This window comes from Pogoniulus pusillus, chromosome 10, assembly GCF_015220805.1.
Source record: "Pogoniulus pusillus isolate bPogPus1 chromosome 10, bPogPus1.pri, whole genome shotgun sequence".
NCBI lineage: Eukaryota > Metazoa > Chordata > Aves > Piciformes > Lybiidae > Pogoniulus > Pogoniulus pusillus.
Window position 1 is genome coordinate 10,251,328 of NC_087273.1, and position 72,089 is coordinate 10,323,416.

Here is a 72,089-nt window from a genome sequence, read left to right on the forward strand (position 1 = left end):
ATAAACTTCCCTTGTCCTTCTGGCTACACTGCTCCTCATACAGGCCAGGATGCTATTAAGTCTCCTGGCCACCTAGCACACTGCTGGCTCATCTTCAGAGTGTGCGAATATACCCTCAAGTGCATGAATTAAAGCACTGTGGAAGAAATCAGTATCTACTCTGGATGTTTTTCCAACTGAAGCGATGAAGGTGATATCAATCAAGTTAGAACTTTTCATGGGATTAAGCCTTTGCATAAATATTAATCCTTTTACTCTGTCTAGAGCTGTGACAAACTCCACAATAGGAGCCATTTTCTGTTTTACATCTTAGAAGCATAAACTGCCTATGGTGCATTTTTATAATGAAATCTGCACCCTTAATGTGATTTTTTTTCCCACAATACTTTAAAAAAATTAGCTTCAGTTTTTGAGCTGCTTATTAAAATCTGCTTTTAATGAGAAAAAAGGCTCCAAAGCCACATCTGTTTTTTATAGAAGGAGCAGTACACTTTAGATAGCAACTGCATTTTTATTATTTTGCTGGGAATTGAATGATTGCACTGCACAATAATTTACATTATGTAGTATGTGTAAATTTTTTTTTTTTTTTTTACCATTTCATCACTATGTGAGTTTTTGAAGCAAATATCATTTGGAAGTAACTACCATTTCCCCAGATGTTTGAATCATATAATTTCTAAGAAAACCTCCAACATTACCCTGAGCTATACAAAAAAACCCACCCTATCCTCTCAGGATTGTTGTGTCAGCAAAACAGCTAATGGTCAATTAACTGCATCATTTCATTGTGTTTCAGAATGATGGTAAATCTCTATTAACTGAGGAAAGGTAATCTCACACTGTGGGTGCCAGCACTACAAAAAAACCCTCACATCTTCTGCTCTGCTTCTCCAGTTTCTAATGTCTTCACTCCTGTACAACATTCTCAGTGTGTGGTAAGCAATTTGTAAAAGGTGCACTAGTCCAAAAATAAACACAGCTTCAGAATATGTTTGATTACTGTTCAGAAAAAAAAACCAACTCACAATTAGCTGATTACAGAAAGCCTTCATCTTACAAAACAATGTTCCTCACTGTGCTGAAACCTTATTAAAAAAAAATAATTTTCAACATCAAAAAATTGCTTTGGTACAAACTTCAATGTCAACATCTATAACAACAAGAACAATAGTTTCTGCTTCACAGTAACTGAAAAAGGGCAGTCATGATCTCAGATAAAATCATAGAATCATAGAATCAACGAGGTTGGAAGAGACCTCCAAGATCATCCAGGCCAACCTAGCACCCAGCCCTAGCCAGTCAACCAGACCACGGCACCAAGTGCCTCATCCAGGCTTTCCTGAACACCTCCACCACCTCCCTGGGCAGCCCATTCCAATGCCAATCACTCTCTCTGGGAAGAACTTCCTCCTAACATCCAGCCTATACCTACCCCTGCACAATTTGAGACTTTGTCCCCTTGTTCTGTTGCTGGTTGCCTGGGAGAAGTGGCCAACCCCCACCTGGCTACAGCCTCCCTTCAGGTAGTTGTAGACAGCAATGAGGTCACCTCTGAGCCTCCTCTTCCCCAGGCTAAACACCCCCAGCTCCCTCAGCCTCTCCTCATAGGGTTTGTGTTCCAGGCCCCTCACGAGCTTTGTCACCCTTCTCTGGACACATTCCAGCATCTCAACATCTCTCTTGAATGGGGATCCCATAACTGACCACAATACTCAAGGTATGGCCTGACCAGTGTTGAATAGAGGGGAAGAAGAACCTCCCTTGTCCAATTGGCCACACTGTTCCTGATACAGGCCAGGATGCCATTGGCTCTTTTGGCTACCTGGGCACACTGCTGGCTCATGATCACCTTACTATCTACCTGTCCCCCCCCAGGATCCCTCTCTTCCTGGCTGCTCTCCTGCTGCTCTGTCCTGATTGTCACGGGGCTGTAAATCTGTGGGGACAGGAAGGGGTTTTTTTGCTGTAGAGAACAGTAAATACCATCTGTGTTTCCAATAACATGTGTCTGCTCAGAGAAGGTGGGATTTTTCTCTTCCTTGAAGACTACTCCTTTAGGAGAAACAATACAAGAGAAAGTTATGGCTGTGACTATGAGCCCATCAAACAGGACTAGCTTCAATTTAAGTCTCTTCCTGTCCCTCCTCAAAGTGACAGTGGGAGGAAAAAAGGCAGAAAAGCTCACATGTCCAGGTAAAGACAGGGAGATTATTTCACAGTTATCATCACAGGCTAAACAGACTCAATGATAAATTAATTTACTGCAACACCAATTAAATATAGAGACGTATGGTGAGAAAACTAAGACAAGAGCTAAAATATCTTCCCCAGCCTCTGTCCCTTCTTTTCAGACTCAATTTCAGGCCTTCATTCCCAGCTGCTTTGTGTCCTCTCTCAACCACCAAATAGCTGAGAGGAGATGAGGAATGAGGTGGTTGCTATTCTTTAAGCTGTTCTCTCTACTGCTTCTGTCTCAAGCTTTTGCCCTGCTCCAACATGGGTCCTTCCCATGGGCTGCAGTCCAAAACCTGCTCCAGCATGGGTACAATCCCTGCTTTACCTGAAATGGCATCCCACAACCTCAGTAAGTTCATTCCTGAGCATAGTATCTGGGAGCTGTCTAGCACTGGCAAAATATTTGCAGCGGTTGTTACCACATCTCAAGGCTGAGAAGCACCAGGCTGCTATCACATAAGCTTGTAAAAGGTGGGTCTGCTTTATACACTTTGCCAGCAGCAACTCTACCAGATTGCACTGCATTTTCACACTGAAATGGACTACAATTACAGGCTGTCTTATTTCTCCCCATTCTCTCACTATGCCTTTGTGAGAAGATGCTGTTCATATATCCTCATTCCCCTAAGCCTAGGAAGATATTTTTTTATTGATAAATGGGGGGAAAAAAAGAAAAGTGAAGATTTCAAGAAGTAGACGGACAGTCTGACCTGGTGTCAAAAATACCTGTCCAAGAGGTAAGCCACATGCTTCTACATAGCAGCTTCATAGCAGCTCATATAAGAAAATATACTGCCCTTGAATAGAAACCAGGTTTCGTATAACAGAAGAAAACAATGCTAATAAAAAAAATGGGATTACAGTATGAAATTAGTGGTACAGAGAGAGATTTGTCATATACTATCGAGTCTCTCTCATTCCAAGGCATCTCTTGTCATTTTACTCATGTTCGTACAAGTCCTTCAATTTCAGCATATCATGTCAGAGAATTAAAACTTGATACTCAGCTGAAGAAATTAAGTTCATGACATTGCAAGTGTACAAATTCCTGAAAACAGGGTGCCAAAGAAAGGGATTTGTGGCATGCACTGAAAGGCCACATGCCTCAGCTCATCAACAGGAAAAAAATGACAAGTGAGGAACAACTGAACACCTGTAGCTCTTAGGAATCTCAGTGATCCAGAATGTGACTCTGCTCCCTGCACTGCTCCTGGGAACCACCAAAGCAGGTGGCTCATGCAGTATGAAGTTAGATGCAACCAGGAAAGATGCACAGATTTTTGCACAGAGAAATTCAGAGCAGGAACATAATTAGAAGATACACAGGAGGAAAAAAAAAAATAAAATCTGTTGACAAAAGAACATTTGTCAGTGATCTGCTGTGCCCACAAATGCAGGACTGCGACTTATACGGACAGGCTAAAAGTGGACATCATCAACATAAGCCCAGAAAGTGTGTCAAAATGACAAATAGATGGGGCTAGCTTCAAAATCTGGGAAAAAAAAACGTGGTTTCATTCCTTAAACTAGGAAATAAAGTGGTGCACATATAAAGTGCAAAGATTTCATATAGCTGTTTAATTCTTCATACACTGAAATGGAAAACAAATTATTGTTTCTAGGCACTGGCACCACTGTTAGCAGGATTAATTAGAAATCTCCATGATAGCATCAAAGTTAGGGAAAGATCAAGATGTGAGCAATATAGAGAGAGCTTTACAAAGGAAAGAAATAGTGTTTTCCATCAGGAAGAAAGTAGACTTGTGCTATGTCAGCCACTGAAGTTCCTTGATAACAAAAAGAAAGGCCCTGCAGAAATGCTGTAGATCAAAAGAGACTAAGATGGCAAAACATGAAACTATGGGGGAAAAAAACAAAGTCACAGAGCAGATGTTGACTGGTAACTTAAGCTGTTGAAATCTCTAAAGCACAACTGAGATGTCCCAAGACATTTTGTGTGAATATTTATGGACCATAGGTTCTATGAATGGAAGTCCCAGCTGCAGTGTGCAGTTACACATATAAGTTTTAATAGAGACTTCTTATGAGTTTGAAGCAAAGTCTGTATTGAAATTCTTTGTATGAAGCATGGACTGCAATAAGTCAGGCTTTTGAAACAGAGACATCTGTGGACTACCCAACAAAATCTCATAGAGCTAGCATGATTCTATCACATACATAACATCACATATATCTGATAGTTTAACACCACTCTACCAAATGGTAGCAAACCTTATCAGAGAAGCCTTTTACCAAACTTCTGTGTTTGTAGAAAATCTCCCAGTGATAACAGGAAGAGGTGGAATACATGTAAAAGGACTCCAAAATAGAACTACCTTCAATTGAACTCCCCATCTTAGAAAACTCATTGCCAAATGATAAAGATAAACAAACAAAACCCAAAACCACCACCAACAAAAGCACACCGAAGAATAAAAACAAACACACCACCACCAACTTCTCCTTGTTGCATCTTTTGGGACTTTACATCATAAAGATGATGAATTCACAAGAAACCCATTCAAAGTTGTGTCTTGGATAATCCATTGGATCACCAAGCAGTATAAACACAATCAGGATCAGATGTAAGAAGAGGATTAGATTTCTCTGAAAACTGCCAGAACAGATGACATGGAATTTATGCCAACTTTATGACACTTTCATGACAGCTGTGGGAGGACAAATGATACATGATCCAGAAGAGAATAAGGAAGGGTTGGACAGATGCTACCCTGATGAACATAAACTGCTTCCAGAAGCTTAGTGAGTCAAAAACACTGCAATGTTTTGGATTCCACTCTAGAGGGAGTTTATACTGAAGCAACGTTTTATTTCCTATGCATTTTTATCCAATTCTCTGAACTCTAATGCTAAATTTACTGTATGATTTGCTCAAAGATCAGTCTGAATGCATAAATATCCAAGTCCATTTCCTTTTGACACCGGTGACTTCCTTCTCAATGTGTGTAACTGAGAAATTCTGTATACAAATATTTATCAGTCTCACAGGATAGCTCAATTGTAAGAGGATCTCTGAAAGACAATTAGTCCAACCTCAATCCTCAAAACAACAGCACTTATCACAGAATCATCCTCAACTGAGCTGAGAATGCTCAGGGCCAGTCCAGCCCAGCTCTCAACATCTCACTTCAGCCTGCCTTTGTGATGGCACTACCTGATTTGCTCTTCCTCACCTATCTGCTAAAAGGGTTATTTCTAGAAAAAAAATCTTATTGACTATAGTTTTTTATCATACACCATCTGCTCTGGTGATAACTCACATTAGTTTCCAACACTGTAACTTTTATGCCTTTGATTAATTGTTGCTGTCACTGAAAAAGAAACAATCAAGGTGGAAGTGTATGGAGGTACAAGTCAACACATCCACACCTAAGCCTTATGTTCACACTGCAACACTTTGCCAAGGAATGCAAGAAATTTACCCTAGTTTGCACAACAGTAGTAAGTTTCCACTTCCAGTCTTGTCATGTAATTACATGCAGCATGAGATAAAAGCAGAACTCCTATCCTTGAGCTTCTGCACAACATGTAATGGATATGTATAAAGGTAGATCTTCCTTCCTTCCCTAGGATGACACTACAGGAAAATTTACTTTCCAGCATCCTATTAACAGCTTTTTTTAACTGAACAGTGAGAAATTCAAAGTGTAAGAGATCTATATTATCAATAATGAAGATGCAGCAGAGATGAAAGCTAGCCATTGTTTTTTGACAGCCAATCATTTACAGTCATTATCAGGTGTATGTATTTCTCTGCAGTCAGACAAGAAATTGGAAACCACATAAAAATTCATTAATGGAGAATTCAACAAGCAAAACATGTAAGATATTGATATGGAACAGATCTCTGCACAACTATGCAGATGTGCAATACTAGCATTCCACTCTGTATGGTGAGAGGGGGAAAATCAGTCTCTTATGGGGTTAAAAGAATTTGTCTTGGTAAGTTTTTGTTTCTCAGGAGATTGCTTTAGAAATCTAGCAAGATCAAGCTGATCAGAATTCTCTACTTGATACTTTGCTGCTCGAAAAATATGTGAGATGGCTTTCTTGTGAATCTGATTTACTTCTACAGAACTATTACACCCAGCACATAACCCAAAGCTTATTAAGATCAAGAACCACCATTCTATTAATTGCAGCAGTCACTGATTAATGACCAGGCTTTGTGAAAGGCTGAAAAAGACACAGCTGACATTGCCTATCTGACTATTTCATTTAACTATGCATGGCCCATCCCTCCTCTTTCGAGTGGAAAAATCCTTTTTCAGGCACTGTATCATTTAACGATTTAACAACTCTCTGTAGCAGAACCCAGTCCTGTGATTTTTGAACTCTCTAACAAAACAGTGTTAAATAACCACAGATTTCTATAAGAAAAAATATTCTATTGTAATATTTGGCCTAATCTTTTTCATCAAGTTGTGGATAATTCAATTCTATATTTCCAAGGGCATGGAACCAAGTCAACAGGTTACATTCTGGCATAAAGATATAAGAAAAGTATATCTTCGTTACCAAAACATGTGATTACTCAATTGTGCACTATAATTTATTTTCTCCATTTCTCACTTGTGAAGATGTGGAACAGTTAAAAAAATGCAACATTTAGTTTTAAAACAATGCAGATAATTATTTAAAGACTGTCTAGGTGCATAAATAAGTAGATAAATACTTGACAAAACCTATATAGTCCTATCACTGAAAATATTCCACCATCCAACGTCCACAATAACCATAATAGAGTAACTTTAAGTAAAAATGTGGTTAAGAAACAAACTCGAGTCTTAAGTAGACTAAAAATGTTACTTTTCATAGAATCAACGAGGTTGGAAGAGACCTCCAAGATCATCCAGTCCAACCTAGCACCCAGCCCTAGCCAGTCAACTAGACCATGGCACTAAGTGCCTCATCCAGGCTTTTTTTCAACACCTCCAGGGACGACAACTCCACCACCTCCCTGGGCAGCCCATTCCAATATCAATCACTCTCTCTGTGAAGAACTTCCTCCTAACATCCAGCCTACACTTCCCCCAGCACAACTTGAGACTGTGTCCCCTCATTCTGTTTCTGGTTGCCTTGCAGAAGAAACCAACCCCCATCTGGCTACAGCCTCCATTCAGGTAGTTGTAGACAGCAATGAGGTCCCCCCATAGCCTCCTCTTTTCCATGCTGAACAACCCCAGCTCACCCAAGAAAAACAAAACTGTCTTCCAAAAACAGAGGCACCAGGGGGAGAAGTAAGATACATCTCCTTGTGTCAATACTTGGATGTAGAGAACACCTGACTCAGTTTGATGATATAATACAGAATTTCTGAATATAATCATATTTGGTCCTTCAGTGACAGCTGAGTGCAAACCAGCACTTTTCCAGTTTCAAGTCTTCATACTGTTACCATTCCAGCCTCTTCAATAGCTTTTTACTGGCAACAGGATGTAAGGTGCAAAGTGCTACTTTATGTGAAAGCTCTTTAGCTGAGATAACTCAATTTAGCTTGGAAAAAATGAATAAATGGTCAACCAAACCAGAAAACAGATGCAACAACACAAGCCATTTCAATGGCATGGTCACAGCAGAAGTCAACTCTGCCTTAGCTGTACCAATTAGAAAGTGTTGGAGGGGAAACAACAGCAGCTTTGCTCACGTTCACAACTGGCACTCACACAAAAATAGCAGTCACACTAGGTAGAGAATTAGAGGTAAATCTGCTTGGGAGATATTCAGAATTACAACAAAATAAACACTCAAGCAAACAGTAGTTATTGCTACTCCAAGACTCAGCAGCTACAGGCTGTGTATTTCAGACAGTCTAGTGCAATGTGCACTTGTGGCCAGGAAGACCAAGGACATCCTGGAGAGCATTACATCCTGGGTTGAGGGTTGTGAGAGGTTCTCCTTCCTTTCCAATCTGCACTGCTGAGGCTACATCTGGAATATTGCACCCAGTTCTGGGCCACTCTAAGTTCAAGAGGGACCTCAGGGAGCTGCTTGAAAGAGTCTAGCACAGGGCCACAAAGAGGCTGAAGGCAGTGAAACATCTCCCTGCTGAAGAAAGGCTGAGAGAGCTGGGGCTTTTTCATTTGGAGAAGAGACCAAGGGGTGATCTCATTCATGTTTATAAAGATGCAAAGGTCAATGTCAGGAGAACAGAGGCAGGCTCTTCCCAGTGCTGTCCAATGATAGGGCAAGGGGCAATGGATGCAAAGTGGAGCAGAGGAGGTTGCCTGTGAACATAAGGAAAAGCGTTTTCACTGTGATGGTGACAGAGCCCTGAAGCAGGCTGCCCAGAGAGGTTGTGAAGTTTCCTTCTCTGGAGATTTTCAAAACCCTGCTGGAAGCATTCCTACGTGGCCTACTGTAGGTGATTCTGCTCTGGCAGGGGTGTTGGACTGGATGATCTTTCAAGGTCCCTTCCAATCCTTAACATTCAGTGATTCTGTGACAAGGGTGATATACTTCATAATGAAGAGCAGCAGGTGACTGTAAATCAGTTAGATTTTAAAAAATCAAAACATATTTTAGCAAGGGTTGGTTAGATACAGACTACTTATCTCCCTCTTCTGTTGACCCAAATTCCTGATGTACAACAACAAAGCAGACAAACTGGCACCCAAGTTCTACCTGTAGCTTTAAAAATTATGTTTACCTATTAAATTTTCATACTTTTTCCACCTTGTACTTAGCAAACAATCAGTACAGCTTGTAAGGTGCAGTCTTAAAGCTACAACTTTCTATTTTTCAAAAAGATTTATTATTGAGACTAGTGTGGGGGAAGGAGAGGGAACGGAAAAGAAATTGAAGTTGAATTGATCTGAATGTTCCATAAGAGTGAATTTTAATCAGGAAGACATCCTGCAACAAGTTAGTAAGTGTGCTTAGTAATTACATGCTTTCACATAATATTTTAATATCTTCATATAAGTGAGATGTTAGAGTTTGAGCAGAACTGAAGTGAAAAGAACAGGCAGAGTAACTGAACAAACTTGGGTCATTCTGATAAGGAGGCACAGCTGCAGAAAAGTGGCCTTGGGAGGCTGGCAGAGAGCTGCTATCTGGAGCTGAGCGAGGAAGGCAGGTTGGTCAGCTCTGGGAACAAGCAATGTTGTGGCTAAGTTGCTGCAAAGGAGGATTAAGGGGGGTAGTTGGTCAGGTCTGCCTCTGTGCATGTGGACAGCCCATCTCTTGTTTGTAAGCCTATCAAAGTACACGTCCCTCTACCAAACTCCACTCTATAGGTATCACGCTTAGCTTCAATAAATGGATTGACCATTGTGCATCACAGTGGTGTAAGTCTGCTGTCTCTCCCTCTCCCTTGCAGCCTAGAGGAGAGGCCAACTCAACAGTGGGGTGTACTCTGGTGTTCTAGAGTTCTATAAAAAAAATAAAATATAACAAGCCATGGTTTTGATTGATCTTGCCATCAACTGACTGGATGTCTGAGTCTGCTTTGAAATAGTCACTGGTACTACCTCAAAAAGCACCAGCTGTACCATTTGCATAAGTAGAGTGGTATTTGGGAGCTTTTTTTCCTTCTTTTCTGATGACTATATCATGTTACTAATTAATTTTTATTAGCAGATGAACAAAAAAAAGAAACCACAACTCTGAGAATCTTCTAGGTGTCAATAAGGATCTCACAAAGTATCTGAAAACATATCCAGTGCTGCTGGACATGCTTTGCCAAAGTTACAGACTGGCTGAGGTTGAAAAGAACTTGCAGAGGTCACTTGGTCATACACCTCCTCTGAGCTCTTCTCATTCGTGCAATCAGTGCCAAAGGAATCGTGGTCTGAAGTGGTCTATTAGCCACACCAGACACACCTCACATCTCTGGCCCAACACGCTGAAAGATTCAACTGTACACAATCTAAGAACAAAGAACTACTATAAAAAGCTACACATCTGCTACAAATTTCCCCTGCTGACACTTCATTGAAGATGCTGCAATTAACTTAAACTTGGTTTATGCCAGAGGAGTGGATACAGGTGTTCACGCTGCAGGAAATGCAGACACTAGAGCCAAGCCTCTTCTCCATGCAGTGGATAATAACTGATGGCTTTCACCCACACCTACAAAGTTACGAGTTAGAAGTGCAATTAGCACAAAACATTCTCCCCAGCAAACATGAAAAGAAAAACAAAAATCAGTAGAAGGAGAATTACTGCCACAGATGCAATGTCTTTCATACATGAAATAATTCCCAATCTCACCGTGTTCATTTGTTGGTTTTAATCTTAATAGTCAGTGGAGCTAAACTTGGATAGACCATAGTGTCTCAAAACCACCATTTTCATTTCAGGTTTCAAGACTTTCTTCAGTTCCAAAATTGTAAAATCACTAAAGATAGCTTAAACAGATTTTCCTTTAAAAACAAACAACAAAACAAAACAAAACAAAAAAAAAAGGTCAAACTTTGGAATTCGTTTCATTGAGAAAAATTTGTTTGGTTCATTTTTATTTCAAAGCAAAGTTAGGAATAACCTCCATAAATCTTATTAATGTAGTATGAGAAAAGTAGGACAGCGATGTTTTGAAGAAAAAAAAGGATTACTTGGTTCAAGCCACATCAGCTCAGGTCATTTCCACATTTTTGGAGGAATATGGAGATTTGCAAGAGAAGCAGTGTGGCCAGCAGGACAAGGGAGGTTACTCTTCCCCTGTACTCAGCACTGCTCAGGCCACACCTTGAGTCCTGTGTCCAGTTCTGGGCTCCTCAATTCAAGAGAGAAGTTGAGGTGCTGGAACGTGTCCAGAGAGGGGTAACAAAGCTGGTGAGGGGCCTGGAACACAAACCCTATGAGGAGAGGCTGAGGGAGCTGGGGTTGTTTAGCCTGGAGAAGAGGAGGCTCAGGGGTGACCTCATTGCTGTCTACAACTACCAGAAGGGAGGTTGTAGCCAGGTGGGGGTTGGGTCTCTTCTCCCAGGCATCAGCAACAGAACAAGGGGACACAGTCTCAAACTGTGCCAGGGGAAGTGTAGGCTGGATGTTAGGAGGAAGTTCTTCACAGAGAGAGTGATTTGCTGTGGGAATGGGCTGCCCAGGGAGGTGGAGTCACCATCCCTGGGGGTGTTCAAGAAAAAATTGGATGAGGCACTTGGTGCTGTGGTCTGGTTGACTGGCTAGGTCTGGGTGCTAGGTTGGCCTGGATGATCTTGGAGGTCTCTTCCAACCTGGTTGATTCTATAATTCTAAGTATACTTTAAAAAATAAAACAGTTTAAAATAGGAATAGATTAAGAAAAACTAACATTTTGAGTGTGCATTTTGGCAGACTAATTAGTAATTATCACGTAAACTGAAACGATATCCTGTAGAGAACTAATTTACCTATAAAATTGAGTCTCATAAAATGAATCTAAAAAAAAAATTCTATACCCTGAATCCTTTCTTCAAAGAATTACTGGTGTTGGTAATCCCAAACCACCACTTTATCCTGAATACCTGAGAAACACTGCCATTACAGGAGGGTTTGTTTTGCATTGAGCTCATTAAAAGCAGAAGTATAAGAACGAAGATCACTTTTCAGTTTGTAGTAATTGCATATTGTTGACATTTGATTAGTTATGCTGCTCTTAAATGCTGACAAGGCCATTAATAAAGTAGGGAATTAATGAGTCGGGTAATTTAGAGCATTCTTGAGTAAATAATGATTTAGACAGGTTCCCTCTGTAATGTCAATTTAAGAAAATATGGCAGATTTAGATTTTAAAAAACATTTTTTTAGGAGATACTTTGAAATTTTTTTGAATCAGAACAATATACTCAAATCAGAAAAAGGTCAACTACATTCTGTGTAAGGCAAAATACTGACAGATTCTGACCATGCTAACCGATGCAAATAGCTCCCACAACACCTTTACACTGTGGCAAAATAATCATTGGACATTCCTTATTTCTACATAATGGCAACTTGGGAGAAATAGAAAAGAAAGGTAGCAGAATTCTTCTGAAAGTTCATGAAATAGAATCACAGTATCCCAGGTTGGAAGGGACCTCAATGATTGTCTGGTCCAGACTTCCTTAGCAAAAGCCTGGTCTAGACAAGCTGGTCCAGCATCCCATCTAAATTAATCTCCAAACTGCCCAATATTGAGGACTTCATCACTTCTCTGGGACTTAGTGCTGTGGTCTAGTTGACTGGTTAGGGCTGGGTGCTAGATTGGACTGGATGATCTTGGAGGTCTCTTCCAACCTGCTTGATTCTACGATTATTCCAATGTCTAATTTCCCTCAAAAGTTTTCTTTTATATCCAGTTGGAATGTCCCCAAGAGTATCTTGTACCCGTCATCATTATTTCATTACAACTTATCATAGGTTGGAAAGACAAATTCTGCTAATTCATTGGTGCCTAAAATCTTAGAATTCCACTAATTGTGTTCTGATTTTTTCCCCTTCAAAGACACAAGCACATCACAGCATAGGCAAAGAGCTCTCTGGAAGAGGCAGATGCAGAAACTCCCATAAAGCAGTATCCAAGGAAACACCAACTTTCCTAATACAAACAAAAGTCATTTTATTAGAATCAAATCAGGAATTTTTAATTCAAGAATACATCTCAAAACATTACCTTCATCTTATGTCCTAGAAGAAATGAAATTTATTTCAATGACAACCACCAAACCACCACCAACCACCAGCACCATAGTGAGAAGTGAGTCTCATTTCAACAGCTATAGGAATTGGATTTCTATCCTTCGAAGACATAGAATCATAGAATCAACCAGGTTGGAAGAGACCTCCAAGATCAGCCAGGCCAACCTAGCACCCAGCCCTAGCCAGTCAACTAGACCATGGCACTAAGTGCCTCATCCAGGCTTTTCTTGAACACCTCCAGGGTCGGTGACTCCACCACCTCCCTGGGCAGCCCATTCCAATGCCAATCACTCTCTCTGCCAACAACTTCCTCCTAACATCCAGCCTAGACCTCCCCCAGCACAACTTGAGACTGTGTCCCCTTGTTCTATTGCTGGTTGCCTGGCAGAAGAGGCCACCCCCCACCTGACTACAGCCTCCCTTCAGGTAGTTGTAGACAGCAATGAGGTCACCCCTGAGCCTCCTCTTCTCCGGGCTAAACAACCCCAGCTCCCTCAGCCTCTCCTCATAGGGTTTGTGTTCCAGGCCCCTCACCAGCTTTGTTGCCTTTCTCTGGACACATTCCAGCACCTCAACATCTCTCTTGAATTGAGGAGCCCAGAACCGGACACAGCACTCAAGATGTGGCCTGAGCAGTGCTGAGTACAGGGGAAGAACAACCTCCCATAACTTACTTTATGGGTGCAGCAGAATTCTCTAAACAATTACATACTAACAATTTCTCCAGTTAAACAGCGACAAAATCATCACTTCATTAAGGTTATGGTGAAACACAAGATTAATTCCTTCATTGATGATCAGAATAAGTAATTATTACAGAGATAATAGTATGTCAAAGTCATCTAAATTCATTGGAATACTCACAAGCAAGAAAATATTTTCAGTGTCTGTGGGGACTAAATTAATCACATAAACCACAATATTATTCTTGGACGCTTTCTGCCACTAAGCCATACTTAAGTGATTTCAAACAAGGTTTCTGTCTGGTTTTATGGCAATTGATTTTTTTTTAGGATCATTCTAACTTAATTTCTGTACTACTATAAAGACTGGGTTCTGGCTTCTCCATAGGCAGGTAGCAGAGCACACAGGAAACGTTTTGCCTTAGCTCTATTCTGAAATACATTGAAAAATCCACTTTCAATTTGATTTGACACACCAATTTCCTCTACTGTGTTAAATTGTATCAACCATTATGAGTCATCACCAAAGTCGATGAGACTGCTTTTGATGAAGTTAAAATGGGTGAACATACTCTTAGGCTGTACAGCCTTCAGATAGTGAAAAACCCCAAAGTTTAGCTGTTAGCAAGTGATTATATGGAAGGAGCTTTTGTGTTCAGGTCTCATTCAGAGCTTTGGCATTTGTCAAATCTTTGCTTATTAAAAGGGTCAGGTTTTCATTTCAAATATAAGCAGGGAAATTCTGCCCCAGGCTTTGGCACACCAAGATTTCTCACGTAGACTTAAAGCAAAAGGCTCATGTAATGTTAATCAGAACAAACTTGAACAAGAGAGAAGCCTGAAAATAAGCTTTGCTGAGATGCAACTTCCCATGAGAGTTTCCTGAGAAAATGATTAATATTTCTCTACTCGTATGGAAAAACACTGCTCAAAACCACTTTTCCCTTGCTCAAGTAGGAAAATGTGAACTGAAATCAAGGCATATTAGCAACTATAAAATATTAATGCTCTGGATTTCTTCAGCAAACTTTTTCAACACTGCATTATTAATGACAACTAATTGTAGTGAAGACTGCTGGAGGACAAGCCAGAATTTGTATTTTTAACTATAGTTAAAGCCCACCAATATCTTGGAAGGATTTCATCATGTCATCTAGGATACAGATATTAGTCTTGAGTAAAAATTGATTATCAGAACCCAGAACTTAGGAAAATCTTGGCAAAAATTACAATTCTTATATCAAATATCTTCTGTGATATAAAGAAACATTTATTTTTGTAATTTCATAGGCTGGATGTTAGGAGGAAGTTCTTCCCAGAGAGAGTGATTGGCATTGGAATGGGCTGCCCAGGGAGGTGGTGGAGTCACCGTCCCTGGGGGTGTTCAAGAAAAGCCTGGATGAGGCACTTGGTGCCATGGTCTAGTTGACTGGCTAGGGCTGGGTGCTAGGTTGGACTGGATGATCTTGGAGGTCTCTTCCAACCTGGTTGATTCTATGATTTTTGCAGAGATCACGTTCAGAAAGCTCTATACTCAGTTTCAGTAGTTTTTGATAGGAAGAAATTTCTCTTAATTACCACTGCCAATATTTAGACACACACATCTCTGACTTAGGCTAAAATCTAGATAGGCAGTGTTACAATTACCCAAAGCTCTTAAATTAGGAGAGCCAAAGATCACCAGAATTCAGGACTATAGTCTAAACACACCTTATCTTTGCTACAGGAGCTCTGTAGCAAAAGGGAGTTCATTCACCTGATCGTACCCAGTGACTGTCAGCTTTTTGCAGTGACACAGCAATTGAAAGAACACCTGAACAGTAATGAAATGCTTAGATCAGGAAAAAGTATATTTCAGCAACACTTATGCCCATTTCCCAAGAAATAAATAAATTGAGTCTCAAATATTAATTATTCATATATGAATCTCAAAACCTGCAGCCTTTATCCACTGCAGACACACATCTTTATAACTGTTTCTCCTTTTAAAGGCCTGGGCACCTGCACATCTCCTAGAGTAAGTGGAAACAAAGACCTTAACAGTTGCTGCAACAGGAACTATGGTTACCATCTTTTCTCTCATCAGGTCACCACTCACAAAGAGTGTTTCCACTCATTGATTGATTACAAGACCTGTAATGCTTGTATTTGAATTCTTACTTCAAATAGTGCCAAATCTTTGAACCCTCAAAGATTTCCCATTGGGTTTATGGCATTGGACACTATTCTCCTATTTTTACTGAGCTTGGCATTTTTTTACATTATTTTTGCCTTTGTAGTCCTGGAGCCTTAATATCTGCTATAATGCTAAATCAAATGAGATTGTGATCACTGCTGCTCATTTCCTTCCCCTATCTTTCCAACCTCAATTACATTGCTTGTATTACTGAAACTACAATTACTGCTCCCAGTCTGCTCTCTGGTAGCTGATAATGCTGGACCACTGTTCAGTTTCATCTGTTCACATCATTACACATTCTCATTTTACAAAGCCCTACTTTTTCAGTCCATTTTTATTACAGTTTTGGGTTTTTTATATATGATCACATGCATCATGATACTCCTTTTACATTAAGGCCTGATTGTCTCTTGTGATCACCACTCAAAAATGCTTCATTTCAGAATGAGTTCTGTTCTATCCATATACTGAATGCTGACCCAGAGCTAGATAGACTGATTGCTCTTTTAAAATTTTCCTCTTCCAAAGCAAAAGCTCATGGAAATTAATTAGAAATCTGCTATAACTACTCTAAAATTCAAAATACTCCTAAGCCCTTAGACTGTAACAACAGATTTCCCATGTCTAAAGGTATAAATGTACGTGCAGTAGATTATGTCAATTACTATAACATAATTTAAGGCAAGAAATCTACAGAATTGTGATTATCTGGAGATTTTAGAGTGCTCTGCTATAATTTCTAATACATTACTATCATGTAAAACCATAACACTACCAGCAACCAGGAAAAACAAAGGCACTCACAACTTAGGAAATACTGCAATACTGACCACATTATGAAACAGTTTCCATCATTCAAATGCACAGTTGATCAAGACAAAAACTTTTCCCCTGCTTAGTGCTTTAAACACAGGAGCAGGTACAGCACATATTCAGCTAGATTGATAGCATCGAGAGAAGCAGAGAACGTTGGAAAACTTCATATCCGTGTGGAAGTGCTGATGTTGCAATAGGCTATGCCCAGAATTTCTTACATTTTAGTTGTGTATATGCAACAACCTACACGACAGACCAAATAAAACAGGCACACACACAACACTGACAAATAAAGAAGGCAGAAATTTTCCACAGTTTTCCTTTTATCTCTATTTACAGTCCCACCACTTACTCTCCTACAATTGATACAGAAGCTGTATATGAAGATCATTTTGTATTTAATTGCAAATCCTGTTTCTCCTGCTGCTTGTAATTAAAAGTGTACAGTCAGTTCTGGAGAGAGACAAAATAAACCAGGAAGTTTTCAGGCAAATTGGAAATTTGGGAAACAAACACAACAAAGCATCATGAGTTAATTTCTACCATTTACATTTTAGAATGCATACAGAAAGAAATAACCTGATCCAAAGCACAAAGTTAAAGAAAAGCTCTTGTTATTTTTAAGAAATTACATCCAATGCTTCCAGTTTCAAACTTTGTCATCAGGGCTATGCCTACATCTGATGATAAACATCCTCTATGCTTTGAAATTGAAGCTTCTAATTAATGGAACAAAAATTGGTCTTACAAATTACTTCAAGACACTTAAACCCTCGACATAGAGCTTACCCTAGATTTAGGGAAAGGAAAGATGACGTGACAAGACAGGTAATGGTGTGGTTAGTTAGAAGTGATGTTCTTTGGATGAGACATTAAAATGAAATACATGCTTCTATTCAGTAGAAATTAAGTCTTCTGTGGCACTTTGACAGAGTTACAGGCACCTCAGTAAATGTGTCTCCTTATTACAGCCTTGGTGCTGAAGGTATGGCTGACATGTCAAGAAACAAGCTGAATAGCTTGAACCATTTATGGCTGGGTTGAACAGTGCTCAGAGGAAAATAATGGAACAAACATCGCAGCAAAAAACAGGGATGTGAAGCAGGTACGTTGTAATAAGACTTTTCCCTTCCCAATCACTCATTTTTTACTGGCATTTCAGTGTCTCAGATATGAGGAATAATGAGAAACAGTTGCAGATGAATGCTAAATTTCAGCAGGAATAAAGACTCGTTCAACAGAATCTGACTTGTTTCATTACACAGATTAATAATGGATGCTTTCTGCAATGTGCCTACACAGGCTTTTTATTAAACAACTTCCTGCTTCTTTAAGGTTGATCTAAGAAAAACATCACTGAATCTATTCTAAACCTAACAGCCTCAAGGCACACAACCTGGTCTATTACTAGCTGCTTTCCTCTCTCTCCTGCTACATTCATAATTATGATGCATTTAGGTACAGATTGAGTTTGCCTTCATTTGAAATTTGAGTCATTTCAACACAATTCCGTTCCTTTTCTTGCTGTGAAGAGGAAGAATCCATGCAATTTATTGCAATAGGAGTGGGGGGAGTGAAAGGAATCCAAAGAAGAGAGTTACTTGAGGAAACCCAAGATTATCAGGCAGGTGGTGGAGTCACTATCTCTGAAAGTGTTCCAAGAATGAGTAAATATAGTATTTTGGGACATAGTCTAGTAATCATGGAGGTGTTGAGCAGAAGGTCAGACTTAATGATCCTAGACATCTTTTCCAAACTTTATGATCATAAGTCCTCTAATAAAAAGCCTTCAAAGTTTCCAAAATTTAGACAGCAATTCTCCAGAGCCAAGGAATGAAGAGGGTTTGGGAGGTGTGGGGGGTGTAAATAGTGTCCCTGACCTTCTCTTTTTCTACTCTGTACAAACAATGCCCTAGATCACATCAAACAGATATTACTCTTCAATTCTAAATCACTTTTTTCCCCAACAGAAAAGGAATGTGGTCTGAAGATAGGCAATTGAACTGAGAAGTTCCTGTTCATTTTTGCATATTCAGATATTACTAACACACTAAGTAGCCCATCAGACGTATCTAAGAATCAACAGTGAATGTTTATTTGCCCCCAAAAGAACAGATTTTCCTTTCTCACCACAGTACAAGGCAGACACTACTCACTTCATAGGGGACACCTTGGCTGGAAAGATTTCCTTTCCTGTTCTCTGGTTTCTATTGCATTAAATAGGTCAATGTCACAAGGAGAATGACTTAAAACAGCCCAGGCAGGAATCTGCTACACGTCACGTGATGAAATATAATGACTAATAAACAATCATGCCAGGATTTTTGCAGTTAGCCTCTTTTCCCTTTCTGTTACATCAGCCTCTTTGTGCCCACCATTTCTAGAGCAGATTTTCTTTCCCCTATAGCACACGTGCAATACAAAACCTCTAAGTGAACTGCTAAATGCTGTAAATGGCTCCTGTTGGTCAATCAGGAGCTGACCCATAGAACTATCTCTACTAATCAGCAAGGAAGTACAATAAAGTGAAGTACAAATTACCAGGTCTAAGCTAAAACTGTTCTCCCTCCCCTATTCAATGTGTTATTCTTTCATAATAAGAAATTTCAGAAAATGGACGACCACTCTACTACATATTACACTCATAATTAGTTCCTAAATAGTCCCACTACAACTAGCAAGCAAGTTAATTAGCAAAAAAACCATAAATATTTGTCTTATTAAAGACTAGCATAGCACTATGCCTATTGTAAAGGTGCACTGTAGGTTAACGAGTGGCAGTAGCAAGAGATGACAATATAGTCCTTGAGGAGTACGTTCTAATTTGCATGTTAATCCCAAAAGGAACTGTTTATTTTAGATCCTGAGTACAAAAGTGGACTAAGACCATGCCAAATCTTCTTCCAACCTTCTTCTAAACCGTGGGGGGAAAAAAAGCTTCATTAGGCTGGGGTCGGAGTGGCTGGAGAGCAGCCAAACAGAAAGGGATCTGGGGGTGTTGATCGATACCCGCCTGAACATGAGCCAGCAGTGTGCCCAGGTGGCCAAGAGGGCCAATGGCATCCTGGACTCCATCAAGAATGGTGTGGCCAGCAGGAGCAGGGAGGTCATTCTGCCCCTATACTCTGCACTGGTTAGACCACACCTTGAGTACTGTGTCCAGTTCTAGGCCCCTCAATTTAAGAAGGACTTTGAGATGCTTTAACATGTCCAGAGAAGCCTGGTGAGAGGCTTCAAGCGCAAGCCCTACAAGGAGAGGCTGAGGGAGCTGGGATTGCTTAGCCTGGAGAAGAGGAGGCTCAGGGGAGACCTTGTTGCTGTCTACAACTACCTGAAGGGTGGTTGTAGACAGGAGGAGGTTGCTCTCTTCTCTCAGGTGGCCAGCACCAGAACAAGAGGACACAGCCTCACGCTGCACCAGGGGAGATTTAGGCTTGAGGTGAGGAGAAAGTTCTTCACTGAGAGTCATTGGACACTGGAATGGGCTGCCCGGGGAGGTGGTGGAGTCGCCGTCCCTGGGGCTGTTCAAGGCAGGATGGGACGTGGCACTTGGTGCCATGGTCTAGCCTTGAGCTCTGTGGTAACAGGTTGAGCTTGATGATCTGTGAGGTCTCTTCCAACCTTGGTGATACTGTGATTTGGGCATTCTAGAATTATGAGCCTCGCAGAAAACAACAGCAGTAAGCAATTACGCAGATGGATTTATATTGCGGAAGTTAAAGGTTTATTATGCTTTCAGATGAATAAAATAATGCTCCTGTATAAAACTAGCCAATTCCTTTAAAAGTTTGCATTTCACATTTAATCTAGTCCTATAATTTCATTGTGATAGTCTTATGCATTATACCAGGGCTGAATAAGTGTGTAATTATCTGAATGCAAGATTTTTATGCATGAGATAATTACAGTGCTACAGGCTATCCCCACAATACAGACAAAGATAGATGAACCAATTATTTTTACTGTTGATATTTCATGCAACTCTTCCATGTTCCTGGGTAAATACAAGAGATTATAGAGACTATCATATTTGTATTGATTAAAATACCTGCTGTCTGTGAAGTGGGTGCTTCTAGAATGTCACCAGAGTTTCTGACTATTTAATTCTTCAACAAGAAACGAAGTAAAATTCTCTGGAGGAAGAAAAGTTTGAACTCTAAGTCTTTTTTAAAGACTTGAAATCTCAGCATAGTTTTGTTTACAGATCCCAAGACTATCTGCAGGTTAGCAGTGAACCATGTGTGTACTTTTACTATCATATGACCTCAAACTCCCTTCTTCCAGCATTCTTCTACACATTTCATGAAACACTAGAAGTTAAATGCTCACTGAGAGTAAAGACAAGACTTGTGTAACCTCTGTGTTGAGTGGAAGCTGCCTCAAGGCAAGGACATTGGGACACAGTCTCAAGTTGTGCTGGGGGAAGCATAGGCTGGATGTTAGGAGGAAGTTCTTCACAGAGAGAGTGATTGGCATTGGAATGGGCTGCCCAGGGAGGTCGTGGAGTCACCGTCCCTGGAGGTGTTCAAGAGAAGACTGGATGAGGCACTTGGTGCCATGGTCTAGCTGACTGGATAATCTTGGAGGTCTCTTCCAACCTGGTTGATTCTATGATTCTATCACCACTGTTTAACCCTTTGGGGGATGGGTTGCTGAAAAAAAATAAGTAACAAGTAAGGAATTTTCTATGAAAGGCAGTAATTTTACTACCTAGTGGAAGCAAACAAAAGGTATTGTACCTTCATACTCTCAAACTGTGAGGAAGAAAGTGGAAAGGGTTTGGAATCAGAAGAAAATGTGGAAAGAAATTGAAACTCACATTTATCTCCTAGTTCCCTTTCTTCTCGCTCATTTTTACTCCAAAAACACACTCTGTTGACTAGATTTTCCTCACCTCTGCCACCTACATAGACCAGCTTTTAATCAGAATTGGTGAGGACAGAATGAGGACCAGGTTACCCTGGCATAAAGGCCGTGCATAGAGCTACAGGTCCTCTCCTGCCCAGTGCAGTGAGCAAAGTTGGACAGTAAGGACATTCTGCTGTAGTTGTATGAGAACAATGTTAAGTCTGCTTCTCTTTTCTCCAAACCTTGCTCAGCAACAACAAAATGATGGATGCAGAAGGGGAAAAGGATTCTTCTCTGAGTTTGTGCTGCATTCTGGAGAAAAATCTTGGCAGTAGTCAAGATCTTTAGAGAAGCAAACAGACAATGGTAATAGGTAGGGCATCCCTCACTGAACCTAGGACATGAGCTAGGTTGCATAGAAGAAAATTATGCTGGCTCTGCAGGAGTGCAAAGCAAAACAACTTGCAGCATGAATAATGGGCTTGAGGCTGGACTGCTGGGGCCTTAAGACAGGCCAGAGAACATGCTGACAGCTATGGCTGAGGCAAACACAAACAAAAACTACTTTGAGAATCACTGGTCTTAAACAGCACAGCTCAATGGTAATAACAAGAGTGCTCATAATAAATATTGGCCATGGAAAACAAAACTTCATCTTCTTTTGTGTTCCAGTCATAGGCAAAAGAGAATACAGGTCCTGTCAGATATCCATCAGCTAGGAGAAGAAAAATATAGTGGTTTATTTTCTGTCAGATAATTTCTTTTCTTGGCTAACAAATTATTTTGTTTTGTATTTCTCAACATAGATTGTACCAACTAAATCTTTTTTGTTGTTGTTCAAATATCAGTCAGAAAACACCTATCTACTGCTCAATAAATGTGAAATAAATGCTATTTTAACATTCAGCTACCTTCTCTCCTTTAACTTAGGAGAACAAAAGCAAGCAGAAATTCACCCTAATTTGATGTTACCAAAAGAAGCTCTACAACACAGCATCAATTCTGGTGGAAGCATAGGTTGATTGCTTTGGTATTTCATCTCCCTGTGGTCACAGAGTATGAGACACATTCACCACAGCTTCACAGGGGCTTTAGGACACAATTTCAGTCAGAAATAACAACCATGTCACACTTGTGGGCCCATACCAAGACAAATTAAAAACCAAACCAAGCCACAGACACCTCTAGACTCTGCCTAACTCTAATGAGCAGAAGGAATAGCACCATCCCAGAAGCTTCTAATTCACACGATCATATGTTCAAAGAAATTTCACAGAGCTCTCATTCTGCAGCACTTCAGGAGGACAGTTCTGCATACTTGACTGAAGCTGAGGAGAAATACCTGTGGCACTGATTGCTTACCTGTAATTCTGGGTGTGCAAAAATGGCTATAGCAATACACACAGGAGAAAAGTAAGAGAAAATAAGAGCTGTGTGACTGACAGTAACAGGATAAAAAAATAAGGCAGTTTCTACCAAAACAAATGGTTTCAATACTGTTAATAACAATGTAAGATACATTAAAACACACTAAGGCACTTTACTGTTCTTCATCTTTGTTTAGCCTAGAGAAGAGGAGGCTCAGGGGTGACCTCATTGCTGTCTACAACTACCTGAAGGGAGGTTGTAGCCAGGTGGAGGTTGGTCTCTTCTGCCAGGCAATCACCAATAGAACAAGGGGACACAGTCTCAAGTTGTGCCAGGGGAAGTATAGGCTGATTGTTAGGAGGAAGTTGTTGCCAGAGAGAGTGATTGGCATTGGAATGGGCTGCCCAGGGAGGTGGTGGAGTCACTGTCCCTGGAAATGTTCAAGAAAAGCCTGGATGAGGCACTTAGTGCCATGGTCTAGTTGACTGGATAGGGCTGGGTGCTAGGTTGGCCTGGATGATCTTGGAGATCTCTTCCAACCTGGTTGATTCTACATGATTCCATGATTTTCTTGTTAATGGTTAGCAAAGACAAAGAATGTCTTTCTGAAGACACAAATGGCTACTGTATCAAAGTTGCAATCTGTCTCAGATTGAGACTACAGGGTTAAAAGAAAAAAAATCTTCTGGGGACTAGAAGATTGTTATTCAATCCCATAATTCTGCTATCTCTTTACAAACTCACAAGGTCAGCTCGTTCTCCTTTCCTCCTCCTCCTGCCCTGTGTCTGGCAGGAGCCACTTTATCAGGATGAACTTGTAAGCAGCAGGCCTGTTTTGGAGCCTCCAGAGGCACTGGAGGGGAGGGGGAAGGATCAGAGCACTGAGGAGTGTTAGATTCAGCTTTTTTTGGGTTGGGGGAAAAAATCCAAGGGGGTTTGCCAGGGATGTGGTAATTGCTTTTTATTGTCTTTCTCTGTATCTCTCTCCAAATATAATTCTGTGTTTTTTTCTCTAATTTCCTTTGAGAGTTAATTTCTGCCAGCTACCTTTAAAAACCATGACAATTACTCTTGCTTGTTTGGGGTGTTGTTGTTTTGATTTTGAGTTTATCTTATATACCTTCACATATTTCTTTAGAAGCCAATCTTAAAGCCAGGCATGAAACACCAACCTTTTCTACACTAGTGCCTAAGGACACCTAACATCATGCATCACCAAGGACCTGATTGCTGGATGCCCTTGAAAACAGTGACATTTCTTAAGCCTCCAAATTGAATTTAAAACAATATATGATAAAATTATTTAAAAAAATCACACAGTACTGCTGTGTGAGAGGCATTCCCAATTGTGCTACATAAACAATAAGCATTTACTAATGGAGCAAGCAAGCCTTTTTCCTAGTAGTGGCCTGTATTTGCTGTTCAAATATCAAATAATAAAAGGTTAGGCAGTTTCCTGTTTCATATCTGTAATATTTTAAGTAGCTATCTTCAATAAAGCAGCCCACAGAGCTCAAATAACGACCTGAAACAGCACTATTTTATTTGAATGCTTTGGTAAAGCAATGGGGCTGCTGCTTTTTTAATCAAATTTCATTTCCCAGCAATAATTTTAATAGCTCCTTTAAACCCATCCTGCTCCCTTAAGGGATGTTGGACTCTGATAAAAACAAAATCATGAACTTGTTTTGCCTCTATAACAGAACCATGCTTTAGTAATAGCCGTTTCTTTCATTAGCACCCTGCTGTGCAGTTTATTAAAGGATGGAGGTGGTGGGGAGGAGAATTTCTGCCAACAGATAAGGAAAAGGATTATCCCTTGAAGACCGAAGTTAACCCTCCTCTGCCTGTGGATGCTCAATAGCATCTGTTCTCCCCTCATAGGGAAAGGGAGAGCCCAGGGAAGGGCACAGGCATAGATGTGGCTGGAGCTGAGGTGCTCTGGGACCATACACCAATAGAAAGCCAGATGTTTTTTCCAGGGGAGCACACAAGCTCAAGTAGGAGGAATCCCTTCCAGTTGCACCACACCACCCATGAGCACAGACTCACTACCCTGGCACGAACACTGTGAGCATTAAGGTCCCAGCATCCTCCTCAGCCTGTCTTCTATCCTAATTTGTCCCTCCTCTAAAATCATCACTCCTTGTCCTGTCACAACAGACTGATAAAAAGACTGTGCCCATCTTTCTGGTTTGTCTTTAAGTATTGGATGACTGTAATAGGGTAAGATCAAGACAAAATAGACTCAAGTTGCACTGTGGGACATTTAGATGAATATTAGGAACAATGTCTTTACCAAAAGAGCAGCCAGGCATCAGAACAGGCTGCCCAGGGAGGTGAAGGATTTGCCATCCCTAGAGGTGTTGAAAAAATCAGGAGACATGGCACTTCAGGACATGTTTTAATGGCTATAGTGGTGTTGGGTCAGACTCAATGATCTTTTCCAACTGTTGTACTCTCAGAGGGTTCTCTTCTGCAGGCTGAGCATCCCTAAATCCCTCAGTACCAGGTGCATCAGCACAAGGAAGAGTTTAAAACCAGGTTGCTAAGGGCAGAGTTATGAAGACTGAGCAAGATCAATACTGAAGCCTGACTGTGCCCCTCCAAGAGCCCTGCTCACTCAGCTGCACAATACAATACAGCACTGTAATCTCAAAGATGTCTAAGCTAAATCTTAACTGTAGCAAGCAAACACAGAATAAGTGAGTGTTTCATCATTGACAACTGGCCATTTATTAAGCATGCATGTCTAAATTTTCTGTCCAAGTAAGTTTGGTGGAAATATAGAGAGACTGAAAACAAACTCACAAAACCTGTGGAAAGAAGAAATATAGTGTGACTGGATTTGATTTCTTTCTTACAGGTAATTGTTGAAGCCAAATGGGGGAAGAGAACGTCAGCATTGGTGTGCAACTTAGAAAAGAAAGGATGGATTTATATAATGTGTGTGATTGTTTAGTCTGAGAATGTGTTTTTATCAAGCAGGCTATGGTTATAAAATATGAGATATTATTTTAAAAAGGGAAAAGTGGAAACTGAAGATTCAAATCTGAGGCAGCATCTGTAGTGCCTCGTGTTAGTTTGTGCAGTGCCTGCTTTTCTAAGTAATTTGAAGAATACATTTCTAAATGTGCAGTCTAATATCCATCTCCTGCACATTTAATGACTGCTTTATAGTCAGAAGTCTGGGTGATTCTATAAGCTTTCTTATACATGGCTTGCAAATCTTCTTACTTAAACCATAGCTGTTCCCACATTCAATCAGAGCCAATAGCAGTCAGTGGAAGCCTAATGGGCCCAGTGATGCTTTGTTGCAGAACCTTAGAGTACCTCATCTTTAATAAAAGACATGGAATTCTTTCACTTGTCCCATTTCTCTCTTACAGTTTGGCAAACTCAATCTTTTTACTTCAATCTGACTGCTTTTCATGTATTTAAATATCTGTTCTTACTTTTGATTACTTCTCAAATCTCTGTTTACACTGCACACATTATATTTGGCAGTTACAATTGCTGAAGATTCAGACACATCAGTTTTACTCTTTAAAGGAATGCCTTCATTTGTGATCATCAACAGCCAGATGCCATTTTCTGACCTCAGCGTCTGGTAAGAGTTCCCAGAAATTAATAGAAGTAGTACCCAAGTAAATATGATTCACGTTCACTGCCAGAAGTGAGTTTGCTTGTTAGCTAAAGTAACTATGGCATTATTGTGTAGATTCAAAACCTGCCTGGACCCTGCCCTGTGCAACCTGCTCTGGGTGAACTTGCTGTGAAGGAAGGTTGGACTAGATGACCTCCAGAAGTCCCTTCCAAACCCTATTTTTCTGTATTTTTTTTCCCTTAAGAAGTTGCTCTGTTTCTAAATAAGTTGAAGCTGTCCTTTACACTGTCTCTTCACTTCTGCACCAAGTTCTTGGTGCAGAATCAAAAGAACAAACTGAAGCAACTACAGTTAAGTGAAGGGCCTAGAAACTTTTTGTAAATAGTTTTAGAGTACAATCAGTATCCTTTAGAATTGAAAATTATTTTTCAGAGGCAGCAGTGAAGCTGCTGCTCAACTCTAAGAGATGGATTAGGTAGAATAATCACATATGTCCAGTTTTGCCTTTGATAAAGTTGTCTTTGCAGCTGCAGTATTCCTTAAAATCAGAACCCCTAAGAATGCCTTTGTAAAGACAAGGCTTCTGATAGATGAAGAACTTTAAAGGTATTTTTAGAATGTAGACCTGATTTGAAAATCCCTACCCTGAGTACTGCACTCCTAAGGTGACAGAACATTGTACTTAACAGCAGATTCAAGTAGGTATTTAGTAACTGTAAAACGTTCATGGTATCTAGGGTAACATTTTTCCTTATTTATGTTGAGAACATGGGAAGCACAAGTAGAAGTATCATTGTAGGGACATGGGAAGCTGTTACCTAGTCATTTAAACAGTTTAATCTTACTATGTGCTGATCTAACCAAGAAAAAGCTTCTCCTTGCATTCTTAATTGGTATAGAACAGATGGTGAGGTTTCTAGTTTAAAGCAGCAAGCCTGTTTAAAAAAAAACAGTGGTGATTTTTCACTGTTAAAGGAGTTTACCATGGTCTATGTGTGGCAAGAAAATGAAGCTTGTTTTACTTGCATGCTGCTAAGCTGGCATTCTAAATAACTTTGGTATATTTTCAGAGCCTCACTAGACTTGAACAGTTCCCAGAGAAGAATTTAACTAATCAAAAGTATGATCTTTTCTTAATTAGGGAGGAAAGATCTAATGACATTTGTAATTCAGCATATCATAAGCATTGTAGATTTTATTGAATGTAGCTATAGCAATAAGATGCTTTTTTTTTAACATTACAAGTAAAAGGAGAGTAATTCAGAAAAAGCATGATCTGAATATTAGGTATTCAGCTGCTGACTTTGAATCTCAAAGATCATCTCAAGTTCTGAATAACCTTTAAAACAGCTCTGTGCTCAGAATTGGCTTTAATATTCTGCTTTTGATTCATGAAAACACAATAAAATAGAAGAAAAACAAAATCAATGTATTGCAAAGTACATCTATATTTTCATATCAGTTCTACCAAAGACTATTGCTTTGCAGAATTCTCTATTGGAGCTTTCTAGTTGTAGTCAGAAAAGGGGGTTTGGATAGATCTCAGCAAGATAAGTGTTGTGTGAAGATGTAAGCTGCACCTGGTTTATCACTGTATTACTACTCATGCAGACAGTACAACTGTTAACATCTTAAGACTGATGAATGCATCTGGCAGGTAGAAAAACCAGAACCAACTCAGTTCAGACTTCCCACTGATCATTTCTGCTCAGTGGAGGCCTTCCTCACCTTTTTTTGCCATTGCTTCTTGGTAGTGAACCACTCATTATTCCCTTGTCTGCCCAGTACTATTTTTATGTGATTCCTCCCCCCCTCCAGTTTATCGTGCACATTTTGGTCAGTCAAAACTCACCAAACTCCAGCAAAATTAAAATTACAGTGCTGTTAGAACTCACCTTTCTGCCTTCACTCACGTTTTTTATGCGCACTGCATTTCTTGGCCCAAACTGTTTTTGTCTCATCACTTCACAGCTGAAGCAGCAGTGTATAAAGAAACCCCACTCTGCAGAAATGACATTATGGAATTCTGTGATCTCTAGAACTGCGTATTTGGCACTGCAGACATGGAACTCCCTTATACCTTGAATATCTGATATCTCCTTTTTGCTGGAACTCTCCTTGTCTCAGGGACCTTCAGATCTAAAGAATCACTGTCAGCACTTGCAGAACCTCACGTACATGATTCTGATTGTGGCCCATGCAAATCTCTGTGTTACAAAAATAGATCCAGCTGATTTTTTTTCCTTTTTATATGTAGGCACAGTGTGGTGGAGGGGCAGCAGCCCCAAAACTGAGGCTTCACCATGCCTCTACATGCCCGGACATGTTCTTCTGCCAGGACCCACGAGGCAGCAAACAAATTGTGTAACACACACACACACACACATGCCCAGCCCGAGTACCCTGGGGTCCGGGCAGGTAATCCCCTATTGGAAGGTCAGGCATGTCTCTACTGCCTATTGGGGCAAGGTTTGGCTTACGGCCAACCTGATTGGTCATTTTAGATGTCCAACGAGCCACGAATCTCGGCCCAGAGTCCATAAAGAGGGGTGCACAGCAGCACCACATGGTCAGTCCAGTCAGACGGTCCAGAGGTTCAAACCGTTCAGAAGCTCAGAGCATTTAGACTCAGCTCTGATCCACAGCAGCATCCTGCTGCGCTGACCTGCTCGCATGGCCTAGACACAGGATCAGGCCTTGCTCACTTGCAAGCATTACAGAGGCTCAGACCTCATACATTGATCTCAAGGCGCAGTCAAGCTACCTGCGAATCCTTTGAGAAGCAGAGCACATTCATGCCTGCACACCATACATAAGCCTGGAGCTATCTAGATTCATCTACGGAGCTTGTCGCCATGCAGCACGGCATAGACCCTGCTTGCCCAGCATAGATATTGCTTGCCAGCTATTCTGTAAGTCTGGAAAGATCCAGAGCCCGGCAAACCCCTTTCCAGATGGTCTGCAAACCTGCAAACACAGCCTGCTAGCTGTGAGACTGTGTCAGAGGCTACACGGACAGATCCTTCTCCTGCACCTAGGAATTCCTGCCAGCTGATGATCCCTGGACACGCACAGCATCCAGAAGCCGCAGCACCGAGGCAGAGACTACTTCACCCCAGGAGAGAAGGTTAGAGAAATACTGTTACCCCAGAGACTGGGAAGAACTTCATCCCTTGCAAGCTGGGACAGACTCCAGCTCACCAAGACCCCAATACTGGGCACACGCTGAGACAGATTCCCAGGAGGGCGATTAATGATTAATACTTAAGAACAGCTTCAATACCTTTGTAATGTAAGTTACCTCTATCTGAAGAGCACACACAGTTTCAGCCCTTGCTGGGCAAACATTAGAGTTGTTAAGAAGCATTAAGCCTAAGAAATCTTTCTCTCTGTCAATAGTTGTTAATAATTTGATATTTCCATTTAATAATCAATCCCTGTAAATATATCCCAAAGCTATTTTCATAAACTTGCATAAAAACCTGATTTCATAGTGGTTGGGGGTGGTATAAATTTGTAAATATTAATTTTAATAAATAATTTTATAAAAAATCAAAACCACCTCAAATTAATTTCTCACCTCCCCCTAACAGAGGAGGAACAGAGAAATCCCCTCCACAACACACAGTAAAAAACTTCTTTTCAGTGTCTACTTTTCAGCCCCACTTGATTTTAGCTACAATGCTTCTCTGAGAAATAAGGTCTCAATTCCCCCCTTTCCACTATGCACAGAGATGTTACTGGTGGAACTTAGCCAGTTCTGTCCCTCCGCAGCCAGACAGTTATCTCTTCATCCTAGCTACACTAGCTTTGACTAACACAAACGTAGAAGCTCTCTGGCTCCAGTTCCTAGAAGCATAAGCTGGGATGATGAATGCAAGTGTAAAAGAAAGGAAGGAGAAGTGACATGTACATGGCAGGAGAAAGAAAACCTACCAAAAAAACTATAAGGGCAGCAAGATCACCACTGAAGCTGTACTTTTCAGCTGTCATTCCTAGTTTAATCTAAATATTCCACTTCTGTACATATTCCACTTGTCTAAAACCGGTCAGGACAAAATCCAGCATAGATTGCCTAGTTGTAATTTTCACTAAAATATAAACTAATGAATACACTGGAACTAAAAAAATTCAGTCAATATGTGGTTTTCCTTTTTCTTCATGAGGTAAGGGACATAGAAGACCTCATATTTCTCACAACAACTTCATGTATTTTATCTTTTTACTATTTCAGTGTCTTTGGTTTACAAGAGGGCTTCATGGGCCCATCCCTGTTCTTGTACCTGAGAGATTTGATAGTTTGAGAATATTAGTAGAATCATAGAATCAACCAGGTTAGAAGAGACCTCCAAGATCATCCATTCCAACCTAGCACCCAGTTCTATCCAATCAACTAGACCATGGCACTAAGTGCCTCATCCAGATAAAGTGTCCGTGCCCATGGTGGAGACATTGGAACTAGATGACCTTTAATGTCCCTTCCAACCCTTCCATGAGGCCTTTCCTCCCTGGTGGTAGGACAACCAGCAAGTACTAGTTCTAAAACATTTTCCTAAGCAAATTATTTCTGTACACATCTACTCAGACATGCAGTGAGTTTACATCAGCCACTGGACACCATCAGGCCTCTCTACTGCATTTATTCCAGTTCCTAAATTAAAGGTTTGCCGTCCCTTACCTTCTAAACATATCTAGCACCTCAGTACTCTTAGAATACACAATGAAGGCACGCTAATAACCATTAAATTAGTGAATAACAGAAACTAGTGCATAATTTAATTGCCAGATGTGATCCTCTTTCATTCATGCTCTTAACAGTTTCACACGACAAGCAGTCCATATCTAAATTATACTGGCAGAACAAGGCATCTATGTTCTGATTAGACCACTCTACTCATCACTTTCCTGGTGGCACTGAGCTGGTTCATTACCACTATTGAAAATACTGTTTCCTACAAAAAAATCCTACTATGGCAGGAAGGTTGGAAACAGATGATCTTTAAAGGTCCCTTCCAACCCAAACCATTCTAGGAATCTAAGAATTGTATTTTCTTTATCTCAAATAAAAATGCAACTTCTTAATCTTCATTCACTTTAAAAAAACAGATTATGTTCTGTGTGTTTGGAACCAGGCTGACATATCTAAATTATCTCCTTGTCAGCAGGTGACTTAGTACCAACAGCTACACACTTAACCAGAGGTTTTTAAGAGGCAGCTGATGACTGGTAATTCATCAACATTAGACTGGACCTTACAGTTAACTTTCTGCCAACTAAAAAGTGAACAGTTGTCCTGCAGCAGAATGCCTCCAGATGAGTGGTCTGCTTCTCTAGAGTGCATTTGGTTTCTCTGATTTTTCTTCATTTTGAAGAATCTCAAAATATTTCAGAACTGTGTTTTTGCTGCCTTTTCATTAAAGCATCCAGTGGGAGCGTGAACTTTCATGTCAGATTGCTACCACAGCCAGATGGTTTTTTCATTAGCTGCTGTAATGGACTACATATTTACAAGAGCAGCACTAACACATTCTATCTTCAAAATACAAGGCCAGTCCACCTGTAAGAAATTGTTTTTTCAGCCAGATGTTATCCCAGACTGAGGCCAAGAGGAAGCAACTTTTAGATAGCTAAAGAACGTGTGATGTGTAAAGTTTAATAGTATTGAGCTATTTGTAATTCATAGGCATGAGCTCAAAACATCAGTTTCAATTTATAATTTTAGCTGTCTGATTAATTGAGTTCACTGGTGTGACATAGGCAGTTTCCATCCCACCAGGGATCAGAAGAGAGATGATCAGTAAGACCTCCTCCTCAGTCATGCAAGCCAGAGTTCTGTGCTTGGCAACTCAGTGTATACCTCACTGTAAATTATGAACACGGATCAGGAAACCAGGTTTGGACAAGATATGATAGGATTCATATCTTGTTCTGGCTTTGCATCAACACAATGTAATCAATCAATGAAACTTAGAATCAGAAATTATTGCTGCATGACTAGCCAAGGAGCTGGAAATCAGCACTAAGTGCCTCAAAAATAGATTTGGCATTGCAAAGCAAGTACATAGCTCATAACCAAAGCCTGAAAGTGCAAGAAAATTGATGCCTAGGTTTTATACTGGTATTCAAAACCTAGATCTCCTAAAAGTGAAAGAAACAAGAAATTTAGCTGGAGCTGGTCAGGATGATGGGCTCACAGTTGCCATTGGAATGGTCTGCCCAGGGAGGTGGTGGAGGCACCGTCCCTGGAGGTGTTCAAGAAAAGCCTGGATGAGGCACTTAGTGCCATGGTCTGGTTGACTGGATAGGGCTGGGTGCTAGGTTGGACTGGATGATCTTGGAGGTCTCTTCCAACCTGCTTGATTCTATGATTCAGTTGTAGTAAGTTTAAAAATAAAATTTAAAAAAAACTGCCAATGAGACCTAATTCACTTTGGGCTTTGCACAACAGTCAATCAATAATACAGAGGATTTTTTTTTTTTTTTGCTCTAAATTTTTACACTTGTTTCTTCAAGAGAAAATGCTATACATTATGTTAGGTAACACAGGCTGGGCATACCAAGGCCTGGAGTAGGAGTCAGGACATTTTGGTCTGTTCCAGACTTGCTTTAGTGACTAGGTGCTTACCCTGATAGTCCTAGAGAATGGGAGTTTCAGGGGTTGGAAAACTCATTGTATCTTCACTTCTGCTGATATATATAATTGAAAGGTTGGAGTACAGAAATGGAAAGAAGTGATATTGAAAGGAGAAAAATAAGTCAGAAATGTAATAAATACCAGGTTGGGTTTAGTTATAGAAGTCTATGAAGCCTGTTACAGCTACACAAGCCACTCATGAGTACAAGGCTCTCACTGCAGCCAGCATACTGAGGCCATGAGAGAATGGCCTAGCTTGGAAGGGGTCTTAGAGATCCAAACTCCAACCTTTACTCCTATTCCAACCAGGGAGTAGGCATCTGCAACCTATTCCAGAGTCCCACCGCACAGAAAATTTCTGAAGGACTACTCTATTTAAACACTTTTTTACCTACATCATTAATCAGCTAGAAAGTGACAGCTCATGTAAATATTTGGAAGAGAAAATGAGGGCATAAAACTAGTGGTACAAGGATAATTCTCTGTTCATTAAAGGTTAGATAACACAAAATTATTAAACATTACTTCTGATTGTGAAACACAGTTAAGCATCAGCCTCTTACTTTCTCATCAACACTTTTCTAAAGCAAACCATGTCAGCAAACAATTTCTTACACTGTCATTCTATTTTCATGTTCATCTTCCTTTTTTATGTTACTCTATTTGAAGGGATAATTTTCACATGGATGATTGTCCTCCTGTCACTGAACTGTAAGCCTGAAAACATCACTTGAAGGTACACCCCTTTAAAATATGATTTCTTTTCTCCATTTGCTGTGTATCAACCTTTAAACAAACCTAGAAATATTAAGCAACTTCAGGGCATGGATCACAGAATCATAGAATCAGTCAGGGTTAGAAGGGACCACAAGGAGCAGCCAGTTCCAACCCCTCTGCCATGGCCAGGGACACCCTACCCCAGATCAGGCTGGCCAGAGCCCCATCCAGCCTGGCCTTAAGCACCTCCAGGGATGAGGCCTCAATCATCTCCCTGGGCAACCCATTCCAAGCTCTCACCACTCTCATGGTGAAGAACTTGCTCCTCACACCCAGCCTGAACCTACCCATCTCCAGCTTTGCTCCAGTCCCCCTAGTCCTGTCACTACCTGATACCCTGAAAAGTCCCTCCCCAGCTTTTTTGTAGGTGCCCTTGAGGTACTGAAAGGCCACAAGAAGGTCACCTCAGAGCCTCCTCTTCTCTAGACTGAACAGACCCAACTCTTTCAGTCTGTCCTCGTAGGAGAGGTGCTCCAGCCCTGGAGCTCCAGGATGCTTCCCATCAACTTGCCAAGTAGCATTACCACAACACATTGTTTCATTGGAAGTAAATGCATGAAATTCAAATGCTATGTAAAAATATTTAGGTGACTATAAAATTTGGGAAAGGGGTTTAAGTCCTCTTACTTTCTGAAAAGCCTGAAGAACTTGGTATTGTTCTGTTCCTTCCTCTAGCTTTTATTATAAGATTATCTGTTGCAAATACCTGAAAGGAGGTTGTAGCCAGTTGGGAGTTGGTCTCTTCTCCGAGGCAACCAGCAACAGAACAAGGGGACAGAGTCTCAAGTTGTGGCAGGGGAGGTATAGGCTGGATGTTAGAAGGAAGTTCTTCCCAGAGAGAGTGATTTGCCATTAGAATAGACTGCCCAGGGTGGTGGTGGAGTTGCCATCCTTGGAGGTGTTTAAGAAAAGCCTGGATGAGGCACTTAGTGCCATGGTCTAGTTGATTGGGTAGGGCTGGGTGCTAGGTTGGACTGGATGATCTTGGTGGTCTCTTCCAACCTGGCTGATTCTATGAAATATGGTGTGCCTTAGCTGAATATCAAAACCTACAGGTAAATGACATAGCATTATGTTGGAGATCATATTGGAGATGATAGTTTGGGCCACACAAGCTCTGCAAGTCTATCCAGAACAATGGTAACCAGAGAAGTCTCCTGCTGATTCTGAGATGACTAATTCCCTATCTCTTATGAACAAACTTCTCCCAGTCCATTTAGTCCATCCATGCCTGTTAAAAATTTCAAAGGAGCTATTTTTTTTATTAGCTATGTCTATCACAGCCTTTCCAGAAGCCTCAGTTTAGGCTTCCCTGCCATAACATTTGCTTGGCCTACAAATATTAGGCATTGCTTAATTAATGAGAGCTTTGAGGATTTATCTGTTTCTGGACTGGAGTAAATAAGCCTGGCACTGAATTTTTTTAAAAGGTTGACTACTTAAAATTCAGTTTTACCTGGATGGATTTACCATTTTTAGAGTGAGAAGGGAGATGTGACATCAGCAAACTGTAACATTTTGTTACAGAGTATTTGTTCTGAAATGACACCTGAAGTATCCCATATATCAACAAAATTATTACTGAGGATGCCTTTCACTTTTGAATTCACAGGATGATGTTGAATTTAACATTCACTCAGGAGTACTTGGTACAATTTACAATGACGACCAAAAATAATGAATAATTTATTTATATCATCAATTAATAACCATCCATCCATTTAAAAGTTTCATCCTCATGCATTCTGGAAATCTGCAAATTAATTATGCAAAACCCTGAATGAGTATAAAATTGAAATGCTTAAGAATTTAAATGATGCAATTAAAAGCTATTGCATGTAACTCAAAATTATTTTCTTCTAATACTTACTCATCAATCTTAATTTTGGTACTAGCATTTAGAAACAGAATCAGCTCTTATGTCTTGTCAAAATATTAGAAGTTTGAGTAAAGACTGTATCCTTCCTACTTCGGTTACATTATTTCCAGACATGAATTGGAAGTCTTCATTTAAGCAGCAGTGGCCTTTTTAAAGATGGATTGCAAAGCCTATCAAAATGAAGAGGGTGAGGTCACTGGTGTCAATCCTGATTCTTTAAAACAAAAGAAATCCAACAAGAACTGGTCCCAAACTGATAGCATAGCTACCTTTAAGCATTCATGAATCATAGAATCACATGGGTTGGAAGGCACCTCTAAAGGTCATCTAGTCCAACCCTCCCTCAGTGAGCAGGGACATCCTCAAGTAGATCAGGTCTCACAGAGGCTTGTCGAGCCTCACCTTGAATATCTCCATGGCTGGGACCTCAACTACCTCTTTGTAGTGCTGGCAAATCAATACTCGGCTAGGGATACTTCAGATTTGCTGACCAGACTGCCTGAAAATGTTGTACCAACACAGGTATTTTTATTATTGTTATTTTCACTAGCATATCAACATCTTGCTTCCTACTCTCTTTTCCATAATACACCTTGGAGTACATTACCTGCATGTCAAAAGCTCTTAACACAGTTGAGTGTGTGCATGCTTACTGAGGTAAACACTGAAATCTTTAGGCAGTATCCATTTATTTTCCTTTAATGAAATCAATCTGATTTTGCTATAATTCTCCCTTCATTTTGCAAGCAGAGTAGTGAGTTCAGCAGCACATAAAGTTTAGAGAGTAATTTCCTTACTGATTAAAAAAGGAATGTTTTCTTTTTTCTCTTGTAGTGAGCAACACACTGAGGTACTGAAACACTAGGGAAGAGGAAGCCCTTTTCTAATATATGGATGTTGCCTGGACATAAAGAAATAGCATTGGACTTCACCAGAAAGGTAATCAATGGCCAAGCTTCAATCTTATAAAAGTTCTGCAATCTCATCAGAAATGCAGGAATAAATATTTAGCTTCCTTTCCCTTCTCCCTTGGCACCAAAACTTTCTGAATGCGAGGCGTTAGCCTTTGCATTAGTTTATTGATCTTTTAATGTGAGATCTAACTTCCTTCAGGGGCACTATAAATACAGTATTGCAAAAGTCCTGTGATATCAATATTCATTTATTTTTATTGATTAGTTGCCAATTCTAGATTCTGTGTACTGAATTCCTGTATGCCAAATACCTGTTTCAATTAATGAAGTTAAAATTGGCTCCAATAACCTACAGAAACAAAAATGTTTTCTATTACAAAACTAATTATTTCCTTTTTTTTCCTCCCCTAGTCTGCAACTGACTTATCCCTAGAGCCTCACTGGAAGACACAGAATAACTAAAGAAAACCTATTTATAAACTTCTGTTGTTTGCTGTCTAGTACAAGAACATCCTTTCTCTAAGCATTGGAATTAGTAGGTGAAATCGACCAACAGAACACATTTCAGAAAGTGGAATTGTAGTGTGGCTCTTAGAATACATTTCAGAAGGTGGAATTGTAGTGTGGCTCTTTTGGCACAAAGCACATGTATTCCTATGCATTTCTGTTATTCAAACACAGATATGATCTTTAAACAAGGCAGGTGAACACATTCACGAGTAGTAATTCTGAAACGGGGTCTGAGTGTCTCAGGTGTGTTTCCTCTTTACTGTTTCCTCATGTGGCACCTTCCTCTTCCCAGCACTTATTTTTCAGTTAACAGTCCATCTTTAGAAACTTGACATAGCAACAAACAAACCACTAGAACTCAGTAAAGGCAAGCCCAAATATTAACTTCTCTGAATGCAGGTAACATTAATTCACCATTATATTCTCCTGGTTGAATGTTCCTTTCAAGAATTTAACAACAACAAATCTAGACACAGGTGCCCTTGAATGTAGATTAATTATCTTTAGCTGCTTTCCTCACTTAGTAGTTGAGTGAAACAAGTCTTGATCCCAATAAACCTTCTTTTCCACTAGTTTTAAAGATTCCTGGCTTTTTAACTATATCATGCCAGCAGTTTAAAAATCAAAGCACCATGACAAGCACGCACATATATATATATACACACACAAGCATGTCTGGAACCTCAGAAGAATGTATTGCTCAAGGCTCACTTAACCCTTTGTGAGAGAACTTCTGAATGTAGATTTTTATAAATCATTTAAGGCACGAAAACTAATCCTCTCTTCACCCTACAGATTGTAATTTTTCAACCCTACTCACAGAAAATAGAAGCAAATTTGAGTATCAAAAAAACAGGTTAAATAATCTGGGTTTTAAGCCCAGTAAAAATATATTCATGTCACTAAATGCTCAGTAAATCCCAGGTCAGACAGAACAGCTTTAATTCTGTATTCTACATAATAGTCTCATTGTTTTAAGAATAGACCTACAGATATGTCTTGTGAGCTATGTACCTCTATCTTCTCCCCTGCCTTTCCCCAGTGGATGAGATACAATGACCAAAATTAAACTCTGAGCATAGATGGAACTAATGGACAAGTAACAATAAAATTTAATCAGCTGGTTTCTGTGAAGTATGAATAAGAGGAAATTTTAAATGGATAGAGCAAACAATTAGAACAAACAACATTAATTTTCAAGTAATTAGCTTAAATATACCTACATAAAATGCTAATTTATGACTGCTTAGAGAAATGCTATTAGCTGAGGAGAAAGCAGAACATACCTCATTTTCACAGTATCATCAAGGTTGGAAGACACCTCATAGATCATCAAATCCAACCCTTTACCACAGAGCTCAAGGCTAGACTATGGCACCAAGTGCCACATCCAATCCTGCCTTGAACAGCTCCAGGGACAGCGACTCCACCACCTCCCCGGGCAGCCCATTCCAATGGCAAATCACTCTCTCTGTGAAGAGCTATCTCCTCACCTCGAGCCTGTATTTCCCCTGGCACAGTCTGAGGCTGTGACCTCTTGTTCTGGTGCTGGCCACCTGAGAGAAGAGAGCAACCTCCTCCTGGCCACAACCACCCCTCATTGCTCATGCTATATTTTATAATTTATATTTATTTAATTTTATCTTTATTTTATATATCTTCTAGTCTGCAGAGATACATTTTATACATGTTTAACATTTGATTGTGTGCTAGTTTGAAGCAGAGTATAATGTTTTGGTGAGAAGAAGCAGATCATAGGCTGTGGAAGGAAAACAATGGCGATGTCTACTTCCCTCAGAGTCTTGCTGAACAAGAAACTAAAACATTAGATAACACTCTCAACATTTTTTCTCTCACTCCTGCTTGGGCTGCTGGCTGAGCAACATATTACTCCCTAATCTCACCCTCCATTTGGCCTAACCCACCTTTGCTTCTTAATTTCTTGGCTGAACCTCTGTTCTTCCTTGGGACTGCGGTAAGGTTATGAGGGGCAGGTGGAAATTGAGGGGTGGTTGAGAGCCCCTCCTGGGGACTCAGGTTTCTGGGAGGGGAGTTGTGTTTCTGTATTACCTTTTACCTTGTATATTTCTGTCTATAACTGTATATACTGTAAATATCTGCTTGTATATTGTGCTATCTGTAAATAAAATAGCTTCATTCATATTCCCAGAGCCGACTGAGTCCAGTCTGGGTGACTTCTAAAGTGTGCGGGGATGGGGAACACCCAAACCATCACAGAATGTCAACGCTTAACAGAAGGAACTGTGCTTGCTTCTTTCTGGGAAGAGCTACACTGCTTTAGGTATTTGTGGAAATAGAAATAATTTGCTCCTGTGTACAGCTTCATCACCTAGCTGAACAAGTTTGTCAATATGAAACACAATTACATTGAGTTTCAAATTTGTTAATAGAACAAATGGTCATAACTCTGACCATTTGTCTGTGTATTTATCTTTTCCCCGGGGAATGAACAAAATTAATAACAAAGGTAAGCTTCCTAAGCTTATTCTCAGTCCCCCAAAGTAGTCTTAATCAATGTTGCTGTGAGCCAAGTCAAGATGGAGCATACTAAATTATTCCTCATGGCTGTAGTATAACTGATGTAATATCTGACATTATAGTGAAGTAGAGGTGTCGTGTTTTCAAATTTAATCATGCAAGCACTTAATACTGCAATTCTTACTAGAACAGATTTCTGCCAGATAACAAAATTACAACCCAGCAAATAAAATAGCTGGAAGTCTCAACCTTTAGTTAAGTTGTAAAAAGGAGAAGCAGTAGCCATCACCTGTTGTCAGCTTTGTTCTGCAGAAAGCTAAAGATCTAATTATGCTAGCATTTCTAACCTGGTGCCTTGATACACAAGTGTTTTCTGAGAGTAATAAAACAGATGACCCCCCAAAAAAAATACCAGTTTTATACATCACTATGAAAATATCATTTTCTGCTGGTGGAGACAAGGGTTACAAATAGCAGTTTCACAAGAAATAACCTTGAGATGCATGTAGATTGAAAACTGTTGCAGAAAATATAGTGCCACACACCTCCTAATCTTAGACAGGGGCGCAAGCAAGGAAGTCTTAAGACAGGCATTAACTGCAATTTGCTGAGGCAACTAAATACCAAAACAGAGCAACTGAAACAGTTATACTTTGTGGGAGCAATACTGATGCTAATGCTTAAATGACACTGAATATCTGAGCATCTCTTGTAACTGTAAGGCTGTAAATAGAAAAAGCCCCTAAGGCTATGTCTGTTGTTCAACATCTCAGCACAATTCAGTCTCTGGATGATTCCTCACTCCAAAATGGTGTAAAATGGACACCTTCCATTTTTTCCTTCCTGCATGAGAAAAAGGAAATTCAAATGTCTCAGAATAAAGGAATTGTGCAGTGTTTTGGGCAAGTCCCCAGTCCAGATAATCATGAGAATGCCTTCATGGAGAAAGACTATTGATTAATCACTAATGTAAGATGTACAGACTTAAGCTTTTATTTTTAAATCTATTATTAGCCTACTAAATGAATATTTCACTACCTCATGCCACAGTTACACTATTTATAAAGTACTGATAAAGATGCTGTTTTGCTTTGTAAATTGCTTTGAGATCAATGCATTCTACAATAGGATTAGTTTATTACTTCTGTTCATCAAAACATACCAGCAGTCATTTGAAATTTTGGCTGTAATTATTTAAATCAGATCAGTTGTCTGTTGGTCTGCAAACCATACCATAGGTATTGATGCATCTCAGAAGCTACTCCATCTTTTCTCTGCTACCACTGCACGTCCTGGTGCTCCTCCCTCCTGTTCCTGAGAAATCCTCTGTTCAATTTTAGCCAGTCAGACAACTGTTTCCCTAAGAGTCTGTGAATGATGGCTTTGTAAGCAGTTAAGTGAAAAGAAATCTGCTGTGCAAAGCTGCTTTGTTTATTGCTTTTGCTGACTGGCTGAAAGTGAGATCACAGTACGCTCAGAGGGCTTGATACAAATGAAATCATTTCACAACAAAATACATCTTCAGACAGATGACATAATAAAATACATTCATACCTTGCAAAATTTAATAGTTGTCATTAAAATGTGATTATATATACATGAATGTAAATACAGTTTCCAGATTTGTGCAACTCAAGCATATTACTACTGTAGTTTTATATGAAAATGCATCAACATATTCTCAGACAGCATCAAAGTTAGCACATGAAAGTAGATAATTCCAGATCTTAGAGTCATCACAAGTTAACTGATACTGGGAGACCTTGCACTGGCATAGTGGCAGCAAATAGTAGGAGCATTCTCATACTGGCATGAAGAGGAAAAAAAAAGAGCTCTTCTATGCGTCTTTTACATATGGCCACTCAGCTTGCCTGATTCCTGCTGGCATTGCATCTGGGATAAAATGACTCTTGGTTCACCAATGTGGTTAGATGGTTATTCTCCAGTTGGTTTCCATGTTACAAAGACTTCTATGCTTTCTTGCAAGAGGCGTGCACAACTAGCTTAGTTTAGGATTGGCACATGTGGATAGCTCCAGTTGGTCCAGGGTTACTGGCATGGCATGGATAGGTGACATTACCATAACACTCCGAGGGTCAGCCCCTGGGCTGGCTAACCCAGCCCCCTTGGGCTGGCTAACTCTGCCCACATGCAGCTGGCACTCCACCCCCTGCAGCTGCATGTTGGGGGTGGTACCCAGCACCTGGTATCTTAGGTCCCAAGATGGACTCAAGGACACTTCCCAGCACAATTTGCTCATGTTTATCATTTCATGTCCTGTTAGCAAAAAATCACTCCACAGATTCCTTTGGCCATAGATGCATTTGGGTAAGAACAAAAGCAATAGTCTTTATTAGAATGTTCAAGAGCACACAGAAGTGGACATATGAACTGAGATGGGTTTGATTCAGTAATTTCAGAGAACAGATTTGTACAATATAAAAGTGTGCCCGTCATTTACTACCTACAAGTTTCTAACTGGTACCTGCTGCACTGAATCATGTCAGTAAATGTGCAGCTGAGACATTACTTAACAAATATACTGGTGATGTAATTTTGCACTTACTATTCAAAATGGCTACTTACAAAGTCTTGGTCTTGAAAGACTAAGCAAAAGAAATAAGTCTAACTGAAAAAAAACTTTGAGTAAGAATTTAAAGTCAAGAAGATGCTAAGTCATGCAGACCCACCCATTACAACACTAAAGTTTGAATGGTGGCCTCAGGCAGATAACTACATGTGGAGTGATGGGAGTAGGCTACTGGAAATAGTCATAAAAAATTGAAGAGTTGCTAACATGCTACAAAACATCAGCTGCTTCAGTGACTTTTAGAACACAAGAAACTAAAATATTGACACAGTATCACAGTATTACCAAGGTTGGAAGAGACCTCACAGATCATCAGACACAAACATGATTCAAATGTCTGCAAGGGATCTGACTCAAAAAAATGAAGGGGATATAAAGCTCATAGTGAGAGTAAATTAAATTGCTAGTGAAGTCCTTTTAGCTGAGATGATTCTTATTAGACTGAATTCCTGCATATAGTCTGATGCATAAAAGTATGGAAAAGTGTAACTGAAACTGCTTTTTGTAGCCTAACATCTTTTCTTCCAGTGAAAGTAAAAGACAATTTGAACAACTGCAGAGGATTTTTCATAAACAATCAACTCATAGTACTGGACAAAATAGCAGTAGTGCAAATCTGAAGCTGTTCCAGTAATGTAGGGAAATGAAAGAGAGATACCAAGAATATGTGAAGAAATAAAAACCTCTTTAGGAAGAGAGGTTCTCCTTGAATAGGAGTTTTAAGACTCGAATGTCAGTGGTAAACAGTTTGAGAAAAGCAAATATTACATATAGCTCCTCTTTTTTTTGCTTCATCTTGTCACAGAAGTAATGGCACTAAAGTTGCTCTGAATTGCAAGACTAAATTCCATTGTAATATTAACTGGATAAGTAAACTTCATCAGACCTTGCTCACATTTTCAACATACTCAAAGAAGAGTTTTCTAATACTTTTTAATTTTATTTTGATGCAATTCCTCAGCTCTAATGAGAGATGTGCTTGCTTCTGAAAGCTGTTGGTAAACAGATAAAGTAGTAACTTAGCCAAGCACTCTCTAAGAACTGCAAACCAGGAGAAGTTTTACAAGAGAAGGTTCTATTTGCTGCTATTTCCCAGTGCATTAGGAGAAATTACTGAATGAAAGAAACCAGATTTGTATATCAGTAGTAAGACACAAGAATATACAGATCTGCAGTGCTGAGAACATTTTGGTCAAAACTATGCTCTTCAAAATAAATTTCATTTGTATTTTCCACAAGTGAAATTCTCCTGTCACTATCTGAGAAGAAAAGAGGAAGGAGTCTTAACTGCCATAAATGCTTAGAAAATTTGACCTGGTCCATAGCATTGCTATGTTGTATGAGATAGAGGAAGAAACAAGAAAATGTTCTTTAAATGTTCAAAGCTGGTTGAGGGCCTGGTACATAAACCCTATGAGGAGAGGCTGAGGTAACTGGGGTTGTTTAGCCTGGAGAAGAGGAGACTCAGGGGTAACCTCATTGCTGTCTACAACTACCTGAAGGGACATTGTAGGCAGGTGGGGGTTGGTCTCTTCTCCTAGGCAGCCACAAATAGAACAAGGGGACACAGTCTCAAGTTGCGCTGGGGGAAGTATAGGTTGGATGTTAGGAGGAAGTTCTTCACAGAGAGAGTGATTGGCATTGGAATGGGCTGTCCAGGAAGGTGGTGGAGGCACCGTGCCTGGAGGTGTTCAAGAAAAGCCTGGATTAGGCACTTAGTGCCATGGTCTAGTTGACTGGATAGGGCTGGGTGCTAGGTTGGCCTGGATCATCTTGGAGGTCTCTTCCAACCTGCTTGATTCTATGAAATAGTTGATAACACCTTACAGTACCAGTGACCAGCTGCCTCAGAATGCCAGAAGAAGGTTATTTTCAGCCAGAACCCTCATTTCCAATTAACAGATGTTTCTCTCATTTTGACAAATATTAGCAAAACATTGCCTTTTCAAAATAGTCATTAAAGAATCTCTCTATTACCTGAACCAGTCATATAGCTGATAGAGCTGTACAGCAGCTTTTCGCATAGCCCAGATCATTACCTAAGCCTGATGGCAACTCTCCCAAATTATTTTGTGTTATAGTTGAGTGGACAACAAATGTGAGGCTTTATGTGCAGGAATTTTCTGCTTTTCTTTGGACAGCAACATGCTGTTGCTTCACTATGTGGCATTTATGCTGCTGTTTTATGGCTGTAAACAGTTGCAAGCTATTACTCACCCTGAAGCTAAGTTTAAATAGGTGACAGCTACATAACAATATGCATTCTCCTACATTCAGAAACCTTAATTGTAATCAACAGCTCTTACTGATCTCTGAGCACAAAATGTTGTGGATCAAACACAACCAATTCCATAAGCAGGTGATATCCTGTTTGCTTAGATAATTAACTGAAATCAACTTCATTACTAAATTCTCTAATATGCAAAGCTTTCAGCAAGAAACAGAGGCTAAGAGGTCACAATTTTTCCTTTCATTTTCGTTTGCCTACATGTTTGTTTTATGACGTAGTATCACAGAATCAACCAGGTTAGAAGAGACCTCCAAGATCATCCAGTCCAACCTATCCCCCATCCCTATCCAGTCAATTAGACCATGACACTAAGTGCCTCATTCACTCTTTTTTTGAGCACCTCCAGGGACAGTGACTCCACCACCTCCCTGGGCAGCCCAGCAGTAAAGCTGTAGGAGTAAGAAACATACTGCCTTTACATGTGGGGGAAGAAAGAGTTTTAAAAGGAGCATCCATGTTAAATTTAATTACTTTTATCTGACTTATTATGGTATTCATGCTTAGTTTTCCTCATACTTACAAACATCATCACCAAGCAGTCCACCACACATATTCCTAGCCTTTGGAGTTGCAAGAAAACTGCACTGCAAGAACTTAGCAATGAAATGAACAGCAGTCTGAAGTCTATACTACATCTGTACAAGAAACTGGATTTTATCACTCCACCACTTTCTCCTGACTTGCCACAGATTCTTGTCTTTATTCAGCAAGAACATCAGTTCTAGAAGGGACTTCAGGCTTTCTGGGCACTAGGCACCATGCAGAGAATTCCAAGTCATTCTTAGTGAGCTTAGGCATCAGCATAGCAGAGGTACTGATCTGCAGTGGCTGGGTGTCAGCTTGATCCATTGATGAGGACATCAGCATTCAAAATATAACCACAGTTTGAAGGTTTTGAGAATGTGGGAATCCAAATAATGACCAACTGAAAGGTGGGGTTTTTCAGAGAGAGACTGTTTTTTACCAGAGTTTCTATGCAAAAGTTTAAAAGGTGTGCTGCTAGTTCTGGAAAATAAATGTTCCCTTTTCCCTTTCAATTAAAAATGCATGCAATTAGCAGTTGAAATAGAGCAATCGATGTTTACTAAAGAGCTGTCCTGCACATTTCTCTTAGAGCAAGAGGAAAAGTGGGGAAGAAAAGCCCAAAGAAGTAAAGAAGCCAATATTTTAGTTAGCTACAACAGGCATAAAAACTCTTCTTCATTTAAAGAAATAAATTGTTATTGCAATTTTGGTGGATATTGCTTCAAAGGAGAATGTTATTTGGAAGGTTTTTTTCCCCACAGATTTGTGGCATTATGAGCAGCTCTACTCCTTCACAGCATATCACAGTACATTAAGTTAAGTTCAGGTTACCTGTAATCTTTATATCACAAATGATCTAGCATGGGCCATAAATTCTTTAAATTTGAGGTTGCCTAAAATAGAGAGCAGAGGAATCAGTCACTTTCATAACCTGATCAAGCCTGGGTAATCACAAAAAGAGAGTTGTGACAGGAGCCAAAGGAAAATATGGTTCATTTAATCCTTTATAAATTGATAAACTCTCGCAGCTTTAAAGGCATAACCCTCTCAAAGCAAAATAATCAAATCCATCTCTTGTCAGCTTGGGGAGATTTATAATTAGAAGCTGAAGATTTTTTAGCAATATTGTCAGTCTGCTTTTCAGATCAATGCCAATGAAATATTTTGTTTACAATCTAACCTCCATTTCCCCTAGAATTTGAAAGTTTTAATACCAAAAGTAGTTACGTCTAACTCTATTGATCCAGTGGTAAATTAAATGGCAAACAAAAGCAATTGCCATGTTTTGTAAAAATACTCTCAACAGGGAGAAAAATTCTCTATTACAGCAGGATCTGTTGCACTGAAATGAAAGTTTCATTTCAAGAATAATCTTGCTAAAAAACAAAGACCTTCACGTGGCTAGATTCATTTGAGGGGAACAGGTACAAAGGTAATAAAAATGGAATTGTATATGGAATCCCCTTTCCTTAGTATAAAGGCAAAAGAGCACCCCAAAAGTGTAAAACTAACCTAAAATTTTCATATAATACTTTTATTCTAGCAATGTATTTCCTTTTTACTTCAAGTAGTTAATTGATAACTTTTCTATTTAGAATTATTTGATTTCTTTGTATTTCCTGTTAAATCCTCTCTATTGATCTCTGAATTATTATATATAAATTATTTATACTGTGTATAAGTTAGATATCAACAGTGAGATTGTTGAGATACAAGGACACAGTGAACATTTGGATAAAGAGCTTCAGAAGAAAAGGAGGAGCCATCTATTCAATAAAATCTCTTAAACAGATAAAAACTAAACCATATCCCTCAGCACCATGACTACACATCTTCAAAATACCTCCAGGGATGCGACTCAATCATTTCCCTGAGCAGCCTGTTCCAGGGCCTGACCACCCTTTCTGAGATAGTATTGTCCTGCTCTGGTAGGGCGGTTGGACTCTATCTCCTTGAGTCCCTTCCAACCCCAACATCCCATGAGAAGAAATATTTCCTAAGATACAACCTGCACCTCTAATGTAAATGACAGCAGATACCCATAAGATTATAAACCGCTACTGAATTAATATAAAGGTCAACTTGAGAAACTTTATCTGGCCAAATACCAGCATACATTTATAAGTGGGGTGCTACAGGTCAGGAAATTAAACTGTCATTAAAGAATACTCCAAATAAAACTGAAACAAAACAAAAAAAAAAGGCAATAGAAATAATGGCTGGAGCAGAGAGAAAAAGAAAACTAGACTGGGATGCACATTATAGGGTTTATGAGTGCTGTCTCTGTATTTATCACTCATATTGAAGACAAGCAAAAGCAAGCATAACATGACTGAAAACAAGCAGACCAACTGTGTACCCTATAAATGCAAAAAGACAAATGTTTATGCAGAGAGCTAGTATATTAGGAGTAGGTATTACTTATCAGTTGTTTTCTTTTGCTTCTCAAGGTGATTTCTTGTTCATACTGATAAACTCTGCTCAGTATGTGGACAAGAACTTGAAAACTTGTAACTCTACCCAGCCCTACGAGAGGATGAAATGAAAATTTGTTCCTGCTGTTTCAACACATCTTTTTGGTGCAAATAATAAAGCCAAGAGAAGAAGGAGGATTACTTTTTTCCACAGAAAATTTAGTTTTTTCTTTATTCTTATTTTGGTCTACATCTCCTTGAAGTTGAAATTTCAGATTTTCTTAAGTAAGCAGGCAGAATATAATTTCTAAACCACCAAAACATGTAATGAAGCAGCCCCTGCAGCTTCATTGCTATTCTTGTCAGTTATACTGCTGCTGTTGGCACAGTCGCTGACAAGAATACCAATGTCACTGAGCAGGCAGGTTGTTCCCAAAATCTATAATTCTGGGAGGTTTATCCCAAAGTGACCACATTCTAATCCACACTCTTTCCTTTGAAGATAGAGTCTTGAAAGGTTTCACAATTTTTATTTTACTTTGTTTTCCCATCCCTGGAGCAGGTGGACATTGAGAAACTGTACTTTGAGAAACACTAGCATCCATACAGATTGGCTAGATAGAATACGTGGTGCTGTCCCACAGAGCCCACATTCTACCATTAATAAGGGTTAATACCCTTAAGAGTTTCAGCAAGGCCTTTTAAAATCTGTTGAGGTCAGGAAGAGTTCTAATAGTCGCATTGATGGAGCAAACTGCCTCTGCATAGGGCTCCCATGGTTTCCCAACTCTGAAATACAAATTCTCTGTCACTGTAACACACATTGTCAAAGTTTGGAGATTTTTATGTAAGACATGCAAATCTTTTATTTTTATCCTCTTTGGTGAATTCTTTGTCTTCAGTGAGAGAAAAGAACTAAGGTGGTGACAGAATGGCACCTGAAAACAGCCAGCAGCCTGTTACTCTCATTCACTCATATCCATACTCAGACTCTGCCCAAGCCTACAGAGGTCACTTCATTTGGCCATACTTGGTTTCTGTATTGCCTCTCTCTGACCATCCATTACTCACAGACAGATCATAGGAACTCTTTACTAATACATATCAACTGAGCAGAGCATCTGGAAAGAGTAACATAAAACATCCACTTGGAAAAGACCTCAAAGGCTTCCAACTGAGCACTGAAGAGTCAACGCTAAACCATGACCCTAAACACCAGAGGTCTGCACACTGCTCAAACACCTCCAGGGATGGTGACTCCAACACTGCCCTGGGCAGACAATTCCAATATTTGATAAACCTCTCTCTGAAGAAGTATTTCCTAGCATCCAGCCTGAACCTCCCCTGGCACAGCTTGAAATCATTTCCTCTAGTCCTGTGACCAGCCACCAAGGAGAAGAGGCTGTGAAAGAGTTTTGTAGGAGAACACTGAGGCAGAAATAATGGCCCACGTAGAGCTATGCTGGGTAAATGTTATGAGTGTTGTTACAGGGAGGTAGTTCCCTTGAAATGTTTTACTAATGAGTCTGTGAGGCTGTTAAGGTTTTACTTGGCTTTCCTCACACACTGCAAATACCTATCTTCTTCAGCTTTCTCTAGGTTCTGATGGTTCTGTGTTCATTACTACCACATATGTTTGCATTAGGCATCACAGAAAAAACTAAGAAGACTTGTAACAAAAAGCCAGATTAGTCACTTCTGCTTTCAATACAACCTCTCTAACTCACCAACAGGAACTCAGTGCTGTACCAGTATAGGTAGTTTTTTTAAAGAAGATACTTGCTACCAAAATAAAATTAAAACTGACATTTTGATTGCAGAGATTTCTAATTAGGAAGAGATTATTAAAAATATAATTTATAAAAAACCCACTTGTGTTATAGTAAAAAAAATAATATTTTGCAGAGAGTTAAGTAGCACATATTCAACAGGAGAGTTCCTATAAATTCATCTGCCCACCAGGGTGTCAGACACTTTGATTTTAAGTGGTTTACCAATTTCTGATGTGCTTAGTAGCAAATTTCACTTATTGTCAAAGTTTTGTAAGTCAAGTGTGATTGATATTCATATAACAGCTCCACTTGGTTTACTTTTCCCTTTATTTAATCAAATAAGAGAGTTAGCGAAATTGCATTTTCTATCTTTGCTGTGCAGACCAACAGAGTGACTATAAAGCTGTCATTGATGTGCTGTGAGCTCATGATTTTAATCTAGCCAGATAAATTGGACAAGTATGTATTTTGTGACAGTCACAGTAGCTATCCTACAGAAGTTGTTTGAAAAGCATAAATTAGCCATATGCCTAGGTGTTTCATTAACAAACATCTTAATATGAACATTGATCTTGCTGAATATGGCAACTCAGCTATAATAACAATGTTCAAGTTGTTCTATTATGCCTAGATGTACGTTTTCATTTTCAGAAGTCATTAGAGCTATTGAGCCTGCAACAAGTGAACCATTTAAGGAGAAACTAAAGTATGTCAAGAGCCAACTCCTAGTCTATAAATGAGCATGGCTTTGCTGACTTCAGAGAGGAGGATCCTGCTGTCCATCTCCACCCAAGAATACATTTATAGTAGATCACAATATGAGGACCTGTGTTCTGCCCTGGGTGGCAGCTACCAGTTGAGAAAAAAAAGTATATGTGCATAAACAGAGTTCCACAAAACTACAGAGAAGCCTGTGATTGGACAATGGTATGTGATTTGGGAACATCAGAGGTGGCTCAGAGCAGCAGTGTGTGCGCAATCTACATTCATCAGGCTTGGCTCTGGTGAGACCAGACAAAAACAAATCTGTTAGCCAAGGGTTAACTTGCTGCTTTTACACCACTGAGTCACCTAAACAAGTCATCCTTAAATAGAAGACATTTTCAAAATTAAAGCTGTAACTTAAAAAAAAAAACCTACACAACTGAAAGTTCATGTTTCAGTCAAAGGAGCAGTAATTGTTAATATCAAATAGTTGCCTGCAATTTTTAGAGACCATTGTACAGCCAATAATTAACATTTGAAGCTAATTAACATTTGAAGCTAATGTTGTGGTAGGCCTGATGGGCCCAAAATAGGCTTACACATGTCTTGCCTCTCCTGGGCGTGTTTTTCTGCTCCACCAGAGAGGCAAGCATGAGAAACGGACACAAAACCTGGAGCCACTGAGTCTGGCCTGCCCAGGGTCCTGTGGTGTAAGGTACACACACTTAGCTTGTGTGCACAAGGCCCATGCTTTTCCCAAATTAGGGAAAAGTGAGCCTGTGGCTTTGCCTAATATGGTAAGGTTTGGCTAACTGCCATCCTGTTTAGCTATTTTGTGTCCAAAGGGCAATTAATCTCAGCCCACATTGATAAAAGTAGATAGGCAGGTGAACAAACTGCTTTTGCTTTGCTGCTCTGCTTTGCTTCCCTGTTCTTGGCTGTGCTCTCTCTGCTGTGCCCAGCCCTGCTGCTATTGCACACTGCCTTATTGCTTGCCTGCTAAACTCCACTGCTGCCAGTTACCAGGAGCAGACCCTGAATGTCTGCACGCTATCAGCCTGTGTGGCCAGCATGACATCGTGCTGAGACTGCACAACATCTACCTCTGCACCTGAAGGTCCTGCCTAGAATCCCTGGACATATACACAGATCACGCAGAAGACGACAGGAGACAAGGTCAGAGATTCTCTGTGTCCTTTCCCCAGAAGCCAGGAAGATTCAAGCCTCAACATCCAACAAGACAGAGTCTCCTGAAAGTACTTGGGCACTGTCTGGACTGTGGCTGGCCCCTGCGAGGGTAATAATAATAATCTGTGAGAAAATGCTTTAATGCCTCTCTGTGATTCTCTACTGCCCTCTGCCATAGAGCAGAAAGAGCTTGAGCCCAGCTACTGGGCAAACAGCATATTGACTGCAAGCAGCATTTGACCACAGGAATAATCTCTTCCAGTTCAATTAATGTTTATATATTTTGCTGGTTATTAATAGAGCTAGATATTATCCATAGAATGTTTCCATGACCATGTAAGAACTAAAAGATTGTTAAAATTAGTGGTCAGGGGTGGTGAGAGTTCTGAATAGCAAAATTAATAAACAATATTAATTTGGGGAAATATCACTCTCATTAATTAATTTCCCCTCCCCAACAGCTATGTAAACTGATATAAAGGAACACACTGTAATTTTAAGGACTAAAAAGTTATGAGGAGCAGGGAGTAAGAAGGTCTTCCACTACTAGCATTTCAAAGGTTGCTTGGAGGTAGATGAACAGTCTCTATCATGGAATTCATCTCCCTTCTTCTTTATGCCCTATATGAACCTTTACAGTCGATCACAGAATTTAGCAGGGACATTTATGCCACTGCAAGATAAATAGAAGCCAAGCCTTAGGTACATTAGCAAGTATTGTAGCCAACACAGGATAATCTATCACTCACATAAGAGAGCAGCCTGTTGTTACTTCCTACTTCTTTAATAAGGACTTGGCAGACAAGAAATTATACTATGTGGTATCTAAACTATAAAATGTTTACTGGAACTATTGATGAAGTGCTTGAGCTTTGGTTTGTGCTATTTCCTGCTTCTGTCCAATGCTCCGCACATTACAGTCTTTTCCCCTGATAACAGATGTTGCCAAGAGGACAATCTGTCACTAGATGAACCAATTGTCTGACACACATTAGCAAGTTTACCTTTTCCTTTACAGCTCAAAGTTGCAAAAGGTGCAACTAGTTGCTTCGACACATTTTCAGATCCTTTTAATTGCATCATTTAGAGAGAATGGTTTTATAAGGATATACATTTCTAAATACATATGATTTCTAAACCTGAAGCAATGGTATACATCCTAGAGTTAACTGGGGCTTTTCTTAGATGAATAGAAATTACCAAAACATTTTTAACTCTCCTCCACATCAAATGAGGACATGTATTTCATGTTACACAGCATATTATCTGGCTAGTTAGCTGGAAGCAAATAGTCAATTTGGTATTAATTTGTTATCAAGCAACATTAGCAACTGCAAATGATGCTGATGATACAAATGCAAAGAAATGTTTGGTATAAAATTAAAATCACTGACAGTACACCAATATTGCATTTTGAGTTATTCCTAATGCAGCTTTATTGCTGTCTCAGAAATGATCTAGCAAAGATTATTGCTCTTTCAACTGCAATAACAGAGAACCACTTGAAATCTCTGATATTTCCATGGTGAAGCAGCTTAGAGATGAAAAGCCCTGCTGCCTTTGACTATATGTAATTTCTTTTATGCTGCACAAGACCTATAGGTGAACTGAAAAGGAAAAAAAATCAAACATCACAACAACTTGTTTGCTTTACATCACCATCATCTAATTAATATATGTTGTTGTGATGGTTTGGGTGTTACCTGTCTCCCCACTCAGACTAGACTCAGCGGCTGGAAATTGAAGAATGAAGCTATATTTACAGCTTTGCACAATATACAAGCAGGCATTTACAACATATACAGCTACATACAGAAATACACAAGCTAAAAAGGTAACACAACAGCCCTCCCAGAAGCCAGAGTCCCCAGGAGAGGTTCTCAACCACCTTTCCCCCTATTTTTATCCCTCTACCTTAATCCCAGACTTTGCCTTACGTTCAAGCTGAGTTTGGAGAATCAGCCAGTGAGGTTAGGAAGCAGGAGGATTAGTTACCAAAATATCCCAGCTAAGCTCAAACTAGCACAGTTGTTTCTGTAGTTCTTACTGTGTCATTAAGTGCATGCATTTTATAAACACAAAGAAAGTTTTAAAACTCTGCTCTTCCCTGTTCTGTTCCAATTATTTTTATCTCCTCCATTTGTCTCATGTTTTATATCTGAAAGACCAGTGTGAGCAATTAAGAAGCTCATTCTATGGAGACTGCAGTATTTTGGCAGTGTGGTGGTTTGGGTGTTCCCCGCCCCCCCACACACTTTGGAAATCACCCAGACTAGACTCAGCCAGCTCTGGAAGTTTAAATGAAGCTTATATTTATAGCTTAGCAGAATATACAAGCAGATATTTACACTAGATACAGAAATATACATGGTAAAAGGTAATACAAATACAACAGCTTCTCAGAAACCTGAGTCCCCAGCAGGGGCTCCCAACCACCCTTCTACCTTCTCCTACCCATCAACCTTACCCAAGACATTGCCTTGTACTCCAAGGAAGAACAGAGGGTCAGCCAGGGGGGTTAGGAAGCAGGTGGATTAATCAGAGACACGGAGGGTGAGGTTAGAGAGAAATGCAGCCCAGAGCTCAGGCAGTGCCCAAAGTGCAAATACCTCATCTATGTTTGTACTCCAGTTCTTATACATCTCAGCAAGCCTATAAGTGAAGCAGTCATCACCGTTGTTTCTCTTTCTCAGCCTGTAGTCTAATCCTTCTCAACAAAGAATTCTAGCTAGCTTCGAAGTAGCACAGGCAGACTTCTGACTTTACTGACCCTTGAAGAACTGCATGCATGCTCATCCTAAGAAAGTATGAACCCTCTTCTCTTCAAGAGTTACATCCTGGTTATCACAAACCTGACTGCAATCTATCTTGGTCAACTAAACTGCTAATTTAGATATATTTATATACCTACAATAAGGCATCCTTCTCAGTGGCTCAGTCCACTGCTGTATAGGGTAAATAGACAGGAGATAGCATGCTCACCAACAGCTGAGGCAAACACATGTGATAAAACACTACATAGATATGAAAGGTTTCAGTGTGTAGAGCAATTTGTGCTGGTGCAGTCAACAGTGCAGACTTACCTGGTTTTGCATGTCAGTGGTAGCTGAGGCGGGACGTGTTAGCTGAGCTGCTACATGAATAGCAGAGACTGAGTTCGCTGCAAGATGCTGTAGCCAAAAAGTAGTCTTCGAGAGTCCTAAAATGTAGTCATAGATGTCACAGGGACTTAGAAATCAGAATGTTGTTCACAGTTGGTTTCAGGTCTTCATTTCTCTCTAGATGGCTTCTCAGTCGTCAATGTTTGAAGAATGTTTTCAGCAGAAGCAGAGAACTCATAGAACCTTCTGAGTTAGAAGAGACACCCAAAGGTCATCTTCTAGTCCAGCCACCGTGCAGCGAGCGGAGACAGCCACCATTAGAAGGGCTGCCCAGGGACTTGTCAAGCCTGACTTGGAATATACCCAAGGAGGAGACCTCAGCTACTTCCCTCAGCAGCCTGTTGCAGTGTTCCACCACCCTCACAGTAAAGGGCTTGTTCTCAGCACTTAGCCGAGGTCTCTCCTTCCAAACAGCTGCAGCTCATCCTGTCGCTGCAGGCCTCTGGAAAAGCCTCTCCGCACCCTCTCCGTAGGCCTCAGCAGGCCGCTAGGAGGCCTCCCCAGCGTCTTCCCCCTCCAGTGCTGAGCAACCCCAGCGCCCTCAGCCTGCCCTCATAGTGGAGGTGCTTCAGCCTCCTGATCACTTTTGTGGCCTTCCTCTCCACCCACTCCACCACATCCACGTCCTTCCTGTGCTGAGGGCTCCAGAGCTGGATGCAGCGCTCCAGGTGAGGTCTCACCAGGGCAAAGCGGCAGAGCTACCTCTCAGTCTACTCTCCACACCTCTCTGGGGGCAGCCCAGGACGTTACTGACCCTCCAGCCTGCAAGCACACAGCCTGATCACATCCAGCTTCTCATCCACCTCAACTCCCAAGCCTTTCTCTGCAGGGCTTGCTTTCTACTGCCTCACCCCCCAGCATGCACTGATGCCAGCCCAGGTGCAGACACTGCACTTGATGAACCTCATGAGTTTCACCTGGGTGCACCAGGTGAGCTCTCCACTTCTGCCTTTGAAAGACTCACGAGGTCAGCTCTCTGAAACCCTTGGTTTCCCTTCCCATCCCCCTGAGCAGTTCTGATATTCTGCAGCTCAGAGCACACCACCAGCACAGAAAACAGCTGCCCTCTTTGAGAAGAATTTCTCCCAGAACACAGGCTGCTTAGGCTGGGTGAAGTTCTCCACAACCTCTGATGAGGCCTTTGCTTTGGTATTCGTAGAATCAAGCTGGTTGGAAGCAGACTTCCAAAACCATCCAGGCCAACCTAGCACCCAGCCCTGTCCAATCAACCAGACCATGGCACTAAGTGCCTCATGCAGGCTTTTCTTCAACACCTCCAGGGACGGTGACTCCACCACCTCCCTGGGCAGCCCATTCCAATGCCAATCACTCTCTCTGGCAGGAACTTCCTCCTAACATCCAGCCTATACTTCCACTGGTACAACTTGAGACTGTGTCCCCTTGTTCTATTGCTGGTTGCCTGGCAGAAGAGACCAACCCCCACCTGCCTACAATGTCCCTTCAGGTAGTTGTAGACAGCAAGGAGGTCCCCCCTGAGCCTCCTCTTCTCTAGGCTGAACAACCCCAGCTCCCTCAGCCTCTCCTTATAGTGCTTGTGTTCCAGACCCCTCACCAGCTTCATTGCCATTCTCTGGACACATTCCTGCACCTCAACATAACCTATTTTTCTCATGGCTTCAAGACTTTACCCTTCACAGAACAGTCAGTGAGACACTGAAGGATATCAGTATGCACACATGGTAAACATTTGCAGCTTATGAAATGGTTAATTAAACTGTCTAGCAGGTTTCCTCCACACTGTGGCATTTTTCACCAGATTTATAAGAACAAACCAGTGGACAGACTAACAACACAGTTGGAAAGGCAGAATTTCAAATGTGAACTTCCATGAATAATATTTGTTTCACAGGCATAAATCTTCAAACCAACGGAGTAAAGTTTAGAGTCATGGATTTGTATTTCATTACTAGTGGGGTTTTTTTTTAAACCCTAGTTTCCTCAGGCTGCATTTTATACAAGGTTTAGTCAACAATGAACTGGCTGTTGTTGCTTTGAAAAAAATTTAGTTCATTTATCCCTCTGTTCATTTAATGACTGAAATCAATTATTTCCCTTACAATGGTGGGTATATGGCAACTCTAAGGGACAAAGCAATGTTCTTCCCTTTTGGTTTCTCCTGGAGAAAGTCAAAATAGGGGAAAAAAATGAGGAAAAACCAACATGTAGGTCTGATCCATCTTGGTTTCTGAGCACTGTGAAAAATACTTTTAAAATTTATTTTCCCATTTTTTTCCCTTCACTTTAGGCCTTGAACTGAATCCTAACCTTTCCAGCTAGCAGGTGGGCTATAAATACTCCTGTAGAGTGGAGGAGGCAGTGCAATGGGTCTGTAACAGCAGTTGTCTCCATCTGTTGCCATTCCCTCATTTTTCATTGTAATATTCCTTCGGTATGGAGTTGTATTTCTTTCCCTTTTTGGCTCCACTCCTCATTTTTTCTGGATAGGAAAACAGACAAAGCACATAATGAAGGGAAATAGCTGCTTTTGCTTCCTTTCTGAGCCCTCAGAGCAGCTTCTAGAAACTTATCAGATATTTTAAATATGTCTTAGGGAAACTTGCAAATGCAATGGAAAAAAAAATTATGCAGTGCAATAATGTTAAATGTTATTAAGAAAACCAAATCAAAAGGATGATGAGGATTACCAAACTCATACAAAGATTTTTATTGGTTTCTGTAGTTCACTTTCTACATGTGTAACAAGATCTCCAGCAGAAAGGATTTAAAGGATTTCTTATGGCTTATCAGAGATGTCTTGCAAGGTCTCAATATTTATCTAGGTTTCACAGACAGACCTGATGTATCTGACCTGATGTATCAATGAGTTATTTACCTGGAAATTTGCTGTAAGGAAAAGTGAATACATTTGTTTTCAGAAGCAAAGTCACAACCAGCAACATTTTCTAAAAGAAGGATTGTGATCTTAAATTCTCATCTGTGGGAAGCTGCCACTCCATAGTGTATTGCCATTTACCTATGACACTTTCTCAGACATGTACTTGTAACTGGTAAATGCTGACCACTGTGAACTTAGGTTCTAAACTCCACCAAGTGGCAAGTGATATTTTTTCAACAATTTTGCTGTTAGAAAGATGAAGGTAGCTTCTATCCTTAAAAGGAAACCTTCCTGCACTGTTGAGTTGGCCTCTCTTCTAGGCCATGTGGGAGAGGAAGAGACTCTGAGCTTACACCACTGTGATGCACAATGATCAATCTATTTATTGAAGCTAAGTGTGATACCTATAGAGTGGAGTTTGGTACAGGGGCGTGTACTTTGATAGGCTTACGAAGCAGAAATGGGCAGTCCACGTGCACAGGGGCAGACCTGACCAACTATCCCCCTTGATCCCCCTTTGCAGCAATTTAGCCACAACATTGCTTGCTCCCAGGGCTGATCAGCCTGCTTCAGCTACAGATAGCAGCTTCTCTACCAGCCTCCTGTGCTAGTTTGAAGCAGGGTAGAATGTTTTGGTGAAAAGAACTAGATCATAGGCTGTGAAAGGAAAACAATGGTGATGTCTACTCCCCTCAGAGTCTTGATGCACAAGAAAGGAAAACATTAGATAACACTCTCACCATTTTTGTCGCACTCTGCTTTGGGCTTCTGACTGAGGTGCAGCTCCCTGACCTCACCTTCCACTCACCTTTGCTTCTTAACCTCTTGGCTGAACCTCTATTCTTCTTTAGGACTGGAGGGGCAGGGGGAAGGTGCAGGGGTGGTTGAGAGCCCCTCCTGAGGACTCAGGTTTCTGGGAGGGGAGTTGTGTTTCTGTATTATTTTTTTCTGTGTACATTTCTGTCTATAACTGTATATACTGTAAATATCTGCTTGTATATTGTGCCAGCTGTAAATAAATAGCTTCATTTATATTCCCAGAGCTGGCTGAGACTAGTCTGGCTGATTTCTAAAGTGTGGGGGGCGGATAACACCCAAACCATCACACCTCCCAAGGCCACTTTTCTGCAGCTGTGCCTCCTTATCAGAATGACCTGTCTGTTCAATCACTCTGCCTGTTCTTTTCACTTCAGTTCTGCTCAAACCCCAACACTGCACCAATAGAGTAGGGATTGCAATGTAAAATAACTCTACAGCCCTTCAAAGTTCAGTCTTTGAGTTTTGCTTGCAATGAAAATGCAACTTTGCTGGTATTCTTAGTAAATCTGTCCATGCAGATATATATAAACACTATTAATGCTTTCATCATCTCTCAAAACTCTCAGCTTTCATAACCTGCCGATGGACAGCACTGGGGAAAAATGCAGATTAATTAGAGTTATGCTTGTAAATGTAAGCTTTGAAATAAGAGATTGTTAGCAGGCAGCCTTAGCTTCAAAAGTAATGTACACTCTGGCAGCTGAGTGGAAATACAAGGAGGAAATAATATCAAACACTATGATCTCTATACACTTTAACAGCCCAAGTGCAAACAGAAAATTATTCTCTGATATTACATTGCAGAATATATTGTATTCAGCTTTACATTTTACTTGAGTAAGTAAACAGTCAGAGGGGACAATATTACCTAAAATGAATGTATAAGAAGGCTCATGTGGTGTTTCAAACTAGTAGTGTTTGAAGTGATCAGTTCTTAAGACACATGCCTGTCCTTACTATATTACTAAAAACTGAGGGTTCTGCACTTTGGCCACAACAACCCCAAGCAGTGCTACAGGCTGGGGACTGAGTGGCTGGAGAGCAGCCAAGAAGAAAGGGACCTGGGGGTACTGATAGATAGTAGGCTGAAGATGAGCCAGCAGTGTGCCCAGGTGGCCAAGAGAGTCAATGGCATCCTGGTCCGCATTGGGAACAGTGTGGCCAGTAGGACAAGGGAGGTTATTCTGCCCCTGTACTCAACACTGGTCAGGCCACACCTTGAGTGCTGTGTCCAGTTCTGGGCCCCTCAATTCAAGAGAGATGTTGAGGTGCTGGAACGTGTCCTGAGAAGGGCAACAAAGCTGGTGAGGGGCCTGGAACACAAACCCTATGAGGAGAGGCTGAGGGAGCTGAGGGTCTTTAGCCTGGAGAAGAGGAGGCTCAGGGGTGACCTCCTTACTGTCTACAGATACCTGAAGCGAGGTTGTAGCCAGGTGGGGGTTGGTCTCTACTCCCAGGCAAGCAGCAATAGAAGAAGGGGACACAGTCTCCAGTTGTGCTGGGGGGAGGTATCGGCTGGATGTTAGGAGGAATTTCTTCCCAGAGAGAGTGATTGGCATTGGAATGGACTGCCCGCGGAAGTGGTGGAGGCACCGTCCCTGGAGGTGTTCAAGAAAAGCCTGGATGAGGCACTTAGTGCCGTGGTCTAGTTGACTGGCTAGGGCTGGGTGCTAGGTTGGAGTGGACCATCTTGGAGGTCTCTTCCAACCTGGTTGATTCTATGATTCTATGAGAAGAGTTACAGCCAGTAACTTTTTAAAGTATTGAAACTATTATACATTAGAGGTACCTCTGTACTGATAATTGAGAGTGACATAAATACTGGAAGATGAATAGTCAGGGTGCTAAAGATACCTTCTGTTAAACTGTTAAACTTAGTAATATTGCTTCACGCCATCTTAAAAGTGAACATTGAGAACTACAAGTTTCATTTTAAATAATGTTTGAATCCAGTACAGGCTACAGCTTCAGAAGAATCAAAATGAAATTTCAAACATTTTTGGCAAATATCACCTGGAGTCTGACTGGAATTTTTTAATCTATGGATAATATTCATAATTATATGTATTAACTAATGATGTCTCTTTATCTTCACTACAAAATGTTCCCAAATTACATGTTTCATGCAGTTGAATCAAACTATGTGTGGGATGAGGACAATTTAAAGCAAAGCCACAAATCCAATAGCAGAAAATTTTTAATTGTGCCCTGCCCTGACTTTTTATCTCCAGTTGTGTTAAATGGATGAGAAATACATTTAACCAATCATACCATCCTGAGCATGAAGAATACCTTTATGAATATAATTCATAGAGATTGCCTACCCAAGAACTCAAAGACCAATGAAAGTGAACTTTAAAAGCAACTTTGAAAGACTCATGAAATCAAATCTTTAGATACCCTGTTTAGGAAACATTTAAACCAATGTGTAAGTGTTGCAGAAGTTAAGGATGCTCTTAAACATTTCATTTTCACAGTCAGCTTTCCCTCATTCATCCTCTCAAATCATCTAGTTTTGCCCACAAACATTTACTTCTAGTGCTACAATCTACTCTTCATGAGATTTTTCTGCTACTTTCTCCACATTTGGCTTCCTCAGGTATGCATTTTCAAAATCAGAAGGGCAAAGTTTTCTACTGACTCAGTGTTGTGAAATGGGTCTCTGCCAGAAGCAAGACATTTAAACAGCATCAGCTGCAGCACACCCAGTATCCATGGCAGAGAAGTTGTTGGAGCTCAGGGTTATTAATTCAACAACCATCTTTACCTTCTATTATCATAGGATACATTAAAATTGCCAGCCATGTGTGGGTGCTTTTGTAGGAGCTGTTGCTTTGCAGTCGATATATAAACGACTTGAACACAGCAATTAAGATCATCGGTCAGCCCAAGGATGTTGTGTCCTTGTCATGCAGCTGTGCTGTGCAAAAACAAGGTTAGCCCGAGGATGCTGTGTCCTTGTCATGCAGCTGTGCTGTGCAAAAACAAGGTTAGCCCGAGGATGCTGTGTCCTTGTCATACAGCTGTGCAAAAAAACAATGTAGTAAATCAGTCACGGACATACCTTAGAACGAAGGACTTGGACATCTGAGGATGTAGAGTCTGATATATGAGAACATATACTGCTCATTAAAATACCTTTTATATCTACTAATGATTATGCTTTAAACCACAAAAATGTGTAGCAGGGACCCATTAGAAATCGACATGTAATCCTGTAACAGTATAAAAAGCCTTCTGATTTGTGTATTAAACGGCTTACATTTACACTCCATATTGGAGTCCGTAAGTCCATTTTCCTCAACGTCAGCAGCAGTATGCAGTATGCGACAGCCATGAATTGCATCTTTCTGCTAGTCTAAAGAAGTTTGAAGACAGCAAAGACTAAAGTGAATAATAACAATGACCTTACACCCCTCTCTTTTCTCCACAATACAGAGACTACATATTTGTCATATCTAGACCTGTAAGCAAAGAGCTCTCTTCCTAGCTAGCAAAAGTCTAGCTTCTTTGCTTCCCGTTGTGAGAGTCACAAGGTGAATCCAGGTGCTTTTGCTGAAAGAGGACAAAGTAGACTTTTCAATGACCCACAGCATGAAATGACATTCTCACATTTTGCAGATGTTTCTCTTAGGTGATAACAGTGAGGGATCATAGCAGGGGCAGTCAAAGGGGCAGAGAGAAAAGGCAATTTGTAACCTGTGCTAGCAAGCAATCTTCTTGCTGTTCGGAAGATACACTGCTGATAGCTTCAGTGGTTCCTTTCTTCTTTGTGATTGCTTAAATTGGTTCCATTTGAAATCTACAAAGAACAGCAGTAAGTGGTCTCTTTTTTTCATGGGAGAGGAGTATGCCTGCTATTCCTTATGCAAAGCTCTGTAGCTTTCCATTACAGTGTTCCAGAGAAAAACGTGGTGGAATGCTGCTATTCTGCTTTCTTCTCACCATATTTGTTTCAGAACCTCAGAAGGTCCTAAGCATATAGCTGTTCTCAGGCATAGAATTCACAAGAGATAATCCATCTCTTCAGGAGATTTATACATCTAATGCTGCAAGATTTTTCATGTTTTCAGTGGGTGATTTGAGTCCATTTTTGCTCTACTGAGACATTGCCAACTAAGAATTGCAATCCAACTCCTAGGCCATTGCTGCAACAAGTGCAGTATGTGAATAAGAACAGTCAAGATGTGGTAAGAGTTCATTAGATGCTTGAGGCTAGTATTGGGAAGATCCAGGACCACCATCAGTAAAACCACCTGAAATACATACTGTGTTAATGTCTAAGTTCTAATTTATATTTCCAGAGACTCAAATAAATTTGATAGAACCAATAACAATTTTACAAAGTGCCCTTCCCTCTTTCCCCTTCTTTCCCAAAGGAAAGGGATCAGATGTTGAGAGACAGAAGTAAGCACACCCAAATAAATGACTCTCACTCGATTTGGAAGTTAAAAAGAAAAGTTTAACAATAACTTAAAAAGGCATCTGAGGTAGGGAAGTTACAAAAGGTGTAGGGAAGGGAAAGCAAAGACAAAAGGTATAAATACAACCCGATTTTGATGGTGATGGCTTTGTCCACCTTGTGGGTGATGGGCACGTGATAAAACAAAGAGAAAACAGGAACAGGATGGTGACGCTGGCGTACAGGGAGCAGAGAGAGAGAAACATGAAGTCCCCCTGCTTTTATGGATCTTTAGACAGGAAGGGGGAGTGGGCTAACCGTCACCTGGTGATGTTCAGACCCACCCCTGGGGAGAGGTCAAGACCACCTAGGGTCAGGTTCAAGGTTATTCCCCCTGGAGGACTAACACTATACAGTTGAACAAATCAAAATGTCAATGTAGTGATACATAAGGTTGTATTCAAAATAAATACAAATTGTCACAATTAGAAGTATATTCAGCATTAAACTGGTTGAAGCTGAGAAGTTGGGGTTGCATCAAGATGTGGTACAGCTTCCTGAACTAGCAGAAGTTCAGTTCAGCATCTCCTGGCACTAGTAACAATGCAGAAACAGACCCTTAATATGTACTATATTGACATGGCTTTAATTGCAAATCATTAGGAGCAAAAGTGCTTTCTAATGCTGTGGATGTGCTCTGCAGATCACTGGGAACGCAAGGAACAGTAAGCAAAACTGTTATTCACCATCTGCAGACAGTGTTGGCAAGTGACTGACGAGATGTGTTGCTGACACTTTATCAGTGTAATTATTGGAGGTCAGAGCAGTAACAGAGTAAACTGATAACTGCTCACATACAAGATTGCATGGAGAATTGCTTGCGATACACTATCTGTCAAGGTAGACATTGAAAGTGCTTGAATGTTAGTGAATGTTCTCATGAATACATTTTTGCCATGCAAGGGCCTGATTCAAACCCAGTTAAAGTCAGTGACTCATGAAGTTCAGTAGGTTGGTATCACAATTTGGAAAGCATGGGGTGACAAAGTTTCTCTTTCTTTCTCTCTTTGGAGAGCTGCAGAATACACTATAAATGCTTTATCTCTGCTACACACAATAGTGGCAGTGTGTTTGCTCTTCAGTTTCCATGTTTGTTTACTCCTACACATTTCCCCATGCATGACATCAGTTAATGTGCTTATTAATCCACAAATGAAGCACTGTCTTCTCTGTAGGGACTGCCAGTTGCAGAAAATCGCTCTTCTCAGTTTAATTCTTTTCCATTTCCTTAAGTACCACACTTAACCTGCTTTGTTGGACCTAGATGAGTGCATCATATCTTAAAAGTAAAGCAATGGATTGAACATGTCTATTTTCTATCTTTTCCTGTACAATTACACATTCTTAAGAGTCCTTGAGCATTTTTATTGCTCCAAGGCTAAGAAAATGCAGTGTGGGTTTTGTTTCATTTTTCTCACCAAACAGTTCACAAGGGTGGAGTTTAAATTTTTGCTTGGCTTCTGGAAACATGCATGATCTGGGCTTGTACCTCTTCAGAGTATTACAAACAGTTGAATCCACCCTGGCTCTAGATACATTTGTTAAATATTCAATCTTTTTTTTTTTTTTAAACTTATATTTCAATTTGATAAAAAATATCCAGCTGTAACATTTACTTTTGAGAAAACAGCAATAGGAAAGTGTGACCTAGAACAGAGATTTCTTCTGCAAGCAAACTGCAAAGAAAAATTATGGCAATTTTATGTTACCTTCGCAATTGTCATCTGGGTATGCCTAACTGCTCATACTTTGTATAGATATTTTGCAGAGTATTTGGAAATACCTCATTATTCCCATGTTCTTAAATGAATGATATATTTCATAAAAGAATGAGTCTTACTTTGGAAAAAGAATTGAATGTTTAATGAACTCATGCTTGCCACTGAAGAAGCATTCTTTCACTGCTAAATGTGTGTTTTGAGCATGGTTTGGAATTTTCTCTATGCATTGACAACTTTGCCTATTCATTTATCCCTTCTATAGCCAAGCTTGTATCAGTGCATCCTTTCATCAGAGAGAAACCTTATTATCTTTACTATGCTTATAAGCCTGAATAGAACAATTTACAGGAGTTAGAGCTTTCAAAAAAGTAAGTGCTGCCTTCTTAGCAGCATGTAAGGAAATACTCAGTGCACTGCTGCAAACTATTAGTGGCTTCATTCAGATGTACACTGAAAAGAGTCCTGATTTAGCTGCTGTAAATGTTTTCAGTAAGAGTGGAAGGAGGGGAGAAACTTGCAGAATGACAAGCTATTAGCATTCAAGCTACACATTGTTGTCACTGTGCGTGACATTAATTAGAGAACACTGTTTTCTTCTGTTCTCTTTTCTTGAAACGTCAAAATCCAAATGCAAGTATAGGAAAATCCAAACATTTTAGTTGTCTTTATTTGTCCTCTGCTGAAAAAAAACAAAACTTTATTCTTGATGACCTCAGAAGTTTTACAGTTAAGAAGTAATTACTAATATTAGCAAATTCAAGGAGATTGAGATTTGCCAGCTGGCATGTTCTCAAAAATTGGGTCATACAGTAGCATGGCACAGATCCACAAACCAGCTGAGGATAAAGATGTGACAGATACCACCTTTTCTAGGCTCACTATAAAGCTGAACATCTAATGGCAAAAATTGTGAAATAGAGAATTTTATCTTAGTTTGATAGATGATTATGTCTAACAGAAGCTGCTACACTGCTAAATAAACACCTGATGAAAGCCAAAATGTGTCCAGATCTGGTCTTCTGCCCTTTTGGATGTAGTTTTGACATGCTTGCTGGTTTAATGATGGAGTTCTTGTAGTAAACTTTTTAAGGAGTGGAACAGTTCAATTGTTTTTTTTTTAACTTATTCTTCCTGGTAAGAAATATTCTTAAATGAGACTCATTAAAACTCTATTGTATTGCTGAAAGTGCACATGCTAGATTTCTTTTTCCTCGCTAATGCGAAGTGAGAGAAGTAGAAGTATCATTATATTAATGGATTGCAGACAATACACTCAACTACCACCCAGCTCACAAAGCAAAGTGTAACAGCCTACAAAGCTAGGATAAAAGGAAGCTAGCTGCATAAGTCTGTAATAAAACTATGATAAATGAAATCTACCTGCATATTACCATGACAAGTAATTTCTAATGGAATTTACCTATCAAGACAAATAAAACATTGAAACTTGGCTTGGAAAGCTCAGTGATGATAAAGCATTAGTGGTAGAATTTCACTCAGCAGTAAGCACCTTCTAAAGTGCGAGGCTTAGCTGAATCAAAACTATTCTAGTGATGGAGATGGTGGGATCTGCAAGTATTTCCCTCTAAATTCCACACATTAAATCTTGCTGTCAGGAGAGAAAAACAGCTAATTGGCAAGCCATTACTCTCTTCATTTCAATTGGTCTTGAAACAATTCTTATTACCTCTAAAAGACCAGATAACTTTGACATAGTACTTTGAACAGTGTACTTTGAACAATGTACTTCTATGTATTGAAAGACGTTAGATTAGCATCAGTACTATAACTCATGCAGTGAAATCTGCACCCTGAATTAAAGACATTAATAATTAATAAATCCATGCTGGATTAAGGGCTTGATATTTTTTATCTTTTTAATCTTTTCAATGAGAAAGAAAGTAAGAGAAAGTTCTGTGAATCATCAGTCATCACAGGACCAATTTGGTTCTCCTATAGGTATGAATCTCTCATGGTGCCAGTTTTCTCTGCCTTGTTTATCTGTCAGTATGTCTGAATGAAGATAGTAGTAAGAGGGTAGTAAGAGTAGTAAGTCAGCTAGCAAATTTTTAAACTCTGACTTCAAACAAGGGAGATTATTTGTTGGATAATGGGAAGAAGTGCCAGGACAACTCCTTTTAGGAAAGACTAAGCATCCTAGTATGATGTTTAATATTTGAGCACTGAGAGAAAGGATTAGTTTGACCCAGTGTAAACAAAAAGTATTTTAAAGCATACAGATATTTCATGGAAGTCTGTTTACTATCTACTTTGTTTTCTTTTTGCAAAGACTGCATCACAGTGATTCCTGTCACTGAATTGTTTCAGTGGTAGTGTAGCTGTAGTTACTTTTTGAGATATTTCTGGCCAGTTTGTCAGTATAAAAGTCATAGAATCATAGAATCAACCAGGTTGGAAGAGGCCTCCAAGATCACCCACTCCAACCTATCTCCCAGCCCTATCCAGTCAACTAGACCATGGCACTAAGTGCCTCATCCAGGCTTTGCTTCAACACTTCCAGGGATGGTGACCCCACCATGTCCCTGGCCAGATCATTCCAATGGCAAATCACTCTCTCTGGGAAGAACTTCTTCCTAATATCAAGCCTATACCTCCCCTGGTACAACTTGAGACTGTCCCCCCTTGTTCTGTTGCTGGTTGCCTAGGAGAAGAGACCAACCCCCACCTGGCTACAATCTCCCTTCAGATAGCTGTAGACAGCAGTGAGGTCACCCCTGAGCCTCCTCCAGGCCAAATACCCCCAGCTCCCTCAGCCTCTCCTCACAGGATTTGTGTTCCAGGCCCCTCGCCAGCTCCATCACCCTAATATCAAGCCTATACCTCCCCCCAGCACAACTGGAGACTGTGTCCCCTTCTTCTATTGCTGCTTGCCTGGGAGTAGAGACCAACCCCCACCTGGCTACAACCTCGCTTCAGGTATCTGTAGACAGTAAGGAGGTCACCCCTGAGCCTCCTCTTCTCCAGGCTAAAGACCCTCAGCTCCCTCAGCCTCTCCTCATAGGGTTTGTGTTCCAGGCCCCTCACCAGCTTTGTTGCCCTTCTCTGGACACGTTCCAGCACCTCAACATCTCTCTTGAATTGAGGGGCCCAGAACTGGACACAGGACTCAAGGTGTGGCCTGACCAGTGCTGAGTCCAGGGGCAGAATAACCTCCCTTGTCCTACTGGCCACACTGTTCCTGATGCAGGCCAGGATGTCATTGTCTCTCTTGGCCACCTGGGCACACTGCTGGCTCATCTTCAGCTACTATCTATCGGTACCCCCAGATACTCTCCAGCCACTCAGTCCCCAGCCTGTACCTCTGCTTGGGGTTTTTGTGGACAAAGTGTAGAACCCTGCACTTGACCTTGTTCAATTTCATCCCATTGGCCTCTGCCCATCCAGCCTGTCAATGTTCCTCAGCAGGGCTCTCTTACCCTCCAGTAAATCCACACCTGCTCCTAGCTTGGTGTCATCTGCAAACTAACTGATACCGAACTCAATCTCCTCATCCAGATGATCAATAAAGTTATTAAACAGGACTGGGTCCATCACTGATCCCTGGGGGACACTGCTAGTGACAGTTGCCAATTGGATGTGGCACCATTCACCACCTCTCTCTGGGCCCAGCCTTCCATCCAGTTCTTGACCCATATCAGAGTGACTATGTCCAATCCACGATTAAAGCCAGAGGAATATGTCAGGTGGGACCTTGATTATAACAGAAATTTGCCCAAATATGGCTCAAGCTATTTTGGGCAAGTTGAAAATATGTCATACCAAGGCACACAGACAGAGATCTTGAATCATCTGGCAGAATAACAAAAAAATCAGAGTTATATTTAAAGCAAAGAAATACAATTTCTGTTTGATGGAAGATCAAACATTTCTGGTATAAAAAAATGTCCAAAATCTCTAAATGCCACTCTGCACTAAGGTGATCCTGCTGATCCTCATTTATCAGGACAGGAAGAACTAATGTAAATAAAATATTTTCTGTTACAATAAGTGGTTATACAAAGGTCTTCTCTCACCAACCATACAACTCGTTTGAGAAATCAGAGCCTCGGTAAGGAACTAACTGGCTTGGAAAATGAGAAAGACTTAAAATGTTAGACGGAAATAGATTGATGATTGTGGTGGATCAAACTTATTTAAGTGGTATACAACATCTATTGGATTATATTAATTCAGCAGAATGTCATTTATGAAATAGCAGAGTAAAATAGTTAGGAGAATAGCATGAAAACATGAAAAATGAGTGTACAAGGCCAATCATATTTGAAACTCCAAAGAAAATTGGTTTATGAATGTAGATAACACAATTACACAGATACACATACAACAGATCCCTTCAGTTTATATCCTCCTTGATATAACCTGAAGTTTACTATCCTCTTGTCCTCAACTTCCATCTTCCAAGACTTAATGGTTTTAGCTAGCATTTGAGTTTATGTTTTGGAAGTAAATGTGGATGCAGTTTTCTGGTCTTGGTTCGAATTAGAGAGAGTAGGAAGGCAATGATCATCTACCTAACTTGTAACTGTTACCTTGCTAAATAAGATCAGAAACAGCTTTTTCCAACTAGAAAAATCAAGCATAACACAGATGAGAAGAACACGTAGTGCCCTCAAATGCAAATATATTCATTTATTTTATTTTATTCAAGCAAAGACAACATCAAAGCAACAAGAAATATCTTCCAAATAAGTGGCAGTAAAAGTTTGCTGGAAAAGAGCACCCTAATTTCCAAAACAAGACATCTTCAGGGTCCACATCTTTAAATTCATGAAGAAAGACCACTAAGAGTTTGCATGCCAATGAAGATTTCCATTTTTATTTCAACCACAAAGTGCAATAAATATGGCTGAGACAAAGTTTTTGTCTTGAAATATGTAGTTAATCCACTTCCTCACCTCTGTTTCCTAGTCCCACTCAACACAGCATTTCCCAATTAGACTTCTAGCTCAGTACTGTTTCTATAGCAGAGGACTTGCATAAAAGAGAAGTAGCAGGAGATTTTCAAAGCAGTCATGCTAATTAGGTGTCCAGCTCTCATGGATTTTGAATAGGAGCTAGGTCCTTAAGAACTTCTAATGCCTTTGAAAATTTCTCCTGTAATTTCTCTCTGTTCTACTTGTACAGCCCCAGCATTCAAAGACTTCAAGACTAAAGAAGAGACAGTGCATGATGCCCAGTCTAAATTATCCTTCATGTCAGAACTACTAGTTACAGTTGGAAGGTTTCAAAAGGATAGCCAGTATGTTGTTGACAGAAAGAAACTTCAGGGCTGTTAATATTTTATATATTAACTCCTTCACCACTACAATGCCTGCTTTTGTGTGACTTTAAACATATGGTTTCAGTAGAACTGTGTGAATTAAATGTGTTTGTCCTTGGAGGACTGCAGCACTGCTGCTTAATTCTCAGTGATAAATCATCTTCTAAAACATAGTACAAAGGCTGAGTAACAGATGTAAATGATTTCCCTATGCTCTAAAACTATGACTCAATTATAAGACAAGCTGGGAATGTTATTCTATGCACTGTGCTCCAATGTGCAATATTAAATGCCATATATTAAATAAATCCACATGTATTATGTGCCTTTTAAACATTCTGGTTTATTCTTTAGTAGTTTATATCTATTTCTTCAAACTTCTAAGTATTCTCCTAGTCACACAGAAAAACTGTTCAAAAGATATTAAAAGAATGCCTTGAGTCTTTTCAGAAAGTCTTTTCTAGCATTTTGTTTATTCTAATACCTAAAGTGAAGTACTGCCGAGTGGATATGTGCTGGCACATGCTATTAATAGAGCAAACTAAAATTTGTTCATCTCTGACTCTTAACCCTGGGAGATTTCTTGATTTATGAGATAAAGAGAGGGAGAGAGACAGAGGGAAGGAGAAATGATTTTTTCCTACAGATACCACCAGCAAAAGGCACACACCTCCAATCCTGTATATCTTATTAAGGACAGGGTTTGCAATAAAATACAGGTTACCAGTCTAAATGTAATGCTGGAAATGACCCAGGAGGGCTTCTCAGCAAAAGTACCACAAGTGAACATGTTTCAGGTTGGTGCAGGAGATGTTCTTCAAGGGGAAAAGATATATATAGGTAAAATTGTTCAAATGCAGAGAGTTTTTCTTTCTTCAAGCTAGTAAACTGATAATGAGTTTAACACTAAAGGAAAGAGGAACTGCAAAAAAAAATCTCATTATGGTGATGTTCTGAGGACACTGACTTCTCTCACTTATCTAGACCAAGAAACAGTTTAAATTGTGATAGCTTTGCACTTGCTCTGTTCCTTTCTTAAGAATTCTTCAGATCTCTGAGTGGGGGATGGGTCAAAGAAAGGTAGGAGGCAATGATGGCAGGGCAGCATCACCGATTCAATTTAATCTGAAATTCAAAAAAGCTTTTCAAAATCAAATCAAATATAGAGGGGGGAAATTAGCATAAGAATCACCAGTAATAAAAGTAAAGAGAAAGAACAAAGTAATTGCTTTTCACCAAAGTTTAAAGCAAAGCAATAACACAGAAAATACTGCAGCTTAGAAAATGATTTGCCATTGCCGTGATTCATTTCTAGCCTATAATAGGTTTTATTTCCTTGCTTTGCAGTAATGCATTCATTACATGCCCAATTTAGAGCAGAGTTAGCCACAGAATGCTTGATAAATATACACCAGTCACTCATCTTCAATGGTACATCAGTATGACAACCCAGAGCCATCAGTGTTGCAAGACAACAAAACGTGGACAATAGTTGTCTAATACTGTCTTATTAGCTGAAAGAAAAGGTGTAAAATGACAAGACTTCTTTGTATAATTGATTAGCCCAGATTCCAGTCCTTTGGAGTCAGCAGTGAAGCACTGGCTGTTTTGAATGTGTTTAGTATCAGATGCATGCTTTTCTCGGAGGCATGGCCCATACAATGATCACTGTTGTATTGTTTAGCAGAGGTCTTTGCGCTTTGGTATGCCACGTGCTGTACCTATACACAGAGCACTCAGCCCAAACATTTCTAACTTCAGACAACTGACTCACAGGAACAACTGACAAGAGTGGTCCAGCTGGAGCGATGTAACCGATGGAGTCCCCCAGGGATCAGTGCTGGGTCCAGTCCTGTTCAATACCTTCATCAATGACATTGATGAGGGGACAGAGTCTACTCAGCAAGTTTGCTAGTGACACCAAACTGGGAGGCTTGGCTGATACAGCTGAAGGCTGTGCATCCGTCCAGCAAGACCTGGACAGACTGGAGAGCTGGGCACAGAGGAACCAACAAAGACAAGTGCAGAGTCCTGTACCTGGGAAGGAATAATAAACTGCACCAGCACAGGTTGGGAGGTGATCTGCTGGACAGCAGCCCTGTGGAGAGGGACCTGGGAGTTCTGGTGGCTAACAAGTTAACTATGGCACAGCAATGTGCCCTTCTGGCCAAGAAGGTCAATGGGATCTTGGGGTGTATTAAGAAGAGTGTGTCCAGCAGATCAAGGGAGGTTCTCCTTCCCCTCTACTCTGCCCTGATGAGACCTCATCTTGAATATTGCATTCAGTTTTGGGCTCCCCAGTTTAAGAGGGACAGGGATCTGCTGGAGAGGGTCCAGTGGAGGGCTAGAAGGATGATTAGAGGACTAGAGGGCACTGCCTTATGAGGAGAGGCTGAGGGACCTGGGGCTTTTTAGTCTGGAGAAGAGAAGACTGAGAGGGAATTTAATAAATGTCTATCGACATCTGAGGGCTGGTCAGGATGGGGGGGAACAGGCTCTTCCCACTTGCTCCCTGTGATAGGACAAGGAGCAATGGGTCTAAGTTGCAGCAAGAGAGGTTTCACCTCAACACAAGGGGCAACTTCTTTACTGTAAGGCTCACATAGCACTGGAATAGGCTCTCCAGAGAGGCTGTGGAGCCTCTTTCTCTGGAGACTTTCAAGGCCTGTCTGAATGCATTCCTCTGTGATCTGTGCTAGATTGTGTGGTCCTGCTCTGCAGGGGGGTTGGAC

General features: G+C 40.3%; 1 long non-coding RNA gene across 1 annotated transcript; it reads right to left on the reverse strand.

The window, feature by feature from the left end:
• Nucleotides 1–9,816: 9,816 nt before the first annotated feature.
• Nucleotides 9,817–54,408, reverse strand: LOC135178985 (uncharacterized). Its single transcript, XR_010303814.1, has 3 exons — nucleotides 54,140–54,408; nucleotides 15,252–15,354; nucleotides 9,817–10,332 (listed from the first exon to the last, which is right to left on the reverse strand). It is a non-coding gene; the product is annotated as an uncharacterized LOC135178985 (long non-coding RNA).
• Between the last annotated feature and the right edge of the window lie 17,681 nt (nucleotides 54,409–72,089).